We start from the raw sequence: 72,089 nt of genomic DNA, 5'->3' as shown, positions 1-72,089 counted from the left end.
CTTCCCTTTCTAAATCTCTTCGAGAAAGAGTTTCTTTTCTTTCTCACAGAGGGGTTGGGGGAATTAAATTCACCAAAATATCCTAACATCAGTGCATGCAGACAATTCAATGAGATCCAAATTAGGTGTGTTAAAAAAAAAAGTTGTTTTTTGCTGGGACCCTTAAAATATGCAGACATACATGAAGAGAGAGAGCTTCAAAGCCCATTTTAATAACTAACTACTTACCTGCTCAAAGCATTTACTCACAGCTCCCCTTTTCACCCCAGTCCCAAATACTTAAAAGGCAGTTAAAGTTTAAGCTTTTAGTCTCTTAAGGCAGCAACCGTCGCTCGCACAGAAGCGGTGTCCATAAAATCTACAAGCCCGGTTTTCCATTACTTTGTTGTAATTAACAATCCAGTAGTAAATTAACGATCTGGAATCCACAAATGGTGTGGAACTAGAGGGCTTAAATATTTAGAAAGGGCCCCTGACAGTGTGTTAGGTTCTATAATTTGATTTTGTAACTGAAACTTTCACAAAGGCGTGACTCCCTGACGGTTAATGTTTTTCTAGGCACAGCCCAAAAGATCTCCCTTGACAAATCTGGGGGTCCCCCCATCCCCAATTCTCCACCTTCTCATTTGATCTATCTTTTCCTTTTGATTTGTTCTATATCGTCACTTTCTCTCGGCTCGGAAACTCCATGATTCTATGATTCTTCTCTCTTGTTACATACTCTTCTCTTTGAAAAAGAAATTCAATTTCCCCCGTATCACTCCCTGGGGTTAAATTGCAGTATGTACCTTTCAAGCAATGCAAGACAAGGATCAGCAAAGATATGAAATAAACATGGGCAAACAAAAGAAGAAAAAAAAATGGCAGCCCATTCTGAGGCCGGCTGATGGTTAAATAACAATTTGATGTTTAGACATGAGACGCTGGAAGTCAGGAAACTTGAGGTTCACCCAGACTTTCTGGGTTCTTAAATCTGTTGTCACTAAAGTGGCACAATTGTGCGAATTTTTAGCAGAGCATCAGTGAGACTTCGAATATCCTGGGTTTTTGTTGGATCATATCACAGTGAAACATTATACTCTTTTTCCCCAAATATATATCTAATTTCCTTGACAAAGGGCAAAAAAAATATTTTTTCCCACCAAGTTACAAGAAAACACATGTTATCTTTCCCAATAGGGCATTAGCTATTATTGGGTTTTTTGGAGAGCTAAAAAAACATCTACAAAAATAATGTTCCAAACCCGTTTATTGTGTTTTGTCAGATAAAAAAAGCTGATTGTGATTTATTATTTCATGTAGATATTATGTAGACGTTCGTGTTTGACATTTCCTGAGAAATATTTCCGTCTCCGTGGTCTTTTAAAAAAATGCATATTTTGAAAGACGAGGTTTTTTTCCTGTGTGTGTATGTGTGGTGGCAGATGGGGGGAGCTTTCAAGGTTCTTCATGTTAAAGATGCTTATTAACTTTAAAAGAATTTACTGGGAAATTATGAACTTTATAAAAGACAGACATCTCTTGAGAGTCAATTGCTCCAATAATCCTTTTTTTAAAAGCCATTTTTCTATTCTTTCTTCCTATAATTACAGAATGTTTTAAATGTGAGTAATTATACCTTGACATATCTTATGATTTAAAATGGACCTTTGAGAATGACAGTAAAGTGGTTTCTGCCTTTCGTAGTTCAATAAAATCAAAAGCAGTTAAAAAAATAAGTATACAACTGGATTTGTTATTCTTTCAAAATCAGTCATACATATAGACCTTTGTCGAGGGGGGAGTGAGGATGGGTGAAATTTCAGATTGGAATGAAGTTATAACCCACATCAGGGAAATTGTCCTTTTAATGAAAGAAATAAAAAAGACGTAATCACCAAAACCCCTCCAAAGTGACACTTCAAATGACATCAGAACTCTACATGATTATGCAAAAAGAGAGCCTTTCATCTGAAAAATGAAATCCTTAATGATTTCAGCGAGTTCGTGCCTCCCCAAATTTGAGATCTGCATAGTGCCTGGATTTCTTTTATATCTTGAAAATATTTATGGAAATGATTCTTTCTCTTGTTCTCTCAAACCCCCTTCTTTCGACAGGAAGGTAATTTGTTGTCTCTGGAAGAGTTGGGGGATGGAGAGGAGCAATGTAGTTATAGAAAATATCAAACGGCGTTTCCTAGCTATCTGAGAATATTAACGTTTGAGTGGGTCAGATCTGCCCAGAGGCAGAAGGCATAGTTGAAGATCATTTTTCTCAGCTGAGTTTTAATGATCGAATGTATTTGTCTGAAAAAAAAAAAAAAGCAGAAGAGAGGGGGAATGAAAAGAAAAAAAGATTTAAATTTACAAAGAGTGCCTAATGAACTAGTTAACATTCTTACTATCAGGAAAGTCTAACTCACTCGTAAATAAACAATTTTAAACCGCCTTTACCCATATGCACACACTCTCTCTTTCAGCTCTCTTTAGCAATTTGGAGTACAGGAGATTAAAGTCTTTTGGAAATTTCCAGGGTCAGACCTCAACTAAAATAGGATTAAGGGGGTAAGGGGAAAGAAAAAGAAAAAAAGGAAGAGAAGGGTTTTATTCCCTCCTTCCCTCTTCTCCTAACAATCCGAAATAAATCGGAAGTTATTTCTCAAAATCCTCCTCTCCCCTGGCCAGTGGCAGCTCTTCAAAAGGTTCTGAGATTGTTTAAAAATTTTCCAATCCCCTTCTCCCCACCTCCCCCCTACCATTGTAAGAAAAACAAGTAAAGAGTGGGGAAGTGGAAGGTGGAAGTTAGGGTCCCTTCCAGGCGGTACTCCAGGGGGCACTGTGGCATTAAGAACTTTCGCTGAAAGCGGCTGCTGGTTTGATCAATGCCGAAAGAAAAATTCTCTAACTTTGCAACCGTTTTCTCTTCAGATGTTTCAAGCCAGTATTCCAACAAAGGAAATGAGAAAGGAAAACCACCATTTTTCCCTTCTTTTTTTGTGTTCCATATGTAATGTTCCATTTCTGTATCAAGGACACAGGGCTTTGAATAGGAAAACACAAAGATAAACCAGCTCAGTAAAGGTTTCTCTCATTTTCTCTCCCCTTCCTTCCTTCCTTCCTTCCTTCCTTCCTTCCTTCCTTCCTTCCTTCCTTCCTTCCTTCCCTCCCTTCTTCCCTCCCTTCTTCCTTCCCTCCCTCCTCTCTTGCTCACCCTCTCTCTATAAATGTTTTCTTCTTTTTCATATTCCCATTTGTCACCTTCCCTCTCTCCTTCCTCCGTTCTCTCCTTCTCTTTTCTAATGCTTCTCTACAAGTAAACAACGACAGAAACCACGACATCTTTCCATCTACCTTGGGTGCGTTTCTTCTTGTTCTTAATTTGATCCGTTCTTTTAAAAAGTCTTCCCAGACGCTGCTGGCCTGTTCATTCATCAGATTTGAGCAAGGAGCGCCGACTCTCAGTGCATTTTCATAGATCTTAACAGTAATTATGTAGCAACTTCAAAGCAAAACTATTAGTGTGCTTTTTTCTCTCTCTCTTTTTCTCTATCTTTCTGCACACACGCACACCCACACATACATACACACACACACACACACTCTCAATCCTAACCCCACTAAACCCAAACAAAAAATCCTTTTCAAACAAGGCAGAAAATTAGTTGAAGTTAGCAGCTGGTATTTCGAATGTACGATGCTTGCAAAAACCTCCCCAAATTTCTGGGAGAATAATGAAAGGACCCTGTAGAGAAATAGAACTCTTTAAGAAAGAAAGAAAGAGAGAGAGAGAGAGAAAGAAAGAAGGAAAGAAAGAAATAGAACTTCTTATTTGACTAGTTTCAATTAAAAATATTATTTGATCATGCCTCAAAATTTCAACACTTTAGACCAGGGACCAGGAATAAAGTGCGATGATAAAAAGAGAGGCTGAAATAGACGTTTAATTAGGACCTGCCAGAATTGAATCTGGTGCCGACATCTAGATCTTAAAGTGAATGATTTGCTCCTAGCAAACTTGTGCCTCTGGAAAGGTTATTTTAGGCAAAAAGCAAACATTTTAAATAAGATTTTTACATCTTAAAACATTAGAAGAACCCCTCCCAGTTCTGCCTTTGTGCCAGCCTTTAAATAATTGGAGACGAGTCTCCATGTTTCAAGGAAAAAAAACATTCATTCAATAAAATAATGAACAGCAAAGCTGGATGTTTCATTGACGATATGTTTTCCAGGGATTCTGACTTTATTATAAATGAGGTTTTATCTCAGGAACTAAAAATACTAGAAAGGAAGGAAATCAAGCAGGGGGCTGAAAATACTAGGAACTGTTAACCAAATCCTCCCCTTGCAGAAAGGAGGGGACCTTATAGGTGCCTCTGAAGCCGAGCAAAACACAAACAAAAGGAACTAGTAGAATCCCAAAGATTTGTTCGGTGTGGAAAGCTTATTATACACCAACCAGAGGACAAGCCTTCTCCAGCGTGGGCACTTCGGAGCGTGGCAGGTCGAAACATGTATATGTGTATATGCAATTTATACTGTTCTATATATTTGTCTAAACTTATGTAGATGATCATTTAGGAAAACTTCCATATGGTGCAATTGGAAAGAAACTATTTGACTTTTGTATGTTATTGACATGCTTCCTGGCGAATCTTACAAATAAAAACACGTCACACGTTCTTTTAAAGAAAGGTGTCTCTTTCTCTTCTGTCAATGTTGCCAACTCACTGTCTAATTTGAAACCAGAAGGAATACAGGCAAGTGAACTCTAAAGAAACACATTTAGGCGTGAGATTTTCTGTTTCCTCTCTTAGAATAGGCAAAATTATTTAAAAAGGAGAACCCTCAGTGTTTTCTCTGGATTTTAGTGGACTCCAAAAATGTAATAGCCTGGAAGAAAGAAATGAGCCCATCTGATCTCGAGTCGAAATGCTTATTTTCATGTGAAACATATCAACCTAATCACAAAAATATATGTTCATCAGCTGTGTTCTTGCTCCTTGGGGAATGAGCTTATTCATTTCTGTTTTATTTTTCTCCTTTTTCTTTATTGTTTTGCCTTTGTTGTGTTAAGGTCTCGTAAACTTGCTGAGGATCATAAATCCCTTTGCAAACCGTGATATGCTGATTACGAGTGTGTAAAACTGAAGTTCCAACGGGTTTATTATTATTCTTCACCAATATAACACTGTAACAACAACAACAACAATAATAACAATAATAAAAGTAGTTATAAGCAGAGCCAATTTCTCCCAGATTTCTGATTTTGCCTTTAAATACCAAAAAAAAAAAAAAAGAGGAGTCTTTATTTGTAAATGCCTATTCCCAATAATAGGATATTAATAGAGTCAAAATCATGTGTCCCCAGGCCTGAAGCAACCATCAGATTCTCTTGGCAGCTTTGAAATGGGGGAACATTTCACAATGTGGGCTAAGCAGGAAGCTGTCTTATAAAAATGGCCAGCAGGTGGCACTCCATCCCTGGTTACTACTCCCAGGGTTGATTTTGGTGGTGGTTTTGGTCTTTTGGACAAGGGTGTGGACAGACACTTTGGGGCTGGATCTGGATAGTCAACAATATCATCAAGAGACCTAGAGAAGAAGGAAAGTAATCAAGCCACGGAGCTGTGTTTGCAGGTTGTGGGGCTGGCTGGCTTTTGAGAAGCTTGCTAGAGCTAAAACCAACCGTTTATTTTGATGTGAGGTGTATTTTTGGCCCGCCACCATCGAGCAGAAAACAAGACTATGACTTTGTAGGATTAATCAAATCTTTTCAGGCATGCAGGGAAAAATGGATTCTTTGGTTAGTGGTGTCATTACAACACCTTCACATACCCTGTGGTAGTGAAAGGCATTTTGGCTTTTCTCAAGCCTTTTAACCCAAGTTTTTGTTGAGTATAAATCATAAGGATGGAGATGCCCATGGAGGAGGGACAGAGGGAGACGACTGTGTGGGGGTGCATGTCTGTGCATTTGTGTATGTGTGTGTGACATCGTTAGAAACAGGGAAGGTGATTGACAGATAAATATAATCGTTGAATGATGGGGATCCTGGATGAAGAAAAAAGGGATATACACCATAAATATAGAGTCAAATGATCTGAATCAAAACACGGGATGCATGAACCATGCATCAGCAAGAAAAAAGGATTTTTCTTGACCACATCTCAGTGTGAAAGGCAAGGCAGAGAATTACAGTTTAGATGCCAAATGCTATAATTTCTGGGACAACTGATGGTTATGGAATCATTGCTACAGAGCATTTGAAATTGGACAGTCCTCCAGATCTGAGGGGTATTTGGCCACCACACTCTGGGGAGAAAGGGGAAGAAAAGGAAGTTTTCATTTTCATGGAGGCTTCAAGGTTTTTATAACATAGCTTCCAAATGCAGTAAAAACCTCAAGAAACTGGAACTCCGCCAATCAGCGCTGAAGAGGCAAATAACCAGGAAACAAGTGGCTATCGGGAATGTATTAACAGCAAAAATAACAAAACATCTTCATGATACATCCTGAAGTCAACGCAAACCAGTTCTTTGTCTCATTTGCATTTTATGAGGCTCTTCATTAATATAAGACAGAAAAATCTATTTTTGTTGATTCAATGGACTATTTTAGGATGACAAAATCTGAGGAGGAAAAGGTGGTGGTCTATTGCAAGCCCTCATTCAAGAAGAGAATTCACCCCAATGCAGGAAGAATAATTGCTGGTGATAGGTACATTCTTGAAGCCAGGAGCCATGCTCGATGCTTTGCATATATCATCTTCTTTAATTTCACAAAAATTAATGAGAGAGGTCTATTATTATCCCACTTTACTGACAAGGAAATTGAGTCTCAGAGAAGTTAGGTTGTTTGCCCAAGGTGACACAGCCTGAAAGATGCAGAGATAGAGTTCAAATGCCTGGAAGAGTGGTCTTTGAACTAGGATATCTAAATATGGTTTTCAGGCATACATTTTGAGGCAAGAAAGGATTCTTGCTAAGGAGGAAAACCCACTGAGCCAGAAGTCCCCTTAAACTTTCCTTAGATCGATGGCCTAGGGAAGAGAGGGGCTTGAGATACTGAGAAATGGGAGTTTAAACTTACTGTCCTAAAGAGAAGCTTTAGGTTCTCTGTGGGTGGAGGCTGAGAGAAGCCAACAATCCCTGTTTAGCAGTGAGCTTTGCCCCATAATTCTCAAAAAGCAGAAGAACACCAGAACCCATTTACCTGATAACGTGCCACGTGAGGCAGAGCAAGTAAAGGGTAAGATGGGGTTTTCCCCAGAACTCGGAAATTTGGAGGGAAAAGACTCTTCTAGTTTTTAAGTCTTTGTCACCTCTTTCCCACTATGTTTTTGTTCCTCAGCGCTGGCTCTTTGGCAATTGCTGGAAGGAAGATGACCAGAAACCAAAGCCAAGGAGAGAGAGCACAACTGTCCAAGTATCTACCTTCCCATGTTCTTAACCTTCTCTTCTCACCCCAACCTGCTCCATGACCTTGAAGACTCCTTCCAGGTGGCTGGTCTTGGAAGCCAAATTTGCTGGTTCTGGCTGTGGGACAAACAGCTTGCTTGGAGAACCGTGAGCAGACCTGTTTGGCTGGAATTGCCTCATAGGGACAAGTTGAATTCCTTGCTGGGACCTGGGTAAGGGAGACAGTCTTCTGTGCACCCAGGCATTGGGAGTAAGGGATGGAATCTGACTGCCTTCGTTACCATGTTCTGCACTCTGCAACTCAACCATTTTCATGAGGAAAATTCAACTACTTTCTACCTGGACGCTATGCTCCCTTCCCTCCCCCGCATATGTATTTATCCTGTTCACTCAACAACTGTTCATCGAGGGCCTATTATGTGCCAGGCTCTGAGACTCAGCACTTGAAGGATTCAGGTCCAGTGAGGGTGATGGAGAAATAAACGGGTATTTATAATAGTGCCATCAGTACTGGAGGGGATGAGCTGTGACAGGGCGGGAGAGGCCACTTAATTCCATTCTTTTGGTGGGGGGTGGAGGGAAGGAGCAGGGAGGGCTTCCTGGAGAAGGTGACATCCAAGGTGAGACCTGACACTGAGTAGAATTAACCAGATGAAGAAGGTGGGACAGAGAGGATGTTTCAAGGACCGGGAAGGGCACGGACAAAGGGGCTGATGGTGAGGGGGGAAGCAGGATGCTGGAAACTACAAACAAGTTATTTGGCTGGACCCATGGGGGGCGGAACTGAGGTCAGAGAGTGGGCAGAATTGAGGTCTTCGAGCCATGCTAAGGAATCCGTTCATTGTCCAGAGGGCAATGGGGAGCTATCAAAGAGTTTAGGGCAAAGAGTCGATTCAACCAACTCCCCCCACACCTCAGTGGATTTGGAGAATCATGTCTTCTGAAGAAGCATCATCTTCCCCAAAATATCGACGCCATCTCTGTTTCATACCTACTGCCGCCCAAGGCCCTGGGATGCAGGGACTCAAGAGAGAAGGGGTGCAGAGTCTCTCTGCAAGCCGAGTCGTGATGGCCAGACCAAAGCAGAACACGAGGGCCAGCATGCCCATCCCAGTAGCCGCAAAAATCAGCAAGAAATAAAACAAACCCAACGAAACAGTGTCTTATAGACTGTTCTTGGTACTATCTTGGGGAGAGAAAGCTAGATCTCCATGAGAGATGATTTTTGGCAATTCACAGTGAGAAGTCCCTGTCAGCAAAAGAAACATTTTTAAAGACACACATTAAAAGAAGACAGATTTTTTGCCCTCCCCAGAAAGGACTTTACACCACCAGCGTCTTTTGTACAAGATTTTTCGTGTTGTGCCCCATTTCCCGGCCGCTCGGCTGTCCTTCTCCCATGGAAGTAATTGGGGGAGAAAGGTCTGCGGAGCATGAGCTTTGATGTTTGGGGCAGGGGGCAGCTTTTCAACAAATGTCGGCCGCAGACAGTGATTGAGAAAGGCACATCCGTTTTGGAAAATGCCTGCTAATTAAATGAATGTTTTCAACTGGGAAGCATGTCTGAGCTGTTAAGATACATCCCTGATGAAGCTGGGAGGAATGCTTTAGATGTTGGCCTGAAATGGATGTTTCATACGTCTTGGCTTCAAGTCTCAGCACATCTCATTCGTTCATTCATTTGCTCCTTCCCCAAATGTTTGCTGAGCCCCTCGGTGCCAGGCACTGTGGAAGGTGCTGGGTGCTCAGTAATGAACAAGGCTCCTTATGGGAGCCTGTATTGTGGGGCACAAGAGAGATCTTTATTATGAATGCCTTTGCGTCATGTTCTTACCACTAAACATGAATAAAGAGAGGACAAAACGGAATCTTTAGAGACAAGCAGACATGAGTCCCCATCCACTCTCCCCTGTTTATTAGCTGTGTGACCTTGAACAACTGCTTCTCCTTTTCCAGACTCGGTCTCCCCATCTGTAAAATGGTCGTAACAGCAGCACCTACCTTATAGGGTGAGGGGGAAGATTAAATGAGATAATGCGTGGAGAATGCTTAGCTCAGTGTTTGATCTGCAGCAAGAGCTCGACACGTCTGAGTTATGTTTATTATCAAGACCAAGGACATCAAAGTATTTTTAAAGAGTAAATTCAGGGCCGGCCCTGTGGCTTAGTGGTTGAGTGCGTGCGCTCCGCTGCTGGCGGCCCAGGTTCGGATCCCGGGCGCGCACCGCTTCTCCGGCCATGCTGAGGCTGTGTCCCACATACAGCAACTAGAAGGATGTGCAACTACGACATACAACTATCTACTGGGGCTTTGGGGGAAAGAAAAGGAGGAGGATTGGCAATAGATGCTCAGAGCCGGTCTTCCTCAGCAAAAAGAGGAGGATTAGCACAGATGTTAGCTCAGGACTGATCTTCCTCACAAAATAAATAAATAAATAAATAAAATTAAAAAAAAAATCTTTCTAAAAAAAAAAAAAGAGTAAATTCATACTCATTGTGAAAAAAACTAACAAAAATAGAAGCCCCTGAAATAAAAAGTGGAGGTCGCCTTCTTACCCTACCAGCCAATGCCACTTATGTATTATCAGAGGTCGCAAGTCACTGCCAACCCCACCCGGCTTCAGTCAGAAAGAGGAATCTACTGACTGACTGACTAGCCTACGCAGTCCCAGAGTGTGGATATCATCACATCCAGCTGAGTCCAGAGCTTCAAAGCAGACCGTCAGCTTCTGCTTCTCCTAATCTCTCAGCTCTGTTTCTTCTGCATAGGGTCGTTCCTAGGCAGCCAATCCCTCTTGACCTAAAGATGGCTCCAAGGCACCTCCAGACTTACCCCACGTCCACGGGAAAGAGAGCTCTTCACTCCTAGTTCTAGGCAAGGCCTGGGATTGCCTCTGATTGGCTGGCTTGGGTCATGTGCCCAACCTGAACAGCGTGGAGATACTGTTCTCTTATTGGCCAGGCCTGGGTCACATGTCCATCACTGGAGCTGGGGAGGGAGGTGGAGTCAATTCCATCCAAATCATGTAGACTGTAAGAGGGAGAGATTGCGTGTTGTGTGTTATTGTACATATTACATATGTAATATACATATACATACGATATGTGTTACATATAATCACATGTAACATACATATAATAATCTGTGTGCACATTACATGTGTAATATACATATACATGTTATATGTATATTACATATAATCATATGTAACATACATCTTACAATAATCTATGTATGTATGTATATACATATATTCCAAAAATGGGAAACTTGCTTTATTCACTTAACAAATATATCAATATATTACGGCCACCTCAGTACATATAGGTAAATTGTGTTATTTTAAATAAGAATTATAAAATTCTAAGGATCTTCGAGCTCATTTAGCCAAGACGCCTCCATTTACAGATGGGGAGACTGAGCTCCCTACCAGAGAGAGGCTTGCTCAAGGTCATACGTAAATACTCTCTTCTGACCTTTGAGCCCTGTGGCCTTCTCCCTCTTTAAGCTCATTTCCAATGACCTCAGAGAGCTCTGAGCAGCTGGGGTCCCTGAGGGACTCGTGCACGTGAAGTGTTGAGTGCACAAGATGAGAAGAGCTGAGTCTTTCTTTGAAGAGAGTTTTTTGGGCATTTGTGCCCTGTCTTAGCTGACTTTTGTTGTATCCTAAGGGCTGGATCTGGCTGATATTCTGGGGATGGTCAATATTGAGCAAGAGACTCTTTGATGAGCCTGGAACTAAATGCTAATTACTGGTAAGCTCACATTAAGAAAAAAACAGTTACCTATCTGCCTATCTACCTTCCTATCTATCTATCTATGTATCTATCTATCATCTATCTATCTATCTATCAGCTATCTATCTATCTATCTATCTAATCTATTATCTTCAAACATACATATATGTATATCTCCAAACTGATTTACTTGTGGAGGATGGGTAATTATGCATGCAAAAGTCTGTAAAGAGTCAAGAACTTCCTTAATAGGGGTTCTCTGCCATGAATTTTATTAATGGAAGAAAGGCTCGTAATACCATCAGTCCTATGTGGCTAAGTTAAAATTTATTAAAATTAAAAATTCACTTTCTCGTCTCTACTAGCCTTGTTTCTAGTGGGAAGGAGTCACATGTGGATAGTGGCTACTGCATTCAACAGCACAGAGAGAGAACTTTTCTATGATTTGCAGAAAGGGCTCTTGGGAAGTGCTGCCTTAGACGGGTGGTTCATAAAACAGCATCAGCTCTCCACTTGCATCTTAATCATCTGGGGAGGGGGAGCTTGGTAAAATGAAGATTCCTGGGTGCCACATCAGGCAAACTACCACAGGATTATTGTGAGATGGGCTGGGGATCTGTATTTTTATTTTATTTTATGTTTTTGTGAGGATGATCAGCCCTGAGCTAACATCCATGCCAATCCTCCGCTTTTTGCTGAGGAAGACTGGCCCTGAGCTAACATCCGTGCCCATCTTCCTCCATTTTATGTGGGACGCTGCCTCAGCACGGCCTGACAAGCGGTGTGTTGGTGCGCACCCGGGATCCGAACCAGCCGCCAGCAGCGGAGTGCACGCACTTAACCCCTACGCCACGGGGCCGGCCCCATGGAGATCTGCGTTTTTAAAAAATACATTCCCCTGATGTTTGGGATGCACACTTAAGTTTGAGAAGCACAAAGAGAGATAGAGAAGGATAAAGAGATTGGGGGCTGAGAATGTTAGGACTCGCTGCCCATTAAAGAACAATTGATATGACATATTCAATTGGTCTACCAGGTAATGGGTGAATAGTATTTGAATGCGAGTGCAAACTGGTGCAGCCACTATGGAAAACAGTACAGAGATACCTCAAAAACTAAGGATAGAACTACCGTATGATCCAGCTATTCCACTGCTGGGTGTTTATCCAAAGAACTTGAAAACACCAATGTGTAAAGATACATGCACCCCTGCGTTCATCGCAGCATTATTCACCATAGCCAAGACTTGGAAGGAACCTAGGTGCCCTTCAAGGAACGAATGGATACAGAAGATGTGGTATATATACACAATGGAATACTATTCAGCCATAAGAAATGATAAAATCCAGACATTTGTGACAACATGGATGGACCTCGAGGGTATTACACTGAGTGAAATAAGTCAAAGGGAGAAAGTCAAATACCATGTGATCTTACTCATAAGTAGAAGATAAAAACAACAACAATCACATAGAGACAGAGATTGGGTTGGTGGTTACCAGAGGGGAAGGGGGTGGGAGGAGAGTGAAAGGGATGATTAGGCACATGTGTGTGGTGATGGATTGTAATTAGTCTTTGGGTGGTGAACGTGATGTAATCTATGCAGAAATAGAAGTATAATGATGTACACCTGAAATTTATATGTTATAAATCAATGTTACTGCAATTTAAAAAAATTAAGAAAAATATTAAAAAATTAGTATTTGAGGTCCTAATACTCCATTGTCACAGAAGTTTTCAAGGACACACTCATTACGGAAAGTTCATTTAAAGGATGTGCTAGGAGGACTTAGGGGAGGTAGTGTCATGGAAAGTTGGAAAGCAGGGCCTAATCAATGGCTTATGATTTTTCTCTTGAACCTTTCCATGAGACCTGTACAGCTGTTCACGTTTTTCTTTCTTTGTATCTAAAACTGAAAAATCTTTTTCACTCTCAGTCCATGAGAGTTATATATAAAATTTGTGTTTTTAGTTCTTTTGTCTTGCTTTTATTTTTTCAAGCTATAACGTGAAACGTTAGTTTATAAAATGTCCTATATCAATTATCCCTTATATATTTCCTGTGAGATTCGATCCTAAGGACAAATCATCTTTATAGCAATGTTCTATTTATCCACCCATCATTTCATCTGCCCCTGTTTACCTTTTCTGTCCTCATCTCACACCATTCTCCTCCAGATGGTTCTCCCCGCCCCCCTGCCTCAGTTGCTGACACTCATCCAGTTCTTGGCTGTCTCAAGTCTTCACACATTCTGTTCCCTCAGCCTGGAACAGTCTGCTCCCACCCATCTTCTGATGGCTAATCCCCTGTCATCCTGCAGGCATCTCCTTAAATAACTCGTCTTCAGAGAAATTTCTCCCCACTGGCCAATCTAGGTAGAATTTCCCCAGCCACAATCAGTTTCTGTTATTTTGTATCCCTGTCCTGGCTCACTTTTGTAATAAGAAAGAAAACTAATTTTAAGAGAGACAGAGAGAGACTTAGAGAGATGAAGACAGAGAGGCAGAAAGGGAGAGAGAGAGAAGCAAGACAGAGAGAAACAGAGAAAAGAGAGAGACAAAGACAGAGAAGAAACAGAGGGAAACAGAATGAGATAGAGCGAGTGGAGAGAGACAGAAAGATCGAGATTCCTTCCCCAGAACTAAATACCGGAGAGCACCAATGAAGAAAAGAAGTAGCCCTCCCAACTTCCTGAGGGGTACCTCTCTTCTGAAACCGAAACTTTTTATTGCCCCCAGGAAAATGAAATGCGAGTCCTTGGGGGTGATAGCTGACCTGGCATGGTCTATGCTTTCCAGTATGGTAGCTGCTCATCGTCTGTGGCTCTTCAGATGCAAATAAACTGTGCTGTAAATGGCAATAAAGTACACACTGGATTTTCAAGACTCAGGGAAAAAAGAGTGTAAAATATCTCATTAGTCATTTTTACGTTGATTACGTGTTGAAATGATGGGGTTTGGGGTATACGGGTTAACCAAAAATGTTACCAAAATTAATGTCACCTGTTCTTTTCTTTTTTAATGTGGCTACCAGAAAATTTTAAATTATAATTGCGGCTTGTGTTATTTTTCTGTTGGACACTGCTGACCTGGACCGTCACACTCCCCAGGCCCCATGACTGCAGCTGGACATTTATGCACAAAACAACGAACAAGACACCAGCTAGCATCTTCCTCTTTCTCTGTCTGGTAGGAAGCCTTGGTTCACCCCCTGCCACTCCCCACCCTTCCTTGTTGGAGGAGTCCCATCTGTGGCTCAGGTCTCAGGCGTGGTGCCATCTCCATTAGCACATTAAGTGGCCGCGGGCACAAAGCCCCTCCGAGGTCACCCTTCACCACACCCGGTCCGGGGCCTTGGGCTCTGACTATCTGGGGCTGGGCGGCCTTTTCTCGGAAGCCCAGAGTTGCCTCTTCGAACAGCCGCTCACCAGGTGATTCTTTGCGGCTCTGAGTTCATAAGAGCTTCTTCAGAAAGCAGAAAATGTTTCAAGAGAGTTTGGAGAGATGAGTGTATTTACCGGAACAAATATTTGCTCTTTGTCAGCCCTTGATTATAGCTGACTGCACTTTTCTCTCTGAATTGAGTTGGGGGAAAAGCAGTTCTTTTAAAGATCCTCTCTTCTGTCCATCTTGCACCAGCCTTTCTCTTCCTCTAAACAACAACGTTTGTGTTTGCCTCAAAGCCTGGTTCTTCCACTTGTACTCACCCCCTTTCTTTGGTTTGTTTTCCAGAACAATCTCGCTTCCCTTTGGCCTTTGTTCTGCTCTGGTTTCTGTAAGTCAGTTTACCTTGCTAATAATAATAATGACCTATAACATGGGGGAAGTGCTTTCATATAAGTGTAACTCATTGACATATATGAAACCTTTATGTCCAGCCCACACTGAATTGGTGCTATTATGTGCTGGATGCTGTGTGAAGAGCTTTGCCATCATTATATCATTTAATACTTCCCACAGCTGCATCAAGTGGGTGCTATGCCCGTTTTACAGATGAAGAAACTGAGGCTCAGAGCAACAAGGTGACTCCCTCAAGGTCTTGCAGCTAGCTAGTGATGGAGGAAAGATTTGGATCCAAAGTCTATGCTTTTAACAATTCATGTCTTCCTCATGTGTTCATACCAGTATGACAAATGAGGAAACTGAGGCACAAAGAGATTAAGGGCCTGCAGCTATTTGTAATTTTTCAGACGCAAGTATTAATAAGCCTGGCTGAAACTGAATTTCACACAAAGGGATTTTAATGTAATGGAAAATTTCACAGTAGGGGTGGCTTCAGGCAAGTCTCGATCTAAGAGCTCAATGTTTCAAAGAACCCGATTTTACCATTTTAATTCTCTCAGTCACTCACAAAACACTTGTTAGCATTGACTAGTAACCCAGCACTGTGCTAGATTCTGGATATGGATAAGATCTGGTCTCAGCCATGGAGGTCTCAGCTCCCAGGAGAATGGGGAGAGATTGATAGTTAAATAGAAAATCCCAATAAATCTTGGTGTCTGTTCCCTCTCTCTCTCTCCCTCTCTCAGATACTTCTTTTAACACAACATTACAGATACAATTGAGCTTCCTGGTAAACGCTTCTCTAGCACATTCACCTCCCTCCTTTCCTAATATATAAAGGAGATACGAATGGAACTGCTCTGGGTCCACCGAGTTGCGAGCCTGGAGTCTCACCCACTGGGCCTCCACCCTTCTGCTCCAGGCCCCCTCGGCCCTCATGTGGGAGTCTTTGAGAAATTCCAGGTGGCTCTCTGGAGCCTCTGAAGCAAAATTTTAAAACTACTCTTTTTCATCATTAAATTTTTTTTATTGGACCATAATAGACATACAGAAGAAACGCACATATCATAAAAGCAGAGTTTAGTAAATTTTCACAAAGTGAATATATCCTTGGAAACAATACCCAGATTAAGAAGCAAAGCATTCCAGCCTCTTTCCCAGTCTCGACCTCCCCGACAAAGAGGGTGTATCCTGTTTTCAACACCATGGTTTTGTTGTACCAGTTTCCTACTGTATACAAATAGCATCACATGATGTGTACTTTTCTGGGTATAGCATCTTTTGCTCAATGTTATGTTTGTGAGATATATGCATTAATTTTAATGGCTACATGACACTCTATTTAATGATTATCCCATAATTTATTTAACTGATCTTGGACTGTGAGAAATAATTATGTGGTTCATGACGTTTGCTTCCTTATTTTCTTTCCATTTTTGTTTTATTTGTTGGGGACCAATGCATTTGCCCAACGCAATGATGAAGTATTGGTTGAACTGTATTGCTTAGAAGCAACAGAACCAATTCTGGCTTGCTCGAGCCAAGAGAGAGTTTATCAGAGATGCTCACAGGACTGAAGGGAGGGACCAGGCCAGGAGAGGCCATGGACAGCAGGGCGGTCCCACCAGGCAGTATCTGGCAACACACAGGGACATTTCAGCAAGGGAAGTCACGGTGGACAGAGGCCATGTCCCTCCAGATGGACCTTTTAGCCCAGCAGGAACCTGGTGTCGGGAGGAGATGTTTTTGGGGAAGAAAGTTCTTCCTGGTAACCCAGAAACACCATATGGACTGGTTTACCTATTTCTAAGACTGGCTCTGCATTGTCTCCCTGTGGCATTGGAATCCTCATTCCAGGATCGAGATATTGGGTAGGGCAGGAGTTCTCAAACTTTTCTTCTCAAGGAACCCCATGCCTATCAGAGAAGCATGGACGAGAATCTCTGATGGGCCTGGGGGTGTGGTTTTCTATGCGTCTTCAAAACCTTGAGCTTTATTTTAAAAGTTCATGTGAGGTTTGCATTCTGTTGCATATATACTCATGTTTATATGACACCAAAATACTTATATTTTCTAAATCCTCGAACAAGTGGACACCCTAGAACCCTGTTACTCAAAGTGTGGTCTGTGGACCAGCAGTGTCAGCATCACGTGGGTCTAGTTGGAAACACAGAGTCCAAGCTTTTTAACATGATTCCCAGAGCCTGCATTTTAACACAATGTGCATGTTCAAGTTTGAGTAGTGCTGATCTATCATTCATTCTTTCATCATATTTGCATGGAACATCTGCTGTGTACTAGGTACTGGGTGTACTGAAGTGAGCAGAAGAGACAAAGTTCCTGACCTATGGATGTCCAGCCAAGTAGCCAAGACATTGAATAAGTACTTACAGAGGAAGAAAGGGTGCAAGGATCCTTGGGGACATTTATGTCTGGAGGATGCGGGAGGTCAGGGCAGCCTCCTCGGAGCAAATGAAGTTTCACCGGAGACCAGGAGGTTGGGTAAAATGTAGTTAGGCCAAGGGAGGGCTGCAAGGGGTCAGAAAAAGAGTGCGTGTGTTCTGGGCAGAGGAAATGATGTGTGTCAAGGCCTCAGGAAGGAAAGTCTGGCTTATCAATGCAAACCTACTTCATTCGTTCAGCAGACATAGGTAAGATGCCTATTGCATTTATAGCGAGCACTTCGCTTGATGATGGGGAGGTGCTGATGTTGGTGACGGAGATGATGACAATAACAAACACTTAAATAGCCAGACATTATTCTAAGCTCTGTATATATGAACTCATCTCACCACCATCATTAACAGCCCTATGAGACAAATTCTACCTTATTCTCCCTTTTACAGATAAGGAAACTGAGGCAGGGAAGGGTCAGTTAACTTACCCAAGATGAGGTAGCAGATCCTAGATTCAGACCCATGATGCCGAGTTCTGGAGTCCCTGGTCTTCATCACTACATACTAAATAAGACTGGGATCTGTCCTCGAAGACCCCACCCACTGCCACGTTAGGCACACTTTTCCCTACAAAATTCCTAGGGTCTTCCACTCAAAATAAACACCTTATTCCAAGTGTCTCACATCCACTTACTCTCCTCAGAGATTTGTGGATGACTCTAATAGGCACAGCTCTGTGCATCAGTTCTCTGGGGTTGACTCCAAGCCCTCCCACCCTCCACATACACTCACATCGCTGCTTTCCCACACTGACGCCTCTTGACTGGAGAGCCAAGGTCTCTCTCCACCTCTGTCCCTGCGACTTGATGCTCACCCTTGCGGCACCACGGGTCCCTCTCAGTGTCCTCTCTTCCTTTTCTTCTTGAGTGGCACTTAAAACTTCTTTTCAAATACTATCCCGGCTCATAAAGCTCTTGCTGACTTACACACACATGCACACACTCACCTTCACACACATGTACACACACACACTCACACATTGACTCACATGTATACACAAGTACACTCACATGTATACACACACTCACAGTCATATCCACTCACATGTAAATAAACATTCACTCACGTGTACACATATGCACATACTGATTTTCACTCACATGTACACTCACACCCACATGTACACATTCACACTCACATGCTCACACTCACATGTACACACATAGACTCACATGTGCAGACATGCAAACACTCATTTTCACTCACATGTACACACTCACATGTACACACTCAAACTCACATGTACACACATGCACTCACACACACATGCACATGCTCACACTCGCTCACATGTACACACACACTCACATTCACTCACATGTACACACAGACACACATATACTCCCACATTCACTCATAGGGTCCTACTTATTCACACACATACACTCACTCGCACTTATACACACAACACATGTGCATATATCCAAAACATATTCACTTACATTCCACACTCATTCACACACATACTCATACATGCACACAAACACACACACCCCATACACTTTCTTTCACACAGTCAAACTTACGTTTGCACATACACACACATATAGAAATACCCCACATGCACTCACACAAACCTACACACATTCGCACACATGCACCCCCCATCCCCAGCAGATTCTCTATCACAGACACATGTCGGGGCCTCATCGGCTGCCCTTCACCAAAGAACTTTGCAGTGATGTCAGAGAGGAAAAGTTTAAATGAAAATCAGATTCGGTAATTATAGGATTTTCTATGTGCACATTTTTTTTCCAGGCTGAACTTGAAAATGAAAGAGGCCTAGGAGATGGGAACCTCTCCCGGGGGTTGGGAAGTAAGCAAAACCACATTTAACGGAGTGAGAAAAACTCCCCAAACTGTTCTTAAAAACCACTTGGTGGAGGAGAAGAAGATCGGTGAGACAACTCTGTTGTCAGCCGTTAGGTTAGACTTGTGTGTCTTTGTGCAGTGATGTTTTGTGGGTTTTTTCAAGGACAAAGCCAAGGCCTTTCCCTTTCAACGCCACATTTCATCCAGAACAGCACTCTGAACATCATCCAGATTAATTCACTTTAACAAACACACGCTGAGTGTCTAACATGCGACGGGCATTGGATAAGCCACTTGGGGTACACAGATAACTAAGGGGTGTCAAGAATGGTGGAGGAAGAGGTATTAGCCTGGGTGCATTAGTTCCAAGGGACAGAAAGTTAACTGAAACATCCAAGGGGAGCTGGCTTCAGACACTGCTGGATCCAGAGGCTCCAACAGACATTTGTCACATAGTCACACTAAAGGTGGGACATGTCAGATGTGACCACTTGGGCTTCCAGGTGGAGAGGAGACGGGGACAAGGGTGGAAGCTCGAAGGCCAGCTTCAAGGCAAGGTCATTGCAATAGTCCAGGCAGAAGAGCATGGTGGCTTGAACTAAGCAGACCGGAGGCTGGAAAGAAGTGAATGGATGTGAGAAATAGAGATGAGGTAAATTGCAAAGACTTGGTGAGGGAGGGTGTGGGAGGCAAGGAAGAGGCAGGTACCAAGAATAATTCCCAAGTTTCTGGCTTTTACCTCCAGATAGTTGGCTGAGATAGGTTATTTCTCTTACCTCAACAAAGAAGATGAGTATAAAAATTCTGACTTAAAAATGATGGTCCTTTTTTTCAGCATTATTGAGGTATATTTAACAAATACATTTGTAATATATTTAAAGTGTACAATGTCATGATTTGATATACATTGTGAAAGGATTCCCACTATCGAGTTAATTAACACATCCATCACCCCATATATTTACGTTTTTTTTTTTTTTTTGGTGAGAACACATATTTTACTCTCTTAGCAAGTTTTAATTACACAATCCCTTATTATCAACTGTAGTAACAATGTTATACATTAGATCCTCAGACCTTATTTATCTTATAGCTGAAAGTTTGTGCCCTTTTACCAGCCTCTCCCTACTTCCCCCATCCAACCAGCCCCTGGCAACCACCATTCTAGCCTCTGTTTCTGAGGTCAACTTCCTTTTTTTTAGATTCTACATATAAGTGAGATTATGCAGTATTTGTCTTTGTCTGACTTATGCCACTTAACGTAATACTCTTGAAGTCCATCTATATTGTTGCAAATGGCAGGATTTCCTTCTTTTTAAAGGCTGAATAATATTCCATTGTGTATATATGTACACACACCACATCTTCTTTATCCATTCATCCATTGACGGACACTTAGGTTGTTTCTGTACCTTGGTTATTGTGAATAATGCTGCAGTGAACATGAGAGTGTAGATATCTCCTCAAGATGTGATTTCATTTCCTTTGGTCATATACCTAGAAGCTGAATAGCTGGATCATATGGTAGTTCTATTTCTAATTTTTTGAGGAACTTCCATACTGTTTTTCATAGCAGCTGTACTAGTTTACATCCCCACCAACAGTGCACAAGGGTTCTCTTTCTCCACATCCTTGGCAGCACTTATTATCTCTTGTCTTTTTGATAACAGCCATCCTAACAGATCTGAGGTGATATCTCACTGTGGTTTTGATTTGCATTTCCCTGATGATTAGTGACAAGCACTTTTTCATGTACCTGTTGGCCATTTGTGTGTCTTCTTTGGAAAAATGTCTATTCAGGTCCTTTGCCCATTTATAATTGGGTTATTTTATTTTATTTGCTATTAAGTTGCATGAGTTCCTTGTATATTTTGGATATTAATCCCTTATCAAATACGTGCTTTGCAAATATTTCCTCCCAGTCCATATGTGGACCTTTCATTTTGTTGATCATTTCTAAGTGTCCATTGAACCAGACAGTGTACGGTGAAACTTGACGTTAGGAGCAGTTTTGCTTCATTTTCTCAGGTAGACCACACAAGGATCATGAGAGGCAGGGATCATCAGTATCATTGTGGAAATAAGGAAAACCGAGCTGAGAGAGGCATGTTAGTAAGAGAAGCAATAGCAGCATTGGGAGGACAGGATCTGGAGCCAGGCCGCCTACCTGGGTTCAAGTCTCAGCACAACCCTTTTACTAGCTGGGTGACCTTGGGCAAGTGACTCAACTTCTCTGTTCCTCGGTTTCCTCATCTTTAAAGTGGGGTGAAGTTGCCAATTCCATAGAGTTGTCCTAAAGAATAAATGAGACAGTGTATGCAAAATGTTTAACCTCATATCTGCGTATAGGAAGCACTCCATAAAGATGAGCTGTCATCATTATTGTCGTGCATACCTTCCTCACGGACAGCGTCATGTGACCATATGATAGTGGAGGTCATCAATGCTGCTCAATATTTCCTGACCTTGTTCTGGAAGCAGTGACTTCCCTGCAGCTTGGGGTCAGGAGTGGCCATGGCCACATGACTGACTTTGGCCACTATATATAACTGGACGTGATGTATCCCTTCTGGGTGGAAGTGTTAAGAGACAGTACACAATTTACCGCGTCTGTCTTTCTCTCTGCTGTGGTGACCAGCAAGGTTCTGGATGTTGGCTCCTCTGTCAACCTGGTACCAGAGTGAGGACACTGGGGCCAGAGCCCCCAGCTGACCTGCAAAAGAAATGTAGTGCCAATGAGCAATACAGCTTTTCTGTTTTAAGGCCCTGAAACCAGGGTATTTGTTACTGCAGCAAAATCCAGCCTGTCCTGACTGATACAGTGATGGGCACTAGAAACTGAATCACAGGCGTCTTCACTCTTCCAGTCAATATTTCAGAGGTTCACACCTCCATCTCAGTTTACAATAATCCCTTTGTACAGATCCAAGGAAAGACAAAGAAAAAAGTAAAAACCTCTTTAGCTTTTGGAGAGAGATTCTACTCAGCTCTGAAATACCCTGAAATGGATTCTTATTGAAAACAATATGGGCTTGATGGAAAGTATACAGCTCCTATATATAATGAAAATGGAAGTGGGTGTCACTGTACATGGAAAGAGGAAATTTACAAAAACCACAGTGTGTTTTAAGAGGTTAAAGGTAAAAGAAAATGGGCTCATTATGTATCAGTTAAACAAACAGAATGGGAGAGTTTCTGGTCACCATCCAGCTCTTCATAAATGTATTTAAAATATGGCACTAGCTGCACATAGAGATTTTATTTTTGTCACCATCCTAAACAGAACATATAAGAGCAGAGAACTGAACTTAGAAACTGGCAGTTTTAGATGTCTCAGAAAATTGAAATAAATCTCAGTCTTCCAGGAGAGTTTGTGGATTTGGGGAAACTAGAAGTTTAACCCCAATCATGATCTATGAGGTTCCCCCCATCAATTTCAGAAATGTATTTAATGCTTCAGACATATTTTCTACAGACCCTGGAAATGATGCCTTTGGGGTCAGACACTCCCAATCCTCTTTCTTGCCTCTAGGTATTTTGGGGTGTTTGCTTCACAGAGGAATTAATTTCCAGGTTCCTGTGGCTTGGTTGTTGATGTGATCTGGGAAAAGAGTGGGACAGAAGTCTCAGTCCACTGGTTGCTCACGTACGCTTGTCTGTGGTTTGCATGCTGTGATGTCAGTGGAGATATGATTTGCTGGAGCCCACGTGTGCAGAGCGATGGCCCACATGACAATAATGGTACAGAGCACAGCCTTGGTGATAGGTAGACCTCCATTTGTATCTCCAGCTCCACCTTGGGCAATTTGTATTCCTTCTCTAAGCCTCAGTTTACTCACCTGTAAAATGGGCACGCTCGTAGCTCTTAGGGTTGTTGTGAGGATAAACTGAGACACAGATGTAAAGTAAGGCTGATCCTAGCACAGAGTATAGGTTCAATAAATCTGAGTGGTGATGATGATGATAAAATGTCACAGGATGTGGCCTATGAGAGATCAGGTCAGACCTTGGTCTTTAGTGATGCAACTTTCCTCAGTGGAATACCATATCCCAAGACGATTGAGAGGACCTGATGACCATTAAGGTGCCAGGGTTGTGGAACTGATGTTTGGGGTTTCATTAGCCAATCCCACAGCTGTGGTGAAAGCCAGGTGCTTGCTTGCGTCCAACTTGAGTTTTACCCAGTAGTGAATATATAACTTTTTTCTTCCTTTAAGGCATCACTTTGATACCTGATGACTGGCTCCAAGAGAAGAAGATCAGGTTCTTCAGGTGAGTGCCCAGGAACCAAATTTCACATAGCTACCATCTAGTTATTTCACATACTGATGTCCTAATTTTATTTGGAGCCTCCCTTGTTCAACAACTTACAATTACCCCTTCTTGCCCATTAAATCGAGTCCAAACTCCATGTCCTCACAGAAAATGACTCTCTGTGATATTCCCTAAGATAGCACTTCAGCCTTCTTGCTTACTCATTCTTTAATATACCCTGTACTCAGGAAGCTGATGATGGCAAATATATGGTACTTGTGCTACCAAGTTCCAGTCTAGTGTCCATGGCAGACATCACTAAGCGATCTCAGAACACTTCCCTTGATTTCATACACAGTCTCATCCTTGTCCTCAACGTGGTTCTCCAGGGAACCACTCTCAATTGATGAACCTTGTTGTGTGAAATAAAGCTGATTCACCATCCTTGACTTAGGCAGACTGGCTTCCTTTCTGGAACATTCTAGGTTTTCCCCGTGCTTATATGCTTTTGAGTGCTGGGCCTTTTACCCAGAATTCCCTTGTCTTTGCCTAACTAAGCCCTCTTCATCCGTCAAGATTTAATGCAGCTCTTCAAATTTCTACAAGTAGCCACAGTACTATAAAATCACAAATAGTGTTTCTTGAGTTGAATTGAAATCCTCTCTGATAGCTTTTCATGATGACCCATGAGTTGACCCCTTCTTGTTCTGATCTCATATAGTATATATTACTTCGGTAGAATCACATCCGCTATATTTTTTAGCCTATGATTCATAAAGGTTTGCATATCCTGTCTCTACAGCCAGATTCTTGAGGGTAGAAGCCACATTGTTTTTTAGAGTAGGCAGATTTGAGTACAAATCCTGTCTTTCCCACTTCCTCGCAAAATGAACTTAACCTCGCTGAGTGTCAGGTTCCTTATATGCAACATGAAGAAGATAATAAAATGTACCTCCTGGGTTTGTTGTGAGTATTCAATGCATGTAAATCCCTTAGCCCAGTTTCTGATAAATAACAAGGGAAAAATATAATGTATCTTTACATTTTGTGCAAAACACAGCGAGATGCAAAGAGCCTCGGAACAAAAGATTCCATTTCAAACCCAGGTTTGGCCATTGATTAACTTGGGGAAGTCACTTCAGAGTCTTATATTGCTCATCTATAGAATGTGCTTTGTAGCCCTGTCTTTGGGCTGCTCCCATTTTGGTTTGCGGTATAAATGTGATCATATAGGTAAAAGCAAAGGTGATATCCAAAATAGTTATCATTATGTATAGCATGGGGATGGGCCTGTTGGAACAGACGTTGGACAGAAGCTTGCTGTCCCAAGTAGGATGGCCATTCTGAGTACCCACTCACGGTGAAGGTGTTCTGGAAAGCATTAAGCACTGCCTAGACATGAAGGATCCCTATGGTCATCAATTCCTGGGGAAAGTGAGTATGGAAATGGTTTCCACAAGCAAGAGACAGCTCACACTACTGTGGACACCTCAAGAACAGCCTGGCTCAATCGGGACTCTTAGTTGAGAGCAGCAGAATCCCAACTCAGTGGGATCAAGTGAAAAGGAATTTATAGGCTTAAGTTACTGAAAAAAATCAGTTGGTAGATTTGAATTTAGGTGTGGCTGCATCCAAGGGCTCAAATGATATATTTAAGACTTAGTTTTATTCTGTTCACTCTTCATGCCTGCTTTGCTCCATATGGGCTCCATTCTCAGCCAGATTTTCCCTCCATAATAACATGACTACACAGCACTGACAGTTCCAGATTTATATACTGTTCTCCCAGCTTGAGGTACACCAGAAATGGAGCTCCTCTTTTCCCAATAGTCCCAACAAAAGACCTGGAATTACACACTTTCATTGGCTATCAGTTGTCACTTACCCATCTCTGAACCAGTCATTGTCTTTTGGGATGCGTTGCTCTGATTGGCAGGATCAGCTTCACATACGTACTACAGGGACCAGGGGTCTTAACTGCATGGACTGGGGGAGAGGTACATCTCTGCTAAAGGGGGACGTGGATAGCAACCAGGCTAACACAGCAGCTGTCTGTTACCATGGCCTAATGCATAGAAACTGGAGAGGAGCAAGACGGTACTGACCTTATCCAGTCTTGACCACTCCCTGTTCATCATGAATACATGGCCTTCAGATTCAAACAAAGGGTGTTGTGTCTGAATTTCTCCCTCTAAGAATCCGGCTGGTCTGTAAGGCTCTTCTTCCACTCATGAATACACGAGATCTGTCATCCCACTTCCTTCTTACCCACAGAGGACGGTGTGGAGGTGACGCTTTAGGGTAGGGTGTGGGTGGGATGTGGTGGCCGACGTCACATGGGTTTGGCATGCTCTCTAAGACTGCATTTGCAAAGGTTTGGAATCATGAAGGAGAGGAAAAGCCACGATGTGATCCTCCAGGCATTTCTTTCTTTCCTCTTAGTTTTCCTCCAAGCCCTGATGCTTCGAGGGAAATTTAATCCTTATGTTTCTGTTTAATTTGTAGTAAACTCAGGTCATCAAAATGGAGCCTACAAAGAGGCATTTGATGTCCAGGGAGAATTACGAGCTTGTGTATGAGCCTCTTAAAATGTGTGTGTGCCTGCGCATGTGTGTGCGAGGGAACGTGTGTGTGAAGGTTTATCCCTTCAAACTCTGCATTCCATTAGGTTTGCATTCATCAGAAAGGGAAGATCAAGCCTCAAAGTTAGATAGAAAGACTTATTGAGAGACTTTACTTCTTTCCTTTTTCAGAAGAAAAGAGAATGTATACGTCCTCAGACCCACACAATCAAGGGTGCAGGTATCGCTTTCGATGACAAATTTTGGAGAGAGTTCTGTGTACTCTCTGTCTCCCTTTTCTCACCTCCTACTCTTAACCCTCTCCAGTCTGGCTTACATCCCCCACTCTCCACCCACCCCTGTCTCCATACAGGCCCTGAGGACCTCCACGGTGTTGCTAAATCCAACGGGTATGATCCTTTTACTTGACTGTCCAACGGACATTTTTATTTCTCATGTTACGTGATTTCTCAGCAGCATTTGACACAATCAAACACTCTTTCCTCTTGACACAAACTCCTCACTTGTTTTGAACAATTTCACAATCTCTCATTAATTTCCTGATTTATCCTGCCTCTCTGGCTGCTTCTCCATCCTTTTGCCTTATCCTCCTCCTCTACCAAGCCATGAGACATTGGGGATCCTCTAGGCTTAGTCCCTCTATTCTCTCCCTAGCTGACTTCATCCACTCCCATGGATTCAATGCTATCTGTATAGCGTGGCTCTCAAATTTATATCTGTCTCCCAGCCAGCCCCTTTGAGCCCCAGGGTATATAACCAGATGCCCTCCAAACTTCTCCACCTGGGTATCTCAAAGGCACTGAAAACATAACAAGTTCAGGACTGAAATCATCACCCCCTATCCGCACCCTTCCAAAATATTTGTTCCCTGGTGTCCTTGCCTTAGTGAAAGGCACATAATAGAATCTATTTTTTTTCTCTATCTCCACTAGTATCCTACTCCAAGTTTCCATCATTTATGGTCTGGGCCACTGCAATGGCCTCCTAATTTGACTCTCACGTCCACTCTGCCCCGTTCCCCTTCTGTCTCTGCATGTAGTCACAGCTGTTTTCTAATCTTGACATGTTTTAATCTTGACATGTCACCTCTCATCTAAAACCTGTCAATGGTTTTCCATTGCTCATAGGATAAAAATGAAGATCCTTCCCAGTGTTGACCCTGCATTAGCTGGTCCGTGTCCACTTCTCCAACTTCACGTCAGGATCCCGGGCTGCAGCCGCTCTGATGTTCTCTCCTTGAAAGTCCCATTCTCCATCTACAACAGACACTTTGCGTATACTGTTCCATCTGCCAGGAATTTCCTCCCCTCCACCCCTGTTTACTCAGGTACCTCCTGTTCATCATTCTGACCTCAGCTTAAATGTCCCCACGTTACAGAAGTGTCCTCGGACCCTACGTCCTACGTCAGGTGGCTGTGTTTTCTGTGTCCATAAAGTTGTGCCCCTTTCCCTGTGAACATTTATCTTGGCTTGTGCTTATATTTTAATACACGTATATATAATACATGATCTCATACAGGATAATACGTTTATATTTAATTTATTAATATATATCTTGGTTTATTATTACATATATGACATTTTCATATATTATATACATACGTCAATATTTCCTATTAGACTTTGAGAACAGAAACCATGTCTATCTTAATCACCATTATATCCTCACTGTCTTGCACATTTTTGGACACATAGTAGGTATTTCAGGTTAGTTGGGGTTTATCGGACTGGTGACTATGGAGATGCACCATTCAGATCTGCTATGGGACATATTATTGACTGAAGACCCCAGCTGTCTTTCCTCTGGACCTGCTGCTGTGTTTCCATGGAGACCATGTTCTGTCCCAGCCAGTAATAGCCCTTTAAGGCAACTGACACAGGTCTATTCCTACAGGAAGCGTGACTCTCCTAACGGGCAACTTTGGTTTGGAGACTTCTCATTGGCCTGGCTGAAACATTTTTGGAACCGAGCTGCAGTCTGAGACTCTTCCTACCTCCTCCTGCTATTTTTCCTTCTCCTTCTGTGGGTGTTGGATCTGCATTATGGTCTGAAGGCTCTCCCTGCTTACTCCCGCTCTCTCTCCTTCATCTTTCGCAGATGTTTCTCCTGCTGAATTTCTTGCAGGTCTAATTTTGTCTTAGTGTCTGCATTTTTGGAGGACCCAAACAAACACAGCTGGTATCAAGAGTGATCCAAGAAAGCAGATGGTAAGAAGGGGATTGGGGACTGGCCCACTGACAGCCCAGCAGGTAAAGAAGGTCCTATCCCAAGGGGGATGCAAGTCACTTTTAGTCCCTGATGCAAGATGGCAGCCCCATTGCTGAAGATTTCACTGGCAGTGAGGCAGGAAAACATCACAGTGGAGGAGAAAATCCTTGCAGGTGCAATGATTCAGAGATTTGAGAGACATGGGGCAGGGGTAGCAATGCTTTCAAGGATACTGGAGTTGGCCGGTTATTGCTAAGTTATATTGACGCTCTCCAGAGGAATAAGGAGAATCTGAGGGCCAGTAACAAGGAGTTAAAAGCTAAGTGTGTGGGCCAAGGAGCCTTTTCGGTACCTTACAAAGAGGACCTTATTTCTTGCAGTGTGAGAGTGGACACAACAGAGGAGCATACTTAGGATCTGATGGAGTCACAGAGTTCCTGACAGGCTTAAATGCTCATCCATGGCTGATCTGTTATGATAATGCCAGGGGCCTGATTGGGAAAATCTAGACATCTAGATGGATGCCCCAGATGATTTTGGTGCTCTAGATTTTCATGAGCCCCTAGAGCTTAAAGAGTTTGTTCACCCCTTCCTAATAAGTGCTGAAATTCCTCCATGCTGGAAGATGCTACAGAGATCTCGCCCTCACATCTAGGAACCACCATCTCCTTTCCCAAACTTCTTTCAAATGAGAATAAAGCTGGAACCTGTGGATAAGAAGATCTCTCACTTCACCTGCCCAGCCTCTATGGGGCGGTATGGGGCTCAGAGGCCCGGGGCAACAGATACCCCCTCTCCACCCACCTACCTCGTCTCCTTGCTACCAGGCCAATAACTAGGGTTAAATCCCAGCATAACCTGGCTGCAAATATGCTAGGCCTGATCATGGAGGAAAAGCCCAAGCTTGTTTATGGGTGAATCAGGTTGGTACTTGAGTACCAGCTGAAAATGGATGACGCTGCATTGTGGTCACTTTCAGGGGTGGCTTTGAAAGAGGAATGAGGAGGGAAAATGTTCCTAATTGACAAAGTTGTGACTAGCGCGTCACTCGTCCATTTCTATGGAAGGAAAAGTGACCTGAGGTGAGAATATATACAGATTCCTGGGCAGTGGCTAATGACTTGACTCTCTGGTCAGGTGCCTGGACGGAAAATGGCTGGAAAACCAAAGACAAGGAGATTTGGGATACAGACAGGTGAATAGAACTAAGGGAGTTCATGCAGAGTGTGAAGATTTTTGTACACGTGCTAATGCTTACTCTAGAAGGCATAAAGAAGTACTGAAGAGACAAGTAGACAAAATGACTTGGCAGTTGACATTCATAGAAACCTAATAAAATGGACTTCTGCTTTCCATGGTTGATATAATTACTGCTGTCTCTGAATGTCCTATGGGTGAGCAACAGAGATCAACACTGAGCCTTGTATGGCACTATTCTTTGAGGAGACAAGCCAGCAGTTGGTGGCAAATTGATGACATTGGCCCTTTTTCATCCTGGAAGGACCAGCAGTTTATCAGGATTGATATTGATTCCAGGTGTGGGTTTGCCTCTCCTGCCCACAGATTTTCAGCTGGCACCGCCATCTGGGTGCTTGAAGAATGCCCAATCCACAGGCATGGAATCTCATACAACAGAGCATGTGACTAGGGGGCTCACATAACAACTAATCATTAGTTGTAAAATATATCACACCCTCCAGAGAAAGCTGGCCTCATAAAGTTCTGGAGCAGTCTTCTACAGATGCAGCTGAAGCAGCTTGGCAACACTCTGGGTGGATAGGGAGCCATCTCTCAGGATGCAGGGTTTGCATTAGATCAGAGACTCCTATAGGCGCTGGCCCCGACAGGAAAAGCGTGTGTCCAGTAACCAAGGGGTTGGAGCAGGAGCGACCTCCCTCACCATCACTCCTAATGACCCGCTGGGGGATTCTATGGTTCCCATCCTTTCCATTCTGGGTTCTTCTGGGTTGGAGGCCCTGGTCCCCAAAGAGAACATCTTCTTGGGCCCACAGCAAGTGTCCCACTGAACTACAAGCTACGGCTGTGGTCAGGGCACTTTGGATTCCTTAGGTCTAGAAGAAAGCAAGTGAGAAGAGGATTTACCAAATTGAGAGGAATTATTGGCCCTGATCTGTAGGAGGAGGTAGGGTTTTGTTTACACAATGGGGGCAGGGAACTCAAGTGTGCAGAACTCAGGTGTGTAGAACTCAGATGATCCACCTGGGGCTTCCTGGTACTCCCTTACCCCATTATAAGTGAGAATGGACATGTATAGCAGTACTGGTCTGAGACGCACCTCAGTTACGTAGGGAATGAATGAGTGAATGAATGAATGAAAATGGATGAGTCTCAACTTCTGAAACCACACTGCCTACTTGGGTAACTATCCTGAGGGCTAGGGGTAAATCTTTGGCAAAAATGTCTTCCTAGAGTCTCAGGACGCATTCATCATTTCCGGAATTCTCTTTATGAACTCTTCTCTCACAATCCATGGCGTCCTCATAGAAATAAGACTCCAGAAGCCTGCTCTATAATTCCATTACTCCAGATTTGGGCATGCAGATGAAATGTCCCCAAGAACTCTCTCTATCGAATCCTGGTTTTAAGCTAAAAGATCCTTTGTAGGCCATCCAGTACTTTAGACTAGGTGGGAAAACGAAGAACTGGAAAGTTTAGGTGATTTGTCAAAAGTCATTGTAAGGTGTTTTAGAAGTGACTTTTACTTAAATACAATATAAATCTCAAATACTGCTTTTCATTTTAGCTGGTTAGTTGAAGTGCTAAAGGGTGACTCCAGAGTATATAATATTTATTGTCCTGGTCATCAATGTTGTCATTATCTTAATCATTATTGGCATAGAATGACAGCATACTTATTGAAAGGTTAGTTAGTATCAGGAACAGTGATAAGCATTAGCACTCATGTAATGCTTACAACAGCCCTATGAGGTGTATATGAATACTATCTCCAGTTTCAGAAGTGGAAACTGAGGTTCAGAGAGGTGAAGTGAGTTGCCCAAGCTGATGGTGTGGGCAAGCTGCAAGACCAGGGTGAAAATGAAATTCTGTCTCTTCGGGGTTGGAATTCCTACCCACTATGCTACTTCTATGAACAAACTGAAATTCTAATAATCTCACAATATTTTAGATACCCTGTTTTAAAATTCAACTTAGCAGGAGAAAAATTACAGAATGCTTCCCCCGTGCTATTAATACAAAAATATCAAAGTACCCATCACACGTTGGAAATGTCACCATAATAGCCTCCCAAGACATCTGGTTTGACTGGATGGGCCCATCAACACTCCCATGGTTTTAGTTGGGGAAACTGAGTCTCAGGCCCCTTGAGCATCCTGTGAGTGTTGCCGGGGCCATCACTCAGGCCTGAGGCGTCTCTGTCAGGGTTTTATTGAGCAGAGCTGCCTGCCGCCATATGCATTTAAATAATGAACAAGGATCAATACTTGTCTCTGTTCTTTGTGTCCACATTCCCTTGATGACAGCCTCAGAACACGAGGCCAGATTCACCACGAAACTTCAGCCTGCAGTGGAAGCTCATTAGAGCCTTGCTGTAGCTAAATCTTCCTCAGCAAGAACCACGAGAGGTTTTGAAAGAGGTGATAGGAAAGGTCAGAGGGAATTCACCGGGATCTAAATCTTGAACACCAGTGAGCTAATGCGGCTAAGTTTCCATAAGCGGACACTCATCCATCAACAAATGTTTATTCAATAGTCAACATAAACCCAGCTATGAGGCAGGATAGCCCAGTGGTTAAAGTGTACTCTGAACCCAGGCAGGCTTGAGGTCAAATTCCATTTCTGTCATTTACTAGCTGTGAGAATTTGTGCAAGTATCTTTGCTTCCTTCCCTTCTTTGCAAATTTATTTAGGTATAACCAGAAAAAGTAAAGTGCATTTGGTACACTAATGTTAAATGACTACTGATACATAGTTGTGAAGTGAGTGCATGTTCATACATGTGCTTTCCACTCTGTACTCCCACCAAGAGTGACGTCTATCTTCCATTGATTAGCTGTGCCTGGCCTTGAAATTCACATAAATGGAATCATACAGAACATACTCTTTTGTGTCTGGCTTCTTTTAGAACAAAAACATAATATCTGTGAGATTCATCCATGTTGCTGCATGTAGCAATAGCTTATTTCTTATTTTGACATAGAATTCCATTGTATGAATATAGCACTACGTAATCATCCATTGTTCTCTTGATTGGTGTTTGTACCATTCTGAGTGTTTGGCTGTTACAAATAAAGATGCTAGGAACATTCCCGTGCTTGTCTTCTTGCGACATATGCTGTCACTTCTGTTGGGTAGATTAGCTACGAGTGGAGTCGATGGACCATTTTGGTTCTGTTTTTGGAGCCTCAGTTTCTTTATTTAATCTGCTTGGATTAAATGAGGTACATAGTCTAACATAATAATCACCCAATAATTTCGGGAATTATTCTCATTATGTATTTTAATGCTACAAGCTGAGAGAATGCTGTCTTGATCTAACCCCTTCTCAAAAGCAATGCTGAGAGCCAGCCCTGATGGACTAGTATTTACAGTTCAGCACACTCTGCTTCAGTGGCCAGGGTTCATTTCCTGGTCACAGAACCACACCACTTGTCTGTCAGTAGCCATGCTGTGGCGGCGGCTCACATAGAAGCACTAGAGGACTTACAACTAGAGTATACAAGCATGTACTAGGGCTTTGAGGAGAAAAAAAAAAGAGAGGAAGGTTGGCAACAGATGTTAGCTCAGGGCCAATCTTCCCCAGCAAAAAAAAACCAAAAAACAAAAAACAAAAAAACAGTGCCAACTCTTCATTCTAGTATCCAGTACGACCATGACAAAGTTGGGTTGGCATGCCAGGTATCACTCTCTATGGATTCTTCACGGAAAGTCTAGGCAGAGCACTCATTTCCCACTTGCCAAAGTTAACAGTGTGTTCCTTCCACCAATATTTATTCAAGGAAACACTTTTTTACCATTTGATTCATTTCATCTGACTACAGAGGAAGCTAATGCTTCTCTACCTCCTGCCAGCCAGCAAGGCCACAGACCATGATCTCCAAAGATAAGCTTTTTTTTATATCTTTGCTTTCTTTTTTGGCATTGCTGCTCTAAAATGATGTCTAGATTAGCCAGACAAACTTCTAAAAGATGCAAGAAACAAACTCTAAAGAAATTTGGAGTGTTTCCTTGGCCTCAAGGGTGGGACCAGGCTAAGAACAGGGCATGTGAGAATCCCTGGGACCCCTCCTCCACTCCAGGCTTGTGACCATGCCCTTGAATCCTTGAATACGCAGGAGCAGAAACTTGGGCGGACCCAAACGGATTGTGGTTGGAGCTAGAAGACAGCCTCAGAGATGCAATAAATCAAGGATGATTGTAAAGGTTCTTTGTGTTCTAGGATGTTGAAACATTTCTCCCCCTCTAATGGAACCTTCCTCAAGGCGCTATGAACTGTAGGCAGAGGATAATATGAAGAGCCACTCTCTGCTTCATTCTCTTCATTCCCTTTTTCTTCTGCAAATAATGGGATGATGTTTCATTTCCAAAAATAGCCCATTGGGCTTGGAACACTTCCTTCCCCTCCTAGGGCTCTATGAGATTATTGGATTATGAAGCAAAGGGCTTTTTCAGGCTTGCTGGCATGGCTGACTGGTGTTAGAGGGTAGAAAGCCAGTGTTAGCTGAAGTGCATGGGATCTTTCAGGTTTAATAATATTAGACACAAATGTATTGCGCACTCACTAAATTCCAGGCATTGTTCTGGGCCCTTTCATGATCACAGCTAATTCTTACAATGACCTTATTATAAAATAGATTCTCGCTCACCCCTCCCACTTTGAGATAAAGAAGCAAAGAGATTATCACCTAAGGCCATGCCATTAGAAGGTAGCAGAGCTGGGACAAGAATTCCATAGCCCATGCCTTTAATCTGGAAAATACATCATTTGGAAATGGGAATTACCACTATTGAAGTTTAAGTCTGAGATTCCTAACATTTATCTTTAATGTCTATTTATTTTTCTTAAAAGAAAGCATAGTTTTACTTTGAGAATTTTATTGTGCCCCTTACACCTAACCCAGTGCCTGACAAAATCCAACCTTAGTAATTTTAGCCAGACCTTCAACGAGCGGTCCATAAAATTAAGTGGTGCTCATCTCGCACCATTCTCTTCAGTGTGTTCTCTTCCCCGCTGAAGAATCAATCTTTTCCCTGATCTCCCACTTACCTTGAAGGTGATAGTGGACTCTTATTCACTGCTCTTCTCTGCTGCATGTCGTTCTGGTGGGACTTTAAATCAGGGACCCCTTTCTCTCCATTCCTAGTCAGGCGGGCTATTCAGGGCATCTCCATTCCCTTGGATGTAGTGGATGGATTCAGGGGTGATCTTATGAGTCCTTTGCTGAGTCAGGATGGATGCTGGAAGGGAGTGGGTTTTCTTCCTTTAGAAATTATGAAATACTCTAGAAATACTCTCCAGAGTAAATACTTGTCTAGAAATTCTCTAAGCCTAGTGTTGTTGAGAGCTATTTTGGGTTTTGTGTCTATTGAGCCTGGAAGAAGTATGAGGCCAAGGGAGAGGAAAGAAGATGTGAGAGATGGAGAGAGAGAGAAAGAGAGAGAGATTAGAATTTCATGACATATTCTAATTGAACTTTGGATCTGCTACCCCTGAAGCTTCTCCTTCTGCTACCTGGGGCACCATGGAGACAGTGCTCATGTCTCTTGGCTGTGAGTAGCATGGTTGGAAGCCTCCAACTACTGCAACATTGGATCTGCCACAGTGTCCGCTCTGAAACCACACTATCCCTGGGCTGCTCCAGCAAATGACTGAGCATGATGGGGGTTCTAGAGCATTGGCCTCACTGTGGCTTGATTGGAATTGCACTACAGTCTGAGGATCTTTCTACCCAGCCCTCCTTCCTTCCCTCTCTCCTTTCCCAGGTGTCAGACCAGTGTGTCACAGTCTGAAGGTTCTCCCTGGCTACTCTTGCCTCTTCTTCTTTTCTCCTTCACCGGTGTCTCTCCAGTAAATCTCTGGACTGTCTGATTCTATCCTGGCTTCTGCTTCCTGTAGCAACTGAATGAACACACCTCCCAACACCTTCCATTTTTGCTTAAGCTAGTTTGAATTGGCTCTCTGTCATTTGCAACCCAAAGAATCCTATTACAGAAGTGGGATCTAGTATGCAAAGCTGCTTTGAAAACCGTAGGTGCAGTAGAGATATTGGTCATAGTTATTACTATTCTCAAGATTGTCTACAGAGAGTTAAGTGATAAGAGATTAAGAGTAACTCCTCTGGAGGGGAGTTTGCATTTCCAGAAGATATCCTTGAGGATGGACAAGATCTGAGGGTAGAGAGATAGTGGGCGGAGCCTGATATAAAGTGAAATATTCTCTGGGTCTATCTACATGGTTGATTTCTAAATCCAAGTCTCTTGGTCCATGCCTCTCCTGGACTTCAAACCCATCTGTTCTGAAGCTTCTGGATGTCGGCCCTTGGGTATGTCTCGGGCACTGGGATCCACAGATCTAAAATACAACTTATTATTTTTCCTCCTTTCCTCTAATTTTCTCTTCCTATAATGTTCTTTAGCTTAAGGAATGCCCCACAGTCAATTCAGTAGTTAGGACAAAAATCTGGGAATCATTCTTGATCCATTCCTTTCCTCCTCCCGCCCCAATCCATCAATCACAGTTTCTCCTTTATGAAGACTCATTACCTCCTTCCCCGCCCCCTAAGTCAGTCTGTGCCTGCCGTGTGGAAGTTACTCCCAAACATTAAATGTTAATTTCCATTTCTATTACCCCTCAAACCTGGGATGATATAGGCTTTCATAAGTCAATAATCAGCTTTTAAAAATTATTAAGAGATTGTTTATTTTAATTAAATTCAGAAGGTGGCTTATCCTCCTATGTTCTTTTAGGAAGAGACCCCATTATATCCAGAATAAAAGGAACAACGCTTGGAAAAAAATCAACTTCGTGTGCCAGAGCAATGCTTCATAAACTTTGGAATGTCACAAACGATGCAATGCTAAAACTCGTTGGGAGGCTGACATAGGGTTGCCAACATTTTCTTTTGCCAAGTTAAGTCATATTTAAAAATTTGCTATCTGGAATTACTATCACTTTTCAAATGCGTAACTTGATTAAAACTGTGGCCCAGAAGTTTCCGTTCTGAAGTGAAGCTACCTTCAAAGACGTATGAGTCCAAACTCCCAGCCCCCTTCTGTGGGGGCTTGCACTTTCTCCCCATCTCTCACCTCTCTCTCCCTTCCTTACCCCACCCCACCTCTGTGCCATGTACATTGGCTTAACCACTCACCCCCTCAATCCTTCTCCTTTTCCATTCTTCTTTCTGGTGGCACAGTCTTCCTCCCTTTCTCTGATTCAGCATCAGAAAAGTCCCCTCCTTTCCCCTCCCCCAAGACTCCAGCAAATGTAGAGCTGTCCTCCAGGAGCAAAGAAATTGAGGGCCCTGGGCAGTAAGAACCTCCTAGCTGGCAGGAGAAGGAAAAAAAGTCTCGCAAGCATTACTGACTCGTGTTCCATTGCAAAAAAAAAAAAAAAGAAAAAGAAAAGAAAAAGAGTGAATCTTGTTATAACAATAAATATAGAGAGAACAGAATCTCAGAGTAAAGTGCAGTCCTTGGTATTGAATACATTGACCTCCGTGAACAACTCGTGACATTTCCTTTTCTTTTCAGTTTGCCATTGACTGATGAAAACTCAGAGACCCTTTGGTTTATCTTCCCTGGGTGGTTTCTGCCTCTTTCTTTCCAGGAACACTGAGCCCCAGTGAGCAAAGCCCTTTCAAAGCAACTGAATGATCTTCCCCTTTGTGAGGGTAGGGTGGAAGGCAGATCAGACTTCAAGTTCTGTCTCCGTCTCCTTGCTGTGTCGCCACCTGAGTTGGAGCTCTGGGCTGAGCCCTCTGGTTACAGGAAAATAAACTCCGTGCTGAATGGAACTGTTTAGGAAAATGAGAAGTCCGCCTCTCTGATCATGTAACAGGCTTCCTTTTTGACCCAAAGAGGGAAAAACAAATCTAAAGGAAATATAACATGCAGCAGGACTGAAGGCAGAAGAGAGCTTTTTGCTCATACCTGTTTGGACTGGTCAACTCATTGAATTACATGGTGAGTTCAATCGTCCTCTGCCACACCCAACCGCCCCTTCTTCTCAGGAGATTACATCTCTGATGAGATGCATCTCCTTCGTATAGCCGATCATGCTGCAATTTACAGCGTTTTCTTTTTTACAGTGAAAATAGGAGATCCGTATTTCAAAATTTCCAAATTTCCCCAGAATTAACTTCTCCCATGCTGGCTCTGGGATAATGAGCTGCCACCTGCATCTAATAAAACTGTTTTCGGTGTGAGTGTGTAGACAATAAGTCTCTGTAGTGATCTTGGGATTAATAATGTCATAATATATTTATTGAGAGCCTAACAGTGTTGGCCACCGTACTCATGTGATTGCAATTTACCCTCACGACAAACCTGCAAGGCAGCATCATTATCCACGTTTTATAGGTGAGGAAACTGAGGATCAGAGAGGTCTACGCTGTTTCCCAGAAATGCCAGGCTTGTAAATGGCAGGGCCTGATCCAAACCCATTTTTGCCTGATTCTAAGACCCATTTTCTTCTGCAGACGTCATGCTGTGACCATCCTTCTGAGCAATATCTATCTCTTCTTGTCTTTGTGTGACATCTGGTTTGGCTGAAAATCTGGCTCAGATGATGTCAAGGGAGCTGGGATTGGAGGGAAAGCTTACTGCTTCAGAGGATTATGTATGGGGTCACACTTTGAATTTCATCTCCATGACTTTGCTAATGCATCTAATTGCCCTACTTCTCAACTAAACCCTTCTTTGTCTCCAAAATTTAGATTTTGTTCAGATAAGGCCTTCTGGGGTGGTGGTGGTGGTGGTGATAGAGATGGCGGTGGTGGTGGTGCCAATGGTGCTGGGATTGGTGGTGGTGGTGATGGCGGCGGTGGTGGTGATGGTGGTAATGGCAATGATGATGGTAGTGTTGGTGATGGTGGTGGCAGTTCTTTTTGGGGTCAATACACCCCAGACACTTGATTTGATCAATGTAACCAAGTTGATGAGAATCTGGGGAAGTGACGTATCTTCACCAAATTTCCATAAGGCTGAGATAGAAACCAGACTCTAACAGGGTAATTTATGGTGCATATTTATTTATTCTTATCACATACCCTAGAATCTTCTCTCTTGGCCTTCCCAATCCTGAGACAGGGAAACCAAATTGGACTCAAGGTAGTTCAGAGAGCATGGAAGGCAAGCAAGTATGACCTCCGAGAAGCTCTGGTGCATTCTCATCCCAGAGGCAGGCATACTTTTAAAGACACTAATCTAACAGATTTGAGATCAGACCGATTTTGAACTAGTCCTTATCTTATCTGAGCCTCAGTTTCCTCATTTTTCGATAATGCTGAGCTCTCCAAATTATTACAAGAATAGGGTAATGTATGTATGTAGGATAATGTATGTAGATTGTTCTTCATGGTTTTGGGCACAAAATATGCACTCAGGATTGGTACATGATAAGTAAAATGTAATTAAATTATTATTCATGACAATTCTCCAAAAGAGCCCCCTTTTAAAGCTGTGCAAACTGAGGCACAGAGTAGCTAAGTAACTTGTAATAGTAGGTTCCACTTATTGGACACATATAGGTGTCAAGGATTATGCTAAACATCACCTCATTTAATTCTAAGAACGACCCATGAGGGTGTACCCATATTCTCCCCATTTTACAGATGAGAAAACTGAGACACACAGGGTTTGCCCAAGTGGTGAGGGGAAGAGGCAGGATTTGCACTGGAGTTACTAACTTCAGAATCCACGCGCTTAACCAGGGATTGGGATGCTGGGAAGGCTGTGGAGAGAGCATTGGTCATGTGGGGGTGGCACTGGTGGGGGATATGGAAACAGGCTCACAGGGATGTGGCCACGATCTCAGCAGCGTCTCCTTCCCACACCGGGATTTGCACAGCCCACATGTCCTTGCTTCCAAAGCTTGCCCTTGACTGCGTGTCTGGGAGGGGGATTCCAGGCCAAACCTTGCTGCCTGGGCAAGGATGTTTATAGAGGGGACATCTCCTCCACACCCAGGAGGGTGTGCTCTTTCCACCCTTTAGGCTCCAGGAACCCAGCTCCAAATATATCAGTGATTTCAAAAAGAAAACCAAAAAATGTTCATGCTCGCTTTCTTAGGACAAACAAAAGGCAACAAGAAACCGTTCCCATTCATCTGTAACCAAATATATTTTGTGCTTGGTTTCCTTGGGCGGCCTTCTCTCAAGGGCTTCTAATTCATAGAGACAAAAACACAAAACAATTTAAGGCACTGGCACACTCTGCTCCGCGGGGCAGCTTGTTCCCGGGGGAGCGTTTTTGGCAGCGACCTCCCGAGGTTGGCTCAGCGAGGAGGCTGGGAGGCTCGCGGGGACAGAGGAAGGAAGGTTTTTCGCTTATGCTGTTCCCTGCTTGCCGAGCTGAGAGGGATTTGAGGGAAGTGGCTTGGCCGGATAATTATCCAGCTGGTAATTGCAGCCAGTTGTAGGGGAAGACAGTACAGAGCCCCGCACAGTCGCCGTGCCAGCTGGGAAGAGCCCTGGCCCAGGCATGGATTTATGGCTGGCCGTGCAGAGCAGGATGTATGCTTTGGCTTGCGTACTTGAGGGAGCACAGCTTCTTTCTCCCTCTTTAATCTCGACTTCAGAGGGGAAGGAGATTGTCATTAATTCACTTGGATTTAGAATCTGGCCTTTCTCATGCGAGAGGCAGGGGCCGTGAGAATTTTGTGTCAAGTATCTTGTGCTCAGTTAATATTTACTGAATGAAATACATGCCTCCATGAATGAATGCTAATATAATATTAACCAATATTTATAGAACACTTCCGGTACGCCAAAGCCCCATTATAAAGACTTTCCGTGTTCTGTACTGTGCAATGGATTTCCATTATTATCCATTTTACAGATGAGAAAACTGAGGTTCAGAGAGGTGGATAATTTACCCTAAGTCACACAGTTAGAGCATCAGAGCAGGTTTTCAGGCCCCAGCAGCCAACCACAACACTGTATATGGGCGGATGGGTAGAAGGCTTGATACTGGGATGATCAACTTTTGGGGAAATTTAACCCAACCCCATCTGTTTTCAGTGGATGAGAGAAGCACCTGAAGGAGTCCAGCTTTAAGCAGTGACTTGGTGGCAGAACCAGGTCTCCTGACATGTTGGCCAGAACTCCTGTCCTTCCTCCTGTTGCCTTAGAGAAGTTTCTAAGCCCTAGAAGACTGAATTTTCACACTCATTAACTCTCTCTCACTAGGCCTGGGTGCCCTCGGGGAACAGAGACACGGCCATCAGCTCTGACCCCAATCAGGGTGACTGAGCATCCTGGTTTGCCTAGCACTGAGAAGTTTTCCAGATCGTGGGACTTTCAATGCTACAACCAGGAGAATACCAGGGAAACTGGGACGAGTCAGTCCCCCTCTCCCCACATGACTTGGTAAACTCTGATACACAGTGCCTATAATATAAGGCCTTTCAAGAATATCATCCAGTGTAGAGCGGAGGACCTGGGCTCTGGCATCAGACAGACCTGGTGTGGAATCTTACCTGCACCACATCCTTATCAGCAAGTGGCCTTGGGCAAGTTACTGACCTCTCTGACCCTCAGTCTCTTCCTCCGTAAAATAGGGATGATGCTTAAGTCTACCTCATGGGGTGGTTGTGAGGCTGAAACGGGAAAATGCACATAAGATACTCAGCACAAGACATCTCTAAGAAAATGTGAAATCAAGCCCCCAACTGGGGCTTTCGCCACATAACTCTAGTTAAACGTCAATCGCAGAGTCTACAGTGATGCTCAGCTGGCTGCTGGCTCATCTCATCAGGCACGCTTTTCTGTGTTATTTTCCAGGGTTACACACTCAAATGCATATAGGGGCCAGGAATTAACTGAACCCACTCTGCTCACATCCTCTCCATGTAGTGTTTAGAGTCCTCCAAGAGCCCCCTCAAAGAGTGATGACTCTTATCCCCATTTTTCAGATTAAAAAACCGAAGCTCAGGAAGGTAAAGAGACTTGCCCCGGGTCACTCGTAATAAGTGGTAGAGGCAAGATTTGAACCCAGGAAGCAGACTGTCTTCGAGATCTTGATCACGAAACTGCTTACCTTTTTCTGACTGCACTGAATCCTTTTGTATGGGTTTAACACACATTATTAACTCAGTCCCTTTTATTTTGCATTAAAGTGTTTTCATTTTTTAAGATTTTACCTTACATCTCCTGAAACAACACTGGGTGAATTTCCTCTTATCTAAACCAGGATTTCTCAGCCTTGGCACTCGTACCATCTGGGGCTGGATAGTTCTTGGTCATGCGGGCTGGTGGGGGGACCATCCCGTGCATTGCAGGATGCTCGCAGCATCCCGGCCTCCACCCACTAGATGCCACTAGCGCCCCCTCCCGCCGTGGTGACAACCAAATGTCTCCAGACACTGCCAAGTATCCCTTGGGTGGGGGAGCAAACTTGCTCCCAGTGGAGGACCACTGATCTACATCTTTGTATTCTGCTGTGGTCATTTCTTGGATCCAGGTGTGCATGTCATGTTTTTAAAGGTTCTTGATACACAGTGCCCAGCTGTCTTCCACAAAAGCTGTACCAGTTCATAAGACCGCCTGCGGTGTCCCCACATGCTTGCCAATGACGTGTGTGACCCGCTGCATTCTTAGGGAATCCTGGAGAAGTGGTCACATGCTTCTAGGTATGTAGAACAGAGAGGCCTTTATAGTGACCCAAACCCATCATTTCAAATAGGGGAAACTGAGCCTGGAAGGGACAGTGACTTGGCCCAGGTCACACAGTGAATGCTTAGTCAAGTGGGGTTCCTTGAGTGTTGGTGAACAGCAACTTGTAACTCTAACTGGGCTATCTGATCACTCCAAATCAGGTTGCTTCATTGAGGCAAAGATTATTTCCAGGATTTTTCTCCCAGGTGGTGTGGGATTCCATAAAATTTTTTTTTTATTGTGCTGGCCGTGGATAAAGGCAGTACTTTGGTGGCGAGGCGAGGAGTGATGTATTCTAGGCGGTGGAGGGGCTGGTAAAAGTTTATGGGCTTGCAGCCTGCCACGGACTGGGTTTATTGGTGTTTATAAATTTTCTGCCCTTTTTTCCCCTTTGAAGTCAGGAGCGATGGAATCAGTGGTCTAATTGATACAGGATGGGAAGAAGCTGGTGATGCTCGCAAGAAGTAGGGTCCACACACTCCTGCAACTGTCTGCAGTTCAGTTCATGAGTTCCTCAAAGGGGAACGATCCGTCGACCCAACTCAACTCAGAGTGAACTCAAGCACCTCTCCAGGGCCTCCATGCTCCGGCCAGCATCTAGTTCTCTCACTTCACCTCCCACGTCACCTCCTCGGGCTCACCATCTGCAGCCACGACTGTCTTCTATCTTTTCCTTGAAGAGCTATATCTGATCCTACCTCAGGTCCTTTGCATCTGCTGTTTCCTCTGCCTGGGACTCTTTCCTGAGTTCTTTTCATGGCTGAGTCCTTTGATTGCTAAAGCTTCTGCTTATCTCCCACCTCCTCAGACAGGCCTCCTTGACTACCTTATTGAAGGAAGTTACCCCGTCACCCCATTCATTCTAACATGTTAATTAATTCATTTCCTTTTTCTTACTGCTCACTGTGTGAAATTTCCTTATATGTTCACTTGTTCATGATATGATCTCTCCATTGAGGACAAGGTCCTTGCATATCTTGTTCACAAGTTTATTTCTAGTGGCTGGAACACAACAGTTACTTGTTAACTGAATGAAATAGCTAAGGAGGGTCTAGTCTGTGTAAGAGATATAATCAAAGCGGAGAAACAATATATGGGCACATACAAGAACCGCAAGAGGCAAACGTAGATGGTGTCGGGTGTTAGAGGCGTGGTTAACAGATAGAGATGCTGTGACAGTTCTGAGCAGGGACCTGGGGGCTCTGGGGAGTTTTCCCACAGGAGACAGCACTTGAGCTGGCCCTTCAAGAATGCAAAGGGTTTGGATGGATGTGAGGGAGTGGGCAAGGCATTTCAGGCCAGGGATCTGCTGGGGGCCTGATGGAAGGCTAAGGTTTGCTCTGGAGATTGGAGCACAGCTGTTTGGTCAAGGAGGTGGAGTAACTGAATCAGATGACAGGCAGCAATGCATTGGGGTGTTGGACAAGGTTTTGGGACTTGAGTCTCACATAGCGATTTGCAAGGTGCATAATGAGGTGTCGAAGAGTGAGAGAGGCCTGGAGTTAGATGGAACTGAGGTTTAAATCTGTGTCCTTGGGCAAGCTACTTACCCTCTCTGGGCCTCACTTTCCTCATGTGTAAAATGGGGCTGAGTCGTATATAACACCTCATAGAGGTTATATAAGGATTAAGTTCGTAATACACGTAAAAAACTTATGGTGCCTGGATGAACAGTGTTGAAAAGCATCAGCGATCGTAGTTATTATTAATCTTATTACCTAAATGAAAAGGATATTATTACCGTCACTATCAGAATCACAGGTCAGGTAGGTGGTGAGCCCCCCATTTTACAGATGGGAACACCGAGGGCTAAAGCAATCTGTGGCTTGCTCAAGGTCCCATGTTTACTGGACAGCAGAGGGGGACTTGGACCGCCCTGTCTTTCCTCTTCTCCCTCCCTCCATCTGGACTCTTCTGTCCACAGCTCCAGATCTCACTCCTCACGGCGCTCTGTTTAAATGCACGACATGGTCATCTCCGGTCAACATCTGACTGCTCCATCTTGCCCAGATGCTCTTCTGTTTGGAAGGTGACCAGGGACTTTCATCTTTCTTGGCAATGCCCCACCCCGTCCCCATTTCTTTGCAGAGCTCAGGATTGACTTTGCTGTCATTTTGAGCCACCTGGTGGTCCAGCACCCAGGCCCTTCCCATCCCCTGTAGGACGCAGATGGAGCACGGTCACTCCCAACATCCTGGCCTCTGCTCACCTGTCCGGTTCATCTCTAGCCACTCTGACCAGGTCCCTCCATGCACCTCGCCCTTTCTTGCTTCTGTGCCTTTGCTCATTCTTTGCCCAGGACCTGGATAACCCCTCCCTGCTCTTCACTGGGCCGCCTACTAATCATTCTTTAAGACTGGGCTCCACTCAGGGCTGCCTCCCAGGCAGAGCTCAGTTCCCTCTGCCGGGGCTCCCCTACTGGGGGACTCACCACCTCTGCTGACTCACGTACCCGTGTGTCTTTCTCTGAGCCCAGGGCAGGGACCAGATCTTATTTATTTCTGAATCCTCTATACTTGGCCCTGTATCTGTTACAGAGTAGGAGCTCAGCTTGTTTGTGAACAAGTGAACGAATGAATGAATGCATGAATGAGTTGAAGATAATAATACCCAAAAGCCACCCAAAGACTGTGAACTTGGGAAAAACCAAGATCTGGATCTGGCTCTGAGTCTCCTGAGCCTCAAGCAGCACTTGGCACATTCATCGAATGTGGACGTGGTTGCAGGGAGATGCTAACAACAGAAAGAGTCCCAAGATAATGCAGGACTGAAAACTCCTCAAAACGATGCTAGGCCTTTGCTAACCTTTATTCCCCCTTCTTGGGCACCTAGGAGGTGCCCCATCAATGTTTGTAGAATGAATTACTAAGTGTATGCGTGAGTGAAGACAGCAGTGTAACAAATGCCACTGTGCAATTGAGAATTGTGAGCTCCTCAAGTCAAGAGACTGATTTGTGGCCCATCTTGTATCCCTGATTCCTGGGGCAGTGCCTGGTACATAGTAGGTCCTCAGATTCCAGGAGTCAGGAAAACTGACCATCAGTCTTCGAGCAGATCAACCCACACGGGTGGCCTGAGCATCAAAGAGAACACAGCCGCCCTTTGCACCCCAGGGCCGGACTTCTTCCGCCTTTGCAAAGTTCTTTTCACTTCTGTCGTCCGAAACCAGTTCCTTAACATTGTGTAAACACGGTTTTGTGTGGTTGAAAATGTATTTTAAAAATGTCACTAATTACCCAATGGCCCGTAACCAGTCTTTCAGGGCCGTAATTGGTCTGTCATGTAAATACCTAATTAGGGGTCTTGGAGAACGGGGTGATTGAAGGGCCTGGTGTCCCAAGGCCTCCTGGCTACTTCTCTCTCCGGAAGCCCAGAAGAGACACTGGGGTCCCAGGTGTCAGCGGCCGGAGGAGGAGGGAAGTTCTCAGGCCGATCCAGGGGCTCTGGCCTCCACACAGGACTGGGGCCGGCCCGTATTCACACGCAGCGAATTCTCAAGCCACCAAGCTTAATGGGAACCAACTGCCCCAGCCCCTCCTCCACGCTGCGTGCCCAGCAGAATGTGCTCATTTTGACTCAAATGACTCACAGATGTGAGTGGCCGGCTCCCCACTCTCCTTTTCTCTCCAAATAGCCCGGCTCGCTCGAGTTCTGCCCTCTCTGTAAGAATATCTACTATCTGTTACCAGTTACCAGTGTCTAGATGGGGTAGGCAAACTCCCAGTTGAATCCATTTCCAAGGATTAAACCTGACATCCTCAGCAGCCCACACTTTCCTTCCTCATCGACGCCTTGAAGGACAGGGGTGATGTTTTATTTGTACTGGAAAAAAACAGCTTTTCATCCCAGACCCGATTTTGGGCACCAACTTTCATCTGCCTCCTTGGGGATTTGGTTTGATGACCTCCCCTCCATGTGGACAGGGCAGAAGTGTATCGATTGCATCTGGTCAGACAGTAGCCGTTACTTCAGAGATGAGCAATGTCCACGTCCCTCCGATTGTTCTGCTTCAAAGCTTTTCCCTGTAACCAGACCCCCAGCTTGGCGGTGGGGTGATTTGCAGGAGCCGGAGTGACCCAGGCTGGGAAGGGCTGGGCCGTGCTGACGTGGGTGGCAGGCGCTCTGCTTCCTTCTCCTCGAGGTCATTCTCTGTGCACTCGAGATGACTTGCTCTTCCTTGTCACACTCTGTCCTCTGGGAGGCCAGAGCAGACGAGAATGCTTGTGTGACAGCAAGAAGCAGCCAGGTCACGTGTCAGAAGATGCCCCCTGGTTTTAAGAGAGGGGTGGCACAGGCTATCAAGTGTCTACCAAGTACCTGTATAACTTAGAGGTTTGGGGACAGAGAGGGCCAAGTGACAGTCCTGTCTCTACCTATGAGTTGGGCAAGCTTGGTCCAATCCTTTACCCTTCTGAGCCTCAGTGTTCTTATCTGGAAAACAGGCATAGTAATGGACCAGTAAGGGAGCTGGTGTAAGGAGGGAATGAGACCAGGGTCTAGCTGCAAGGCAAGAATGAGACCAATCCCACCTGTGGTCACTATGACTTACAGGTCTGTCTTCTCATGTGTACGATGGGGACAGTAGCACCACGGCACTGGATTGTGAGAGGTGTAAATGACTTCATGTGTGTAGAGCACTTGGCACAGGGTCTGGCACACTCTAATAGGTCAATATAGTCAATCCTTACTTTGACTACTCTTGACTTGGTTGTGATCATCATCTTCTCCTTTAAATATTTTGGCCCTTAACGGGCTTGGAAAATGCAGCACAGAGCAATTCAGTGACTTGCCCAAGGTCGCACAGCTAGGAAGTGGCAGAGCCGGGATTTGAACCCAGGTCCGTGTGACTCTGAGGAGTGGTCTTGCCTGGCCCTGTCATCTTATCTGGGTTCACATACAAGGGACTAAGACTGTGGGCAAGTGAAGGTCACCAAGAAAGGTTATAGGGACTCAGTTACAAGCGAAGGTGGAAATGCACAAAGAAAGAACACAATTTCTGGGAGAAGGGACATCCTAGGGGTCGGTGTGAAGATTTTGTGTGGCCAGGAGGGTGATGCATACAAGGGTAAGGAGAAAAAAGACACAGAGAAAGAACAAATATTTTTGTTTACTGCACTGAAAAGAAGCCAAAAGGATGAACTGGTGGTTCTGATATTATAATTTTTTGTGGACATTTCTTTTGGTTCCATGATGATAAAACAATTATAAATATATGCATTATTTTAGCACTTTTCATAATAGTACTCATAAACAAATACCCAATGGATGATTCTCTCCTTGGATGTCTTTAAAAGTTTTTCTTGCAGTGGAAGAATACTGTTTATTTATGAACTGGTGAATTGATTGACTATTATTTTTAATCATCAAACTGATGCATAATTTTTAACAGAAATTTGGAAATTTAGAAAAATAGAAGAAATTATTTATTTATTTTGTGAGGACGATCAGCCCTGAGCTAACATCTGCCAATCCTCCTCTTTTTGCTGAGGAATACTGGCCCTGGGCTAACATCCGTGCCGATCTTCCTCCACTTTATATGGGACACCGCCACAGCATGGCCTCACAAGCGGTGCGTTGGTGCACGCCTGGGATCCGAACCCGGGCTGCCAGCAGTGGAGCGCGCGCACTTAACCACTACGCCACAGGGCCGGCCTGCAGAAAAATAGAAGGAATTTTTAAGTTACTCATAGTTCTCCTAGCCAAACAGAACCACTCTTAACATTTTAGTGTTTTCATTTTAGTCTTTTTCTCTAACAGTTAAAAAGAAAATCACATAATTTTAGTAATACTATAAAGGTAATATTGCATGCTGCATTCACCTACAGTATTTAACATAGGCATTTTTGAATAATTGTAAAGACTTTTATGAAAAAATTTGTAGTAACTCATCAAAGTAAGGAGGCACCAACGTTACCATAATCCTTCCTCTACTGTTGATACCTCGTGCTTCTAATTCTTCACTGGTACAAAGAAAATGGCAATGAACATCTTTTTTTGCCTGTTTTGTTTTCCTCCCTTTTTCCCTCTCCTCCCCTCCGCTCCCCTTTGTTTCCCTCCTCTCAGTGCTCAGAATTCTCTTTTGGATGAATTCTTAGAAGAAAACTACCGAACCCAAGCCATGAACATTTTAAGGCCCTACATATGTATCACCAATTTTTTGCCAAGATATTCCATGTGGCATCTTGAGTCCCCTCTATTTTTTCAGTTTCATAACTATAGGGATGGCGTATCGTCATTCGTTATTCATTCGACAACATCTATAGAGCACTCACTTGCGGCAAGGAGTTCCCGCTGTGTTTCTCAAGGCAAAACTTCCCAGCTATGAGTTCAAAGCCACCAGGAGTCACAGATGTGGCCAGTCTCAGGTTTTTTTCAACTTTTCCCTGGGAACTGGCCCTCAAAGGTCTCCGAGGGGACCCCTGACTCTTTGGGAGACGGGGGTGAGCCCAGGGGTCCAGCCTTTGCAGGAACACCATCCTCACGTGTTCTAGCACCCAGCTTCCGTGGGACAAACGCGGCCAATGTGCATTGTTTGAGCTCCTTGAAGCGAATACTTAAGTATCTCAGTAAGCATGAGAGCGCCCTGCCTCCTCCCCACCACTTCTCCCCGACAAAGCTTTTATACGGAGCACGAGCGCCCATAAATAACAGACCAACCTATAAATAAATACAGCTGGGAGCCCACAAAAGCCCTTGACAAATGCTGTTTATTTAATTTCTCAAGTGTGGTCCATTTGAGATCCAATTGGAAAGGCCCGCTAAGCTTTTAAAAGGCCAGCTTATGTGCTTAATCTTGATTTCCTCCTTTGAGGGGGCATCCTCCCACCTCCCCCACACCTGCTTAGTTCAGTAAAGCAGCGCCATTGTCTACAGGGGCAGGGATGGGGGACAAAGAAGAGTTTCTTAGGCCCTTCCGAATGAGGGGCACTCAACTCTGCACAGGTCAACGTCACACCATCGTGATTAATCTTGCTCCAACTTAGCCAGTGTGATCCGTCCTCATTATTCATTTACTAGGTGGGAAGGTCTGGGTCTTCCTTAACTGCCTACAGAGGAGCCAAAAAAATGGTGATAATTGCAGTGTGGAGCCAGTGTGGGCCTCTTGCTGTGACGTGTCTGAGTCATCAATTATTTCAGAGGCAAGCAACCAGGGCAGACGTTACAGAAGAAGAACGTGTTCTTATGAGCATCCAAATGGACATGCATTCCTGCCCATCTCCTTCCTGCCCCAAGACCTTTGTTCATGCCTTTCTTTCTGCTTGAGATGCCTTTCTCCTCATATTCATTTAACTAACTTGATCCCTTCCTTCAAGTTGCAGCATATATGCCATTTCTTCAGAGAAGACTTCTCTGCCTGATATCTGTGCCCCTCTCCCACAAAGAAGCAGACTATCAGTTTCCTTGTTATTCATTCTTATAACGTCTTGTACCTCTTTTTTGTAGTTCTATCCACCATTTCAATTACATTATTCACTGGGCCAGTATTTGTTGATTACCTCTCTTGTTCACTCGAATATTACCTCTCATCTGTTACCCCCAAATCTGAGCCACCATCGCCTATCACTTGAGCAAATATAACAGCTTCACGGGAGTTCTCTCTGCTTCCCCCGCACCTCTACCCTTGCAGTCTCTTCTTACCATGGAAGCCAGAGGGACACTTTGACAACATGAGTCACATTGTGTCCTTCCTCTACTCGGAACCTTCTAGGGGCTCCCATCTGACCCTGAGTAGAAGCCAAAGCCTTTACAGTGGCCTGCCAGGTTCTACAAGATCTGGCCCCATGACCTCTCTGACATCATTTCTGGCCACTCCTCACTCACTCACTCTGTTTCAGCCACACTGGTCTCCGTAGGGTTCTAGAAGAGTCCAAGCGCACTCCTGCTATTCCCTCAAATAGCTGCGGGGCTCTCTTCCTCATTGTGAAGTTCCTACTCAAACAGCATCTTACCCAAGAGGTCTTCCCTCATCACCTCCGCCCCCCTCGCCATAATCCCTCTCCCTTCTCCTGGCTTCATTTTCCCAAAGCATTTATCATCACTTCCCGTGTCGTTCATTTCACTAGTTCACCATGGTCTTTTCCTGAAAAGCATGTGGGCCAAGCTTACTGTCTATGCCCACTGCCTAGACTGGTCCCTGACACATAGAAGGTGCTCCATGAAAATATCTGGCATAAATGAATGTCATATTTTAAACAATGCAAAGTCTTGCATGGGTTTGGCCAACAAGTAAGACAACCGAATTCTTGAAGTGGAACTTCTTGATCTCGTACAGGGTTTATCAGTAGATGTCTGTGCATCTTATCTTATCCAGCTGTGGGCAAATCTTCTATAACAAAGGTCTTAGAGATTCCTGGTGGAGTATGGTTAGGAGACAGGGATGCATTCCCCAAGAAAGACCCGAGATGGGGAGGAGAATGGAGCCATCTGGAAAAAAATGGAGCCAATGGGCAGTGGTCACCCTTGGGCAGACAGCCGGGGATGGTGGTACAGGTCCATGTGTCATGAGGCTCTGTGGTTGCTGGTGGAGATTGTCTGCTGGCTGCTGGAGGAGTGGGGCTGAGTCAGTTAAAGGCAAGGTTAGCTCAGACTGAGCTGGGGTGTCCAGCTTGGGCCATCACCAAATTCCATGAGGTACTCTTACATTAGAATGTCTGATGGTTGAGGTCTTATGTTTGCTTACATGAAGACCCAGCTTGGTCCTTATCCCAGGAGGCAGAATGGGAGAGTGGAGAGACTGTGCACTTCGAATTCTGATCATTCCAGGTTCAAATCCTGGCTCTACCTCTTACTAGCTCTTTTCATGACCTTCTTTGGGTGAATCACTTCATCTCTTTGAATTTTATTTTCCTCAAAAGTAATCATCCCTCCTTCCAAGGATTGGCTTACCTCCTGGACTTCATCTGGCACCTCTCTTCCTCTCACTTATTGTGCTCCAGCCACACTGGCCTTCTCTCTTTTCCTTGAGGCAGTCTGGCCTCAGGACCTTTGTACCTGCTCTTCCTCCTGTTAGAATGTTCTGCTCCCCACCCCACACAGCTGGTTCCTTCTCATCATTTGGGTCTTAGGTCAAATGTCACCTCCTCAGAGCGGCCCTCCCTGACCACCCTATTAAAAATTGCCTGTAACCACCTAATGGGCAGTCGCCCTGTTATATTTACATTATAGCATTTAACATCATCTAAGAGTATCTTGTATATGTATTTACTCAGTTGTTTCCTGTTCTTCTCTTATCCTCCAGAGAAACTAAGTTCCATGTAAGGAGGGACTGTCTCTTGCTTGCAGCTGTGTCCTCAGCACTTAGTACAGTGTTTGGCACATAGCAGATATTCAATAAATTTTTTTGGAAGAACGAATAAATGATTTGTTATAAGGAAGAAACAGGTTGTGGGAGAATAATTACAAACACAACGGCAATTTTCCAACCCTCTGTACCCTTGGCAGTGACTTTCCAGATCTTTCCACCAAAAGGTGGAGTCAATTGCCACACCCCTGAGTCTAAGCTGACCTTGCAACTTTGGGCCAAGAAAACGCTGCAGATTTGACAGCATGCCACTTCTGAGTCTAGACCTCAAGAGGTCTTACACGCTTCTAATCTATGTCTTGGAACCCTGCCTTCACTACGAGAGACATGTGGCCCAGTCACCCCTGTCACCCTAATTAACAGCGGGTCAATGGGCAGATACTTGAGTGAGGTCATACTCTACCAGCAGTCCCTAGCCAACCTGCCAACTGAACACAGATGATGAGAGGACCCAGCTGAGATCAGATGAACTTGGCCCAGATAAACAGCATCAACCAGTTGAGTCATAGACTCAGGAAAAGCCATTGAGTTCAAGGGCAGTTTGTTATGCAGCAATAGCTAACACATACATACACACAGAGTTACACACGCACAGATACCTTGGTACATAGTGGATGCCCTATGAATGGTAGTTATTTATTGATAAGGTAGGTATGCATTATTTGGTAGTTGAAGGGCCTTTTCCATCTGGGGAGTCATAAGTTTAACAATGAGATGTGTGGCTATATGTTGACCGTGGGAAGTGCATCCCCACTAGGCCCTGGGCAGCCCATTTCTGCTATTGGAAAACATCCCTCAAGCCTTGCACTTGGTCCCTTGACCTTGGGGTCAAAAGAGCACTGAGGAGCCTTATGCAGACCTGGCTCTTTTCTTGACTTGAATAATACATGCATTTTCCGGTTTCTATGATGTTTTTAGGCCTCTGATTTATGGCGATGAACACGCCTCTCTGTTTGCCCTGGCTTTTGTTAATGACCTATCATGAATTATCCACGAAAGAAATGTTAAACGAGCTAATTAGGCATTAACCTTACATTATAGATCAACCACACAATTGGATCCTTCACAGCTATGAATGTGACAGCACGGGCATTAAGTATTGATGGACCCAGGAGGGGCAGAGAGGATGGAGGGGGAGAAGCAAAATCCAGTGCGGGAGGGAAGCAGTGAAGACGCCTCCTTTTCAGCCTGCTGGTAAAAGGGTAAGTCAGTGGGATGGGGTCAAGATGCCTGGGCTTTGAATCCTAATGTAACCACTTATGAACTGTGCCATCTCATAAAAGAGGGAATGGTAACAACTCTCTCGGCTGTGAGGAGTATGCGTACTGGGCCCTTGAAAAATATTCTTTCTCTTTTTGGAAAATTTGTCTTTTAGAGCTCAGAATTAAAGATTAGCCACTCTACCCCATGGGGCCACTTTGTGAAAACAAGCCATGCTTAATTCTTGGTAGAATCGAGTTAGCATCCTGAACACTAGTGATGCCCAAATTAGCCAGGACAAGTTGGATACAATCCTTCTAATAAGTAGCTAGGTGACCTTGGACAATAATGATGATGATGACTATGTATGTATGTATGTATCTACCTCCATATCTATCTATCGAGAGCACTTCACAGCTTACAGAACGTGTTCTTATCCATAATCTGATTCGATTCACAGAACACATCAGAAAGGTGGTAAGGGCAGGCTTTATTTTCCCCATTTAACAGGTGGGGATGTTAAGACTCACAGAGGATAAATGACTTGCTTAAGGGATGGGGCCAGGAGTGGAACCTTGGTCTTTAATTCCAAGTCTTGTTCTATTTTGCGTTGCCATTCAACCTCTCGTCAGTCACTTCCCTTTTCAGGGACGTAGTCCTCAATTTTAAAATGGGTATGTGTGGAGCCCGCCTGCTCTGCCTATACCCCCTTCTAAGGGAAACTCTCCTGGCCTGAGTCCTTGTGCTGTAGGCAGCCATGTTTTATATCACATGACCCCACTCCCTTCCTTCACTTTAGCCGTAACTGATTGGGTGAGAGGTGGGCACCGGATCAAAGGCAGCCAATCAGTAGGTTTGCCCGTGAGGTGAGGTGTGAGACAAAGTCAACTAGATTGTCTCTTAGGAATTGGAAGTAAATAGAGCCAAATGTGAGGAAGGGCAAGAAATTGAGGTGGGACTGGGGCAGACAGAAGCCAAGGCAGGGCAATCTTCTGAGGGAACAGAAAAGTTATAGAGTTGAGGGTGATGGAGCTGATTGGAGGTAGACACAGAAAGAGGGAGCGAAGATGAGGAAAGAGAGAGAAACAGAGAGAAAAGAAGAAGGAGGGGGGGGAGACAGAGGAGAAAGGAAGGGAGGGATAAAAGAGAAAAAGAACGGATGTAAGAGACTGAGGGATCGAGAAATTGCTTTGGGTCCTGAGATATTCTGGTTCCATTTCTAGCCCCTGTATACCCTCACTCTCCCTTTTGTTTTGAGCTAGTTTGGGGGGACTTGATACAGTGATTTTCAAAGTAAAAATACTGGGTTTCCTGAGCTAGGCATTGTGTATACTTCGCACGCCATGGGGGCAAAGAGGATATGAGCTATTTCATTGAAAAAATGTTGATGGACCTATAATCTTGTGGACCCCACTGGATGGCAGTGTAGAGGAGATGGGGGAGCCCAAGGTTGACTTCCCGTCCTGATGGAAATTAACCATGAGCTCATGCCATTGGCTACCATCACGGAAGAGCAGTCTAGTATTAAAGGGGAGCTGGATGGATGACACCAGGATGAATGGTGGACTCTACAGGTGTAGGATGCTCCCCGCTGCCACTCAAGTGGACGCCAGGCAGAAGGTCTCCACATTTCATGGTGCCGGGTGTCCTTGTAAGATAAGAGTCTACAAAGGCCTCTACCTATAAGACCGGGTGCACATGATGTATCGTGAGAGCTGAATGTCGTCACTGGGCATGTTACCCATCATGTCCCTGGAATCAGACACCACCCCAGGCCAGGCACCAGAAAGCATCCTGAGGAAGCAAAGCCCTAATCGGGGTGGTGACACAATGAGTGACATCAGGTGAGATGTGGTGACTCTGGGGCCGACTCTGTGTGAATCTGTCACTGGGGAGGGTCAGCTTCATTCTGCTCCCCGTGCCTGACGGTTGGGTCATTATTCAAGATTTCTACCGCAAAGTCTGGGGGGGAACAGAAACCTTACATCCCAAGAGTTGAAACTGTGACACATTAATAATGCGTGCTTGGACGCTTTGAGTTTTATTAACATTGAAAATAACTCTACATTAAGGACGAGTGCTGGCTAAATTTCATTTTGCAAAAATTTGCTGTGGTTTTTGTTCTATTGAAGGCTTTCACAAGGAAAGCACATTTGAAACCACCGAATTACCCTTATTATCTTTTCCTTTTTTGAGCCCTGAGTTAGTGAAGGCATTGGGGGCAGTAACTGATCAGGCGTTCTTGGATGCTTGTGGCGAGGCCAGTACTCACTTCAGGTGTGTGGGAGAAGGGGTATAGTGGACACTCTGCACTTCTAGAGATGAGTTTTCCTGTGGGAATGTGCCAAGAGCCCTGTCTCAAAGAAGGAAAGTGGAGGATTCAGTAACGACAGGTTGTCCTGTCTTCCTGCCTTCCTAAATCTCCTCTTGGCTGGCCTTCCCTCTTCCTCACGCCGTTTACCACCTGTCTCTCTTTTCCTCTTCTTCTAATCTGCTTTACTTCGTTCTCCTCTCTCTCCTCGCTTTTGTTTTTACTGTAGTAACGTACATGTAACACAAAATGGATCATTTTAACAATTTTTAAATGTATGATTCAGCGGCGTTAAGTACCTTCACGTTGTTGTGCAACCATCACCACCATCCATCTCCAGAACTTTTCAGTCTTCCCAAACAAACTCTGCCCTCACTCAATGCGAACTCTCCACCCCTCCTGTCCCCCAGCCCCTGGCAACCACCATTCTACTTTCTGTCTGTATGAATTTGCCTCCTCTAGGTACCTCGTATAAGTGGGATCATACAATATTTGTCCTGTTGTGACTGGCTTCTGTATTAGTCAGGGTTCTTCAGAGAAACAGAACCAATAGGATATTTATATATATATAGATAGATATCAATATATCCTGTTATGTATATGATATTTATTATAAGGAACTGGCTCTTGCAATTATGGAGACTAAGAAATCTCACAATCTGCTCTTGCTGAGCTGGAGACCCAGAGAGCTGATGGTGCACATTCTAGTCTTAGAGCAGAAGAAGGATGCCCCAGCTTAGCAGTCAGGCAGAGAGAGAAAATTCTCTTTCCCTCCATGTTTTCATTCTATTCAGATCATAATGTTTTCAAGTTCATCTATGTTGTAGCATGTATCAGAATTTCCTTCCTTTTTAAGGTTGAATCATATTCCATTGTACGGATAGACCACATTTTGCTTATCCACTCATCTGTTGATGGACATTTTGACTGTTTCCACTTGTTGGCTTTTGTGAATAATGCTGCTATGAACATTTGTGTACGAGTCTCTCTCCCTGTCTTTGTAGACTTCTCCAGAGAAGCGTTTTAAGCTCACACGATTAGCAAGCATCCTTCCTCTGGGACTCACTCAGCTGCCTCTGGCTTTGCTTTTTTAGCCCACCTCAAGATCAGTTGGCCCAAACATATCGGCCATATCTAAAGACACAACAAGCATTGTCCATCAGCTCGATACCTCGTTCTAGGGTGGGTGGGACAGGGGAGACAGCATAAGGAAAAGACATGGTCCCTTCTCATAGGTGACAGTCAGAGGCAGTCCCCACAGGCCACATGAATTCTAAGTGGCAAGGCAGGAGGCTGCAGCAGAAAGAGCTGGAACTTGGCATCACATAGGCTAGGGTCAAATCTAACCTTTCGCCCTTACCAGCCTCAGTCTCCTCATCTGGGCAATGGGGATGATGCTTCCTATGCTCCAGGGTCATCTTGATGATTAGGGAAACCATCAGTGCCGAGGGCCAGTCACATGGAGAAGTTGGATGATTCTTACTCCTTCTTTCCTTGTGTAGCACAGACCTTAGACGGCCCAGGACTGCAAAGACCAAGACTTCAAATCACTGATTATTCCACCACAGTTTCAGGCAGAGAAATATCAAAATCTGCAATTGGGGTTTGCTTCAGGAAAGGGTGGAGGACACGGTGGCTTCAGGCCTCTAGTTTCCTCCAGGAGCGTCTCGCTCTGCGGCTCCTTGCCCTGGGAGATATTGTTGGTTTCCAAGAAGTTGTGGCTTGAACTTCACCTTCTACGCCATGTTGATATTCAGATCCCGGCGTTGGCGTCTTTGAGTTGGAAAGCCGCCTTGAAGCTGTCTGAACAGGATTGATCTTTCTCTTTCTTGCTCTCCCTCCCCTTTATGTAGTGTACAGAAGCGGGAGTTTTCCTACCCAACATCGGGAAACTTGCTTCTGAATGGGAGTTCCATCTGGCAGATGAGGGAAAGAGGAAAGTTGCGGGCTCCCGTGTCCTCGATGAAGGGGGGACTTTTCCAGATGTTAAGACCTCTACTTTCTCACGTTCCAGATGGGGAAGTCTGAGCCCATTTCATTTTTCAAGCAGAATGAAGGTGTGGTCCTGTTCCCCTGGCTCACTTGATAAACATTTCCTGAGCACCTGTTACGTGGTAGGCTGTATGTTGTTGTGACGATGTCTGCTTGTTGCCCTGTGGCACTCAGAATCTTGAAGGAATGAGAGAGACAAGTCAAATGACAATGACTCTTCAACTGGTAAGTGGTGTGATGGCGAGAGGCACAGAATGCTATGGGAGCAGATAAAACGGGCATCTAATGCAAGGAAGGCTTCCTGGAGGAAGGGATGTGACCCGAGGGAAGCTTACAAGGATGTGGATGAAGTAGCCGAATTAAGAAGTGAAGAGAAGGCATACCAGATAGAAGGAACAGAACGTGCAAAGAGTTGGATGTGAAGAGGAGTGTGGCTTCTTGGGAGTTATAAGCAATTTAGTATTGCTGGGGAGCGGAGCCATCGAAAGATGGGGAATGTGAGAGACGAAGCTGAAAAGGCAAGCAGGAGCCAGGTCAAGAAGACCCCTATACGTCGTGTTAAGGAGTTTGGATTTCACCTCAAGACCACAGGAGCTACTGAGAGAATTGGGCAGCAGCGAGAGAGAGAGAATCAGATTTGCGTCTGGAAAGTTCCCCTTAGCTGCAACAGAGTGGAGGCCACCTGGAGTGGAGAGGGGAGATGAAGACAGGGAAACCACCAGGAGCTAAAACCGGTCCCATATTTGGGGCCTGTAATCAGCAACAGAAGCTAGACTCAATCAACAGAATCGACCTTTATTAAACACCAACTGTGTACCCCGCACGGTGCCAAGCCACCCCCAACGATGACAGGGATCAGCCCCAAGATGGCTAATGCACGACTGAGTGCCTGTGAGGAGCCGTGATGGCCAAGGAGGAGAGAAAATAGATTTGAAGATGCAGACGGGGGAGGAGGGGCCGCTGGAGGGGACGGGAGAGAAAGGTATAAAGGTCAGCTGGGGCTTTGGCTTGGCATGAAGATTTATAACCTCCCGCTTCTCGCTCTCACCCCCTCCCCATCCCTGCCCCCTTTCTCTTTCTGGCGGCATGTTCTAGAGACACACATTATCTCTATTAATACCAGCCACAAGGTCATTACTCAGGCACCAACTTTTCCTCCAGCATAAATATTTATACAGGACTGACCTGTGGCTGCTGGCTTTTCCTTTTATTTGATTCCTGCCGCCTTTTGTGTCTTGCTAGTCTGTCGGCTAACGTGTTTAGCTCCTCTGTCTGGAAACTTCGGAGCCAGCCAAGTCTCTGGGAATGGAAGAGGGGGGTGGAGGGGAGGCGAGGAGGAGGAGGCAGGGCGGGTACCACTTGCCTGACACCAGTGCAACGCCCAGAGGTGGGGATGTGAGGGACTCCTGATGGGCTGTTTAATAACAGGCAGACCAAGCTCTGAAGGAGAGGACTGTCATGGGGGCTCTTTTCTGCCTTAACCCTGCCACGCTCCCTGCACCCCCAAAAATCCAGGTCAGAAGCAGACTTTCCCTGAAACCAGTGAAGCTTATGATCAGGACCCCACGTTTGCAAGAGCCTCTTTTCTGACCCTGAGCAGGGACCTAGAAAAATGATCCCAGGGTCATGGATTCTTATAAATTTTGCAAAAGCCAGCTATTTTTGTATGCTTTCTTTTAGATGTCCCCCAGTTGAAAGAACTGCAGGCTCCCCCAAACCTGGATCTGCCTCTGTTTGTGTTGATTTGAATTACATATGGCTCTTTTGCTGAGAGTAAATGTCGTGGTGTAAATATTGCATGAAATAATAATCATGATAGTAATAATAACAACAATCATAATAGCACCTGCTACTCTTAGAGGGCCTGCTGCACACCAGCTTCTTGTTATTTAATTCTCACAATATTCTTGAGACAGGCATTCTCATTCCCGGGACACAGAGGAGGAATCCGGGGCTCAGGGGGGTTCAGTGTCTAGCCCCAGGTCCCACAGTTAGTGAGTGGGGGCCCTAGGACTTGGACCCAGGGCTGGCGATACTTTCTTCTAAACCTCTAAAAGTGGGAGTCTCTGGAGTAATGTACAGCGTGCCTGCTCTGCACCAGGCGTCGGACATATGCATATTTTTTCGCACCCTCTATCAAGCAATCCTGCAAAGTAAGAAGAGAACATTGGCTCCTTTCTGCAAATGAGAAATCAGAGGCGAAGAGAGGAAAGTAATGTTGCTAAATCGATATGTGAATACATCTCATGTCAGAATCGGGGACCTGGTGTGTCTGACTCTTCCCCAGCTCCATGACCGCAACCCTACTGCAAACAGAGGCTGGCAGGGAGCACCCCCAAATGCAGGGGTATGTTTGGTAGTGGAGCTACGGGTGGTCTTTTCCCCAACACTCTCTTTTATGCTGTTTTGACAATATCATCAAGGAAATTTCATATGTTTCAGAAAAGAAAAATGGAGATGCCAGGGAACTCTTTGCTTCCCTCTGCAAGTGGGTTGGACGTGAGGCCAAGGTGGGGACTGCCAGCCTTGAGCCGGAGGTGCCACGCATCAGAGTTGGGGTGGGCACTGGTGGGAGTGTGGAGTGGGGTGCCTGGCCAAGAACAGAGCGCTGGTTCTTTAAAGGACCATCTGTCTGCTCCAGGACTCCCCCTGGCCCCCTCCCACCCTGCAGCCCAGACCTCAGCCTTGCAACGCCTGCCAAGACCTGCTAAACCACCAGCAAAATCCTTTAAGACCAGAGATGGATCTGTTCCACTCACTATGCGTCCTCAGCACCTAGCACAGTTCTTGGCACAGAGTAGGTGCTTAATAAATATTCATTGCATAAATGAATGAGCGAATAACTGACCTCCCACCAGGGACCACCTCATGGGAGCCTTTGAATTTTAATGAAAGCTCTGAAAATCAGAAAAGTCCTTCAGGACTTAAGGGGTCAGGGCGTACTTGACAGGACACTGACACAGAGCCCAGCAGGAGAGAGCTGGGGATCTGGGTCAGACCAATGGCCGTCTTCCCTGATAACTGGCTGTGAGACTTTTGGAAGTCCTTTCTCCCCTCTGGGCCTCTATCTTTCCCATCTGGAGAAGTAAGGGGTGGACTGTATGAGTTCTAAGTGGAGGCGATAGCCACACTTCTTGGTCTCAGGTCACAGCTTCACCAGGACTAGCTGTGTGTCCAATATGTAAATGATTCAACCTCTCTGTGCCTCAGTTTCCCGTCTGGAAAATGGGAATAGTCATAGTGCCTAACTAGTTGAGGTTTTACAAGGATGAAATTAGTTAATACATATAAAATGCAAAGCTCTTAGAACAATGCCTGGCATAAAGGACAGGAATAATATATGTTGCCTACGATTATTATCTATATCTGAATTGGGAGGTATTGTATTTATACTAATACTCGTAAGAGTAATCATGTAGCTATCATCAGTCAAGTGCTTCCAAGATGCAAGCCATTCTCTCTTTTGCTCCTTGCAAAACTCTATAGGGTTTTATTTTCATGGGCTCCATTTTGCAGATGGAGAAACAGAGGCACAGAGCAGTTAAGCCACTTGAATAAAGTCACATAGTGTCTTGATAGGGGCCGATATCCCCCCAAGTTTGACACCAAAGTCTGGCTACAAATTCAGAGTTCACCAAGGGCAGGCAATAACTCCAGTGGCTGAAGGAGACCTGACACGAGACAAGAGATAAGCGTCTGCAAGTGTTTTGATCAAGCAGAACTCTAGCCTAGTTCCATTGTCTTTTGAATTTACACTGGTTCTCAAGTTCTGCTGCCATTTGAATCACGTCAGAATTTTTAAAAAATAGTGGTGGGGTGTCATCCCCAGAGATTGTGACGTAATTGGTGTGGGGGGTGGCACCTGAGCTGCAGGACTTTTATAAGTTCCCTGCTTGATTCTACTGTGTAGCCAAGATTGAAAGCCACTGCTCAAGAGCACTGAGTGAGCTACATAAAACGTGCTGTCAGCCATATTCAGCTAAGGAACCTCTAATTTGCAATCTTACTTAAAGATACAGTATCTTTGATTGAGATGAATCAATCCATCCATCCAGTCATCCACCTATCATCTACGCACCCACATACCCATTCACCCATTCACCCTCCCATACATCCATCATTCTCCCGTACATCTAGCCTTCCTTCCTTCTTTCTATCCATCCATCCATCCATCCCTCCACCCATCCATCCATGCATCCATCCATCCACTCACCCTTTCATCCACCCATCCATCCACCCACCCACCCACCTACCCACTCACCCACTCACCATTCATCCACTCATCCTTCCATCCACCCACTCACCCATCCACCCTTTCATTCACCTACCCACCCATCCACGTGCCTGCCCATCCACCCATCCGTTCATCCACCCAACCATCCATTCACCCATCTATCCTTCCATCCATCCATCCTTGCAGTCATCCATTCATTCATCTACCTATCCACTAACCCACCCATGCATCCATTTACCCACCAACCCGCCCATACATTTGTCCTTCCACCTTCCCACTCATCCATCCTGTTACCCATTTATCTATCCACCCATCCCTCCCTCTCTCCCTCCCATCTTTGTCCCTTCCTCCCTCTCTCCATATTCCTTTCCTCCTTCCTTCCCTCGCTTGCTTCCTTCCTTCCTTCCTTCCTTCCTTCCTTCCTTCCTTCCTTCCCTCCTTCCCTCTCTCCCTCTTTAATTTTGCCTCCTCCTCCCCCAGAACACAGCCTGGGCTGACGCTCAGTGCCGTCCTTCTTACAATGGCATAAACAGCTTCCCCCTCTTCTCTTCTCCTAAATGTTTCTCTTCCACGACTAAGACGCTAGTGAGCTTCTTGGACGTTTCTAGCGGAAGTGAGCCAGAGAAAGAAAAGAAATCTGTTTCTGGTTTTCCCTGGATGACCTTTGTTTTGCGAGGAAGTCTCTTATAAACACTTCCAGCACCGGCGGACGCCAAGACTTTCGAACGGCTCCTCCAAGTCGAAAGACAATCTCAAGTGCATACCTGGTGTGCGATGATCTGGATCCAGGGGAGGTTTAAGTGAGGCGTTGACTGTGCAACCCAGGGCCAGGCCCGGGGCTTTCCTCTCCTCCCACAGCTGGAAGGCGCAGTGGCAATGCAAGGACAGAACGACAAAGGCTGCTCCTGTATTTCTGACATGACTTCTACTTTGAGAGTTCTTCCCCACCTCAACTTCTAAAGCAGAGTTTGTTACCCTTGGCACTACTGACATTTCGGGCCAGATAATTCTTTGTTGTGGGGGCCTGTCTTGTGCATTGTAGGATGATTAGCAGCATCCCTGGTCTGTACCCTCAAGAAGGCGTTAGCATCCTGCCCTCCCCCCGAAATTGTAACCTCCAAAAATGTCTCCAGACGTTGCCAGATATCTTCTGGGGGACAAAATCACCCCTGGGTGACAGCTACTGTTTTAAGCCAGGCTCACGGTAATTTGCAAGATGTCACCCACTGGAATGTTCTCTTCATTAGTAATGATTATTAATTATAGTAATAGTTACCAAAATCATTCCAATAGGCTCAGCATTAGACATGTAATTCTCTCTAGTAATAATAATAATGATGTAATAACAATAGCAACGATAATAAACACTGATTGCACTCACCACGTGCTTGGCCTCACATATAGTAGGGACAGTGGGTCTCAACCCTGGCTGCAGATCAGAATCACTTAGAAAGTTTAAAGTTCAGGAGGCCCAGGCACACCCCGGGTCAATCACATCAGGATCTCTGGGGGTGGGGCCCAGGCATCAGTATTTTCAGAGCTTCCCAGTTGATTCCAACGTACAGCCAAGGTGGAGGACCTCTGGTCTATGGTGACTTCATGTCTGGGTTTGTCCGAGACTGTCACTGTCCACATCTGTTTTCCCAGAACAGTAATAGCATTCACTCCTCAAAGCGCACTGGTTGGGACAATAAATTGTGTAGTCACCCACCCTATAGCTCATTCAATTTTTTTTACCAGTTTTTACAGATAAGTACAGTTATTATCCCCAGATATGCCTATGAAGAGCTGAGACCCAGAGGGAGGAAATTGTTGGCTCAAGTTTGCACAACTTGTAAATGGGAGAACCAGGATTTGAACCCAGGTCTGGTCTCACTCTAGAGCTGGGGGCTGCTGAACCCTACACTGTACTGTCTCACACCAGCCTCATGGGAGGGATTACCAGGCATATCAAGCAGATGAATTTTTAGGAAGAGTTGGTCTGTGATAAATTTTTTCTTTATAATGACAACATGTACATGTTCCAAGATCCTAAAGTGTCTTTAAGACCAGCACATGAATAGTTTTTCCTTCTCGTATTATTCCTTTTATTTTCTTTTGCATGTAAAAGCAGCACACTTTTTTCATTTAGGGTAAGCTGGGTTATCTGTGGTAACAATCCCGAAATCTCAGTGGGCTGAAAAGCAAACAAAGAAAAATATGCTTGTTTCTCTTTTATGCTACATTTTATGGGTTAGCAAGAGGGGCTCTGCTTGTCATGATCACTCTATGACAGAGGTAACAGAGCAGGCATAATCTCAAACGTAATTGGCCTCACACTGGCATTCTAATATTACAGCTCAGAAAAGACACATGCCACCGTGCTCACAACTCATTGGCCGGAACTAGTCACGTGGCCCCACCCAAACAGAAGAGGACCAGAGAGTGAAATCTTGCTATGTGCCTGGATGCTGGAGAGCTAGAAAGACAAGGTAAACAGCAGAAATGACAACCACCTGTATGTTCCTTGAAGAAAATTTGAAAAATACAGAAAACCATAAAGAAGATTAAATGCCTGCTATATATACACTGAATGTGTGTGTCCCCCCAAATTTATATGTTGAAACCTAACCCACAAGGTGATGGTGTTAGGAGGTGGGGCCTTCGGGAGGTGATCAGAGCATGAGGGTGGAGCCCTCGTGAATGGGATTAGTGCCTTATAAAAGGGACCCCAGAGAGCTCCCCGTCCCGTTCTGCCATGTGAGGGCACAGTGAGCACACGGCTGTCTATGAACCAGGAAGCTCATTCTCACCAGACACTGAATCTACCGGCGTCTTGATCTTGGACTTCCAGCCTCCAGAACTGTAAGAAAGAAATGGTTGTTGTTTAAGCCACCCAGTCTATGGTATTTTGTTATAATACAAAGTCTGTTCAGACTAACAGACTAACGAACAGAGTAAGACTAACAGAACAGCCCGAACAGGCTAAGACGACACCTAATTCCAACTCTCAGAGGATAATCACGGTTACATTGTTAGCATTTTACTTTATAGCCTTTTAGTTTCTTTTCCTATGTAGACGTACAGACACAATTATGGAGTTATAATTATGTTATTCACACTGCTTTTTTTATTTAGCGACATACTCTCTTGTAATTTCCTCTGATCCTGAAATATTTTTCAAATACATGATCTTCACAGTTGAAAAATATTCCATTGTAAAACTACCCCTAACTTGACTTAATGTCTTCTCTACTCTTGGATATTTGTCATTTCTGTTTTTCCTATAATTGCACAACTATCACTTTAGACACAAACCTCTGTGTGTCTCTGATTACTTCCTCAGGTTAAAGTTCCAGGAGAGGAACTCATTACTTGATTGGTATAAATATTTTGGATAAATTTGCTAAATTGCCTCTGTGAGGTTATACCAATTCATACTCCTGCAAGTTGTGCATAAGAATGCCCCACTCCCTACCTCTCCCCAGTGTGAGCCATCTTCTTCTCTTTAACTCTTTGCCAATCTTGAGAAGGAAAAAAAATTCTGTCTCTATTTTCCTTGCATTTCTTTATTTACTAGAGAAGTTAAAATTTTTTTCCATATGTTTGTTAGCTTTTTATAGTTTTGCTTTTGTGAATTGGTTGTTGATGTACTTTTCTGATTTTTCTGTTCGAGTGTCTACCCTTTATTGATTTATAAGAGTTCATTATAGATTAACCATCATAAGTTAAGCCTTTGCTATCAAAACTTAGAGATATATTCCCTCAATTTTGTCAAGTATCTTTTTACCCCCCGACCATGGTATTTTTATTTTTGTGGGTGATACAATGGTTTCTGATTTCTTCTTAGAGTCACATCCATTAATATTCTGAATTATTGTTCCTGCCAACTTTGTGCTTGGAAAGGCTTTCTCTGCTCACAGATCAGAAATTTTCTTCATATTTAGATTATCCACGCAAACTGTTTAATTCATTAGCCGTTTGATCTTGGACAAGTCACTTAACCTCTTTGTTTCCTCATCACTAACCTGGGAATAATAATAGTGCTACTTCATTGAATGAGTGAGAGCATTAATCAAGTTGATTCATATAAAACTGAAAACCTGGCACAATTAAGCTACACATGTTAACTTCTTTATTAAGGCTATTATTAATTTTTTATAATAGTGCCACCTAATAGTAAGTGTGTCCTAACAACATTTGTTGAACCATCTGACTTTCTGATTTATTGACGGATTCGTCTATTTTCTTTATAATAGTACCATAGATTATATTGTTGTAGCTTTATGCTTCTTCTTAACATCTGATGGTACAGCTCTCACATGCTCAGCCCCTCCATTCAAATCTCTTGGCTATTTTCATCCTTCTATTTATGCATTTTTTAGGGGAGAAATTTTTTTGTCATATCCACAAAAAAAGGTCCAATTAAGGAATTAACGAGGAAGAGAGGACTTGCCGGCTCGTGGCTCTTCAATGGCAGAAACAAAAGCTATGAAGAGAGTAGATATTTTGGGGCAAGTCCTACAGCATTTGGAGTAGTAAGAACCCAGAGTGTAAAGACTCCCAGCAACTTCCAGGATGGCCTCTGGCCTTTTCGTGAGAATGGAAGATGCCAAGCAGGTGAGAAATTCATCAATGTCACCTGATCTAGAGTCTTGAAGGACCAGCACATCCTTGTATGATTTCCTAGTCACCAGTGGAGTTTAAACCTTTCGACTGCATGCGACTCTGCCTCTGGAAGAACATCAAATGCACCAGCTTGGCAATACCTTTTCCTCGGCAGCAAATGCTTTTGAATGGGAGGAGGCTGATATGGGGAACATTCTCGAGGATGCTCCAAGATGGTGGGATTTAGTCCATGTGCACAACTGAACACCTGTCTCTACTCCCTGCAGATGTCACACCTACACGAGGTGCTGGTGGAAACCATGGAGTCAATAGACCTGAGTCAGATCCTGCTTCTACCACTTACTCGCTGTGTGACCTTGGTCCAGTGACTTAACCTCTCTGAGGCTCCAATTTCCTCATTGATATACTAAGTGTAATGACACCACTTTTCTCACTGTGTTATTAGGAGTCTTACATGAAATAATGCCCATGCCTGGCTAGTATTTTGTTGTTGTTATTTATTACCGTGATTACTGTGATTATTATCCGTGATACAAAGGATCGTAGTTATTGTTATTATGTTTTCTTTCTGAGGCCTTTCCTTGTGGAGGTCACTCTGAGGGCTATTTGGAACCTCTGCATTTGTCCTGCAGCTTCCCCTGCCTCCCAGGATCTCAGAGCAGCCTGCACTGGAACTGTGGACCAATGAAAACTTATCCTCAGCTGATGCCTTTCCCTCGGGGCTGGGGGGCTCTAGGGAACTCCTTTGGCTTGGTGGCTGTAGTGAGTTGAATAGTGGCCTCCAAAAAGATACGTCCACGTCCTAACCACCATGCCCCCCAACCTGTAAATGTGACCTTGTTTGGAAAAAGGGTGTTTGCAGATCTAAATTAGCTTAAGGATCTCAGATGAGATCATCTTAGAGTACCTGGGTGGGCCCTAAATCTAATGACAAATGTCCTTGCTAGAGTGAGACAGGGGGAGATTCGACAGACAAAACAGCAGGACACACAGAGACACGAGGAGGAGGCCATGTGAGACAGAGACAGAGACTGGAGTGATGCAGCCACAGGCTAAGGAACAGCAGGGGCACCAGAAGCTGGAGGAGGTAAGGAGGGATCCTCCCCAAGAGCCTTCAGGGTGGGTGTGTGGCTCTGCCAACACCTTGGTTTTGGACTTCTGGCCTCCAGAACTAACAGAATAAATTCCTGTTGTTTTAAACCACCTGGTTTGTTACATCAGCACCAGAAGATGAATACAGTGGCCTTACAAGGAGCCGCATTGCAGGTGAAAACTGGGAGAAGAAGCCCTGGATGGAAGGAAGGCCAGGAGCCTGGGTTCTAGGCTTAGGTCTGTCCTTCACTTCTGGGGGATCTTGGATAACTCGATTTTCCTTTCTAGACTCAGTACCTCCATCTGGGAAATGGAGAGTTGGCTGGTTCACAGGTGGTAAGCTCTTCCAAGCCAGACAATTTATACAAGTGAGTGAAATAGGCCTGGGGTGACAGCATACAAAGGAGAAACGGTGACTGGGAAAACCGGGGGGGCCTTTGCTCCTCGAAAGGGAGCAGGCACCACTCAACTCCTGCAAATTGTTGCCAGACAGGAATGCCAGCCCCACATCACCAGAGCTTCTTAGTTTTCAAGAGGAGAGAGAAATCAAAATTTGATTTTTGAATGTCTGCAATTCATTCAAATTTCTTACAAGCATGACATGGGCCAAATAAAGCAATCCTGCAAGCCAAAAGTGACCCCTAATCTTGTTGATCTTCAAGGTCTCCCTCCAGCCGCCAATGCTGGGATTCTCTAACTTAGAGGTACACCCTTGAGCTGCAGAGCCCCGTCCTTGGCAAGCCCAGGATGGCAAATGGGGAGGAGAAGACACTGGTGCAGGGAGAACTTGGGCTCATCAATTTGTAGCTGGGCAGGACCCGCTGGTAGAAGAAAACCCAAGTGGCTTGGTCCGCAAGGGCCCCATGGTTCCACTTCCCTCCTTGCCGACCTGCTGGGTTTCAGGTAGCAGCCTTGATTTTTATGTGCAAAGCTTAAGCCCACTAGACAGCCTGGGCTCCATGATGCCCCATAAATCATGGGCTGTTTTTATTATTAATAATAAAATCCAGCTGATGCTGGGAGTGCTAAAGAAACGTGGCATCGGAGAAGGCGAGGCTTGAAAGTAGATGAAGACTTGTCTTACACCCACGAGCAAATGGTTTGAGAATTCACAATTTTCCGTTGGAATGCAGATTTATATTTGTTTTCACCCATCAGGTGTTTATAGAGCACTTACTAGGTACCAAGCACTGTGTGGATGCTGAGGGTACTAGAATGCGTAAGACAGACATCTTCCTGCCACCGTGGAGCTGAGTCCATGGGAGGAGAAGGTGGATAATTAGATCAGCAATTCCTCAAAGTGTGAAAAAGACACTAATAGAGCAGGGTTAGTGGGAGATCTATGGGATGGGTCAAAGCATCATTCCCAGTGAGATTGACATGTAAGCTCTCCCAAGAGGGACGTGCAGAAAGCCAGTCATGCAAAGAGCATGCACACAAGAGCCAGAGCCCAGCCAGAGACAATGGGTCCAGGACAGGGGCTCGTGTGTTGAAGAACCAGTGATGTGATTAACTTCTTGGGGTGTCAATATTCCCATCTGAAAAATGAGAGGGCTGCTCTGGACCATCTCTCGGGCCCTTCCAGCTTTGAGAGCACATGAATCTCGAGTGACAAACTGAAATTGAGATGGATTGGGACATTCCCCAGCACCTGTTTGGCCTTTGTCAGTTTGAATAATAATTTAAAGAGCAGCTCTGGAAGCTGTTGAGGGTGGAACAAGCCATTTCCAGCTGCAGGTTTCATTTCCATTAATGTGGGGGGGGGCGCTGACACCATCCACTAAATGTGACTGGAGATTTGGCACCAGGCTAGAAAGCTTCTCCTTTCTAATAGTAACAGTCGTGACATGGTTATAGTCTATTTACCATGTGCCAGGCACATGCATCCTTCATTTACGCAACAAATATTTCTCATGTCCCAAGCACTGTGCTAGGCACTGGGGATTCAATGGTGAATGAGACGGGAAGATTCCAGGCTGACACAGAGCTCAGATGAACAACTAAATGAACCAGAAAACGTTGACAAGGGGAGAGATGATGAAACTAAATAGTGTGTGTATACATGAGACAGAGGTGGAGAGACAGAGAAAGAGAGAGAGAGAGAGAACACAGCCAAGGGTGCCAAGGAGGTACTTGAGGTTGTGCAGTCATGGATGACCTCCTTGAGAAGTTGACATCTGAGCAGAGATCTGAAGTCGCCAAGACATCAGTCAGGTGAGACCAGAGGAAGAACATTCTAGGCATGGGGAACAGCAAGTGCAAAGGCTCTCAGGTGGGAACAAACCTGGGGTGGTCAAGGAAGAAAGGCAGGGGAGCACTGAAGCTTAGCAAGCAAGGGAGAATTTGGAGGGGGGTCAGGGCCAGAGTATGGAGGGTCTTTTCTTTCTAAGTGCAGAAAGAGCCTCCTAAAAGGTGTTAAGCAGGGGAATGACGTGATCTGATTTATGTTTTGCAAATTATGTTTTGACTGCTGTGTGGAACAGTAAGATTGGAAGCGGAGAGACTAGTCGGGAGCCTATGAGGTTGTCTGGGCAGGACTCGCTTGGTAGCAGTGGAGGTGGGGCAACTCGTCATTTTCAGGACACCTTTTGGAGATAAAGCTGACACCATTTGCTGACAGATTGGCCACAGGTTACCAGGCGAGCTGGAGGAATCAAAAGAGAAGAATACGGGCCAGCCAAGTGATGCAGCGGTTAAGTTCGCGTGCTCCACTTTGGTGGCTCAGGGTTTGCAGGTTTGGATCCCAGGCGCAGACCTACACGCTGCTCATCAAGCCATGCTGTGGAGGCATCCCACATGCAAAGTAGAGGAAGATTGGCACAGATGTTAGCTCAGGGTCAGTCTTCCTCACCAAAAAAAAACAAAAACACCTCTATATTTTGGTGTGCTAGATCCAACAATACCCTTTGAGGTGGATATTATTATCTCCATTTATGGCTGGGGAAACTGAGGCATCTCTAAGGGAAGGAGCTGGAGCTCAAATCCAGGTTTGTTTGCCACTAGAGGCCATTGGGAATCTTCTCTGCCTGTTTTCCTTTCTCTCCTTGTCCACATTGCTCTGTTCCTTCCTCAGGGACTGGCTTGCCACCCAAGATCCAGCCCTTTCCCCCTCGCTTTGGGTGAGAGACCCAGTTGGCGTAGCTCAGTCGGGTAACCCTTGAAATGTCAGATCCCGTCAACTCTCCCGAGGCAGAGACCAGCAGGGCAGAAAGTGCCTCTGGAACCCGCTCTGGGACGTGTGTCTCACCAACCCTTTGAATGCTACCCGGGATCTCTGCACCCCTGCTCCTCCGATGGCTTCTAGCTTTCCACGGGTGACAGCTTCGATGATCTCCTGTGACAGGGGGAATATGCAGCCACAGGGATGCAGCTCTGTGCTCGGGAAATGTCACCTCCAATTGATGTCACAGAGGAGAGAGAAGCAATTAAGGCGCCAGCCAATTCTTGGAGTTCTGGCTCTAGGCAAACTGTGGGGGCTGGGGAGAGAGATATGGAGGAGGAAAGAGCAAGGAAGGGATGGCAGCAAGGAGAAGCCAAGTTGAAGCAGGGCAAGTTAGGAAAAGGAGCACATTTTCTGGCACAGAGTGGGTGCCCAATAAGTGTTTGTTGAATGAATAAGTGAAGATTGTAGTGGAGGCTGTGGTGTGCCACTCAGACGCCCCCTTCAGAACCAAGGGACTCCTTCTTCCAGCTCCAGAGATAGAAGATTTTTCTGGCTCATAGCTGAGTCCTTCTGCAGAAACTGCCCTTGGCTGAAGGGAGCTGCTTGCCCACTCTCCAGGGTCATGGAGAGTGTCACTGATTGATTTGGGTATGGAAAGGCCCAGCCTCTTTGTATTGGTTTAAAACAGCTCTGACGGGCCATCCCAGCTCCTGAGATGTCTTGCAATGCTCCAAACCTGAGCAGTCCATTTGGCATCATTATCCCACAGTGATGGAGTCCCGGTCTCAAGTTCCTTCCCCTCCATTTCTCTGTGTGAGCACTTGGGATCTAAGGTCACTGCTTCAGTTCCTGCCACATGCTCTGCATTCTGTGCAGTGGGATGGGACAAAGGGACACAGAAGGCAGAGTCTTCCTTTTAAGGATATGACCCATCACTTCTGTTGACTTCCTATTGGCCAGAACTTAGTCACATGGCCATGACTTAGATTCAGAAGTTGAAAACTACAGTCTTTCTCTAGGTGGCCCTGTGCCCAGTTCAACTTTATAGATTCTATTACTAAATAATAGGGGAAGGATGGCTATCGGGAGTGGGGGGGACTGGCAATTCCTAACACAGATGGGCATCTGATGGTGATCCAACCATAGGCTGGCTAGGACCTGCAGCAGAAGTGTCTGATGGCAGACTACATTTGGGTGGGGACCGTGGAGAGGATTGGGCAGCTGGGAAAGGGAGGAGAATGGAGTTGGCAGGTTGTGAGAAGAGGCAGAGAGAGTGGTCACTCCTTGAGCTGTGAAATCTCTTTCAGCTCTCAGTTCTGACCAAAAGTATTGTTACACATCTGTTAAGATGCTTTTGGTGGAGAGTAACAGAAAACTCCGACTCAAACTTAGGCGGTGATTAAAGTTGTGTAGTCATGTCATGGGAGCCCAGAGGTGGACTGAATGCAGGCACGGACTGGTGAGCAGCTCAGTGACGTCTCCAATGACTCAGTGACTCAGGGTCGTTCTTCACTCCATTGTCTTCATTCGTGGCTTCATCCTCAGGCTGGCTGGTTCCACTCACTGTCACAACATGGTATCAGCTGTGAGACAACAGCTTCCTTGGTCATACCTGGCAGTAGAGATCGAGAGAGAAGAAAGTGTTCTATGCTCACATGAAAAAAGTTCTTCCCTCCAGTGAGATTAGCCCAGCTTAGAATAATATGCGCCCCCTGGACTAATGAATGATGCTTATTGACTTAATATCAGCGACTTCCACCTCTGGAGATAGCGATGGAATAGATACCCAGATATAATCAGGGTTCTGTTAGGTTTCTGTTGGGAAACTTAAAGGTTCCATTCACTTTACAATAAACTCCCTTTTCCGTAAGACCTCCTGAGGGTGCCTCACTCCTGAAGCCCAGAGCGCTGAATTAATGCACCAATAAAAGATTCAAAGGCAGGATGCTCCAAAAGGGCTGAAGGAGGAAGCAAAAAAATAAACAAATAAAAGAAGAGATGTGGCCATACATACTAGTGAGGTTCCCAAATCTTGAGGGAAGAAACCACTGCCAGTGAGCTTCAAGACCACTCAAGACAATTTGTGTGATGGAGAGACGACAAGG

The sequence above is a fragment of the Diceros bicornis genome, chromosome 35 (assembly GCF_020826845.1).
Source record: "Diceros bicornis minor isolate mBicDic1 chromosome 35, mDicBic1.mat.cur, whole genome shotgun sequence".
In the NCBI taxonomy this organism is placed as follows: Eukaryota; Metazoa; Chordata; class Mammalia; order Perissodactyla; family Rhinocerotidae; genus Diceros; species Diceros bicornis.
This window is presented reverse-complemented; position numbering follows the sequence as displayed.